General features: G+C 44.4%; 3 protein-coding genes across 8 annotated transcripts in view; all 3 read right to left on the bottom strand.

Moving 5' to 3' along the window:
• The window catches only part of LOC118385747 (sodium channel subunit beta-4-like), a 25,554-nt gene extending 13,937 nt beyond the window's left edge, over positions 1 to 11,617 (bottom strand). The window contains exons 1-2 of one of the 2 annotated variants that reach the window (XM_035772953.2): positions 11,417 to 11,617; positions 10,832 to 11,023 (exon numbers count right to left, since the gene is read on the bottom strand). In XM_035772953.2, coding sequence (XP_035628846.1) covers positions 10,832 to 10,925 — 94 coding nt within the window. In that variant the 5' untranslated portion in view covers positions 10,926 to 11,023; positions 11,417 to 11,617. Of the gene's footprint in view, positions 1 to 10,831 lie in introns of both variants that reach the window. The other variant, XM_035772956.2, reaches the window with a different exon arrangement.
• A 9,630-nt stretch (positions 11,618 to 21,247) lies between these two features.
• Positions 21,248 to 42,767, bottom strand: LOC118385728 (sodium channel subunit beta-2-like). 2 transcript variants are annotated; one of them, XM_035772945.2, is made up of 6 exons: positions 42,526 to 42,767; positions 29,017 to 29,183; positions 28,067 to 28,277; positions 26,101 to 26,296; positions 25,045 to 25,115; positions 21,248 to 23,547 (listed from the first exon to the last, which is right to left on the bottom strand). In XM_035772945.2, the coding sequence occupies exons 1-5, from the start codon at positions 42,608 to 42,610 to the stop codon at positions 25,106 to 25,108; spliced, it is 669 nt and encodes a 222-aa protein (XP_035628838.1). In that variant the 5' UTR covers positions 42,611 to 42,767; the 3' UTR covers positions 21,248 to 23,547; positions 25,045 to 25,105. The 2 variants fall into 2 exon arrangements, with proteins under 2 accessions (XP_035628838.1, XP_035628830.1); XM_035772937.2 differs by lacking the exon at positions 25,045 to 25,115.
• Positions 42,768 to 48,269: 5,502 nt separating this feature from the next.
• On the bottom strand, positions 48,270 to 55,099 carry LOC118385692 (uncharacterized). 4 transcript variants are annotated; one of them, XM_035772920.2, is made up of 8 exons: positions 54,751 to 55,099; positions 52,881 to 52,937; positions 52,613 to 52,770; positions 50,515 to 50,746; positions 50,182 to 50,347; positions 49,929 to 49,986; positions 49,530 to 49,616; positions 48,270 to 49,302 (listed from the first exon to the last, which is right to left on the bottom strand). In XM_035772920.2, exons 2-8 carry the CDS (start codon positions 52,915 to 52,917, stop codon positions 49,180 to 49,182), a joined length of 861 nt encoding a protein of 286 aa, XP_035628813.1. In that variant the 5' UTR covers positions 52,918 to 52,937; positions 54,751 to 55,099; the 3' UTR covers positions 48,270 to 49,179. The 4 variants fall into 4 exon arrangements, with proteins under 4 accessions (XP_035628813.1, XP_035628808.1, XP_035628798.1 ...); XM_035772915.2 differs by having other exon boundaries at positions 54,901 to 55,099; XM_035772905.2 differs by having other exon boundaries at positions 52,613 to 52,937; positions 54,751 to 55,096.
• Positions 55,100 to 72,089: the final 16,990 nt, after the last annotated feature.

Below are 72,089 nucleotides of genomic sequence, written 5' to 3'. Positions count from 1 at the left end.
AACAGCTGTCCTCAACCCCCCCCACACACACACACACAACACACACACACACAAACACACACATCCGATGACCAAGGGGATACACCAGTCGCTAAAGTTAGATCAGTTGTGATCCTAAAATGAGCGACAGAGACAGTGGTTTGTGTGGGGACAAGGCTGGATTATATTCCTAATCTCATCCTTTTGCCATTTTCATCTCGTCCGGGGATTGATCACTAATGTAAAGTGACTGCTGGCCTGGAACTCCCTGTCAGATGCTCCATTCAAACTGCTGTTGTAATTTCTATGCCAAGGGAGTTGGGAACAGAGAAAGGGCACCCTTCTTCAAAACATCCCCATCTGAACTGCCTGTACCAGAACCCAGGAAGTGGTCGTTGGAGTGATGCATTTCAGAAAGAACAGAAAACAAATAACAGAAAGAACACAGCCCAGTTCACAGTTACTTAGCTATCTTCCTTCTATCGTTCTTAGTTGTGTAGTCTTACTCCCCCCCGTCCCTGTCCCTCTCTTCCCCATCTAAACCATTCCGCCGCCCCTGCCTCTTTTACCTCCACCATCACTCAGAATCTCTCGCTAACTATTCCTCCTCTCCTCACCTCTGCCCTGTACATCCCTTCATTGCACTAAAAACTCAAGAGTTGGTTAATAATGAATCTGCCCTTGGCTCTCCCCTCTCCTCTCGTCTCTCTCTCCTCTTCATTACAGGCCCGCCACCACTTGTCTCTACAGGCTGCGTCAGACATTGGGGAAGACTCTCTATTTCCACTCAAACTTTAACTCATCCCTTCTTTCATGGGAGCTCCTAATGTAACTAAGCGCCGGTAAAATACATCTATTTCTGTATTCTCTCCGTCCCTCTTCACGTTCCTACCTCTTCACTGAGTTGACCCTTCTCTCATTCAATTTCTCTTCCTCCATCTTCCTCTCCGTGTGCGTTTACTAGTGGCCGCGTGGCCTTAGCCTGGCGCTTGGTTATCCATCTGGTCCCATGAGCCCTCCACTTGGTGACTACAGATGTAGGTTGCTCTATTGCATATGGAAATCCATCCGGTGGTAGAGAGAACAGTCTATGACTGGGGTGGCTGGGGTCTTTGACACTTCAGTAACGTTGCTTCAGCAACACTGGAGAAAGCCAAGGAAAGGTTGTTTTGGAGGGGGAAAAAACGAACAAACATGGAAACACGCGTATGCTAGAGGTATCCAGTGTCCTTTTAGCTGAACCCTCCAACCCTCTCAAGAGAAACACGACTCACCTCAACAGCAACACCACATAATGACAACGGACCCCTATTAGAACAGAACAGAATTTGGATTTCTCTGAAAGACGGCATCTTCTTTTCCCAGTATATGTGAGTCTTGGCGGATTTTGAACTATTGTCTACCTTTACCTGTGGTCTAACGTAACGATAAAACACTGAAAGCGGAGCATAATGGCCTGGGATGCCAAAGACGGAGATCATTTTCCTACGAGTTTTTGTTGAGCACATCAGCCCTTAGTCATTATCTTTTGAAATGGTTTCCAATTGCAGGGGGACTATTACAGACTGTGTGAGGCACCTTTCAACTTATTTGAAAACAGGAACACACAAGAATTCAAGTTCACAATAGACCCACGTACCAGAGCATGCATCCTCCAACCCAGGGGATGGGAATTCATTAAAACAATCAACTCCTTTGTGCTGACCTTTTGGTGTAAACTTTTCATGTGCTGTATTTAGGCTCTCAATTTACAGCCATAACTCATTTCCCTTGCAACCTATATGGGAAATCCCTGGACGATTTACTAGAACGTACATTTCGTACAAAATAAAAAACGGAACTTGCTTTCTGGTTCATTTGGACTGTTTTTTATTTGAGGAAATATCCAAGAAAAACGCTTGATGCAGTCCTAGTTTTCATTTTTTCCTAATCAACCCTATTCTCCCAAGGTACCTTAATTCATGATGTCATCAAATATTCCCTCATAACCTCGACAGACACAAAGTTGGTCCCTCTCCTTGTTCGGGCGGCGTTCGGCGTCACCGCCTTTCTAGCCATCGCCGACCCACTTTTCGTTTTTCCAGTGGTTTTGTCTTGTCTTCTATCACACCTGCTTCCAATTCCATCAATTACATGTTGTGTATTTAACCCTCTGTTCCCCCCCCCCACGTCCTTGTTTGGAATTGTTTTATGTAGTGCTTGTGCAACGGTATGCTGGTGATTACTGAGTTTTGTTTGACCCATTTCATGTTTTGTTCTGTTGACGGTGGTTTTATGTTGATTAAACGACACCGTTGTAAATCAGTTTCCGCTCTCCTGCGCCTGACTTCTCTGCCGCCAGTACGCACCCCGTTACACCTCCAGTAAATCTAAATGGCCCAACCACCTATGATTTTAGTACAGCAATTCAAACCATCACTTCAGCAGGTGTGCAATGCAAAAACAAATGCCACTGCAGTTTGTCAGTCTAACATTACAACCACGGACCACAGCAAGGAGTCTATCATTACATGTTTACAATCCATGTAGATTCATGTCGCAAACAATGCCAGTGCGTGGTGTTAGTATTACAACACGTTGCTATGTACAGGCCGTCAGCACGGTGCGGTAATTGCACACAGGGGAGGAGTGCTGAGTGTCCGTGTGTGGCCAGTGGAGTTATGTAGCTCTGGGGAGTAGATCAGTAGATCTGTATGTGGGTGAGGGTTGATGACATTCAAAACTGCGTGTCTCTCGCTCTCACTCTGGGTGTGTTTGTGTGTGTGTGTGTGTGTGCACATGTGTTTCTGCGAGTGGGGGAAGGGGGAATTCTTACGGTATTGGCCGGGCTGTAACAACTATTCGGCCTGAAAGAGTGGCGCGTGTCTGAAGAGGAAATGACATCAGCCCGGGGTGTGGGTGCTGGTATTGGCAGGGGCACAGACCAGCTTAAGACGAGTATGGTTATGAACACCAGGGCAGCTGGTGCTGCCGGCCCTCCCCATGATTGTGGCTCAGTCCAGACTAATCTGTGGATCAACAGGATGTCACGAGCTCATAACCAGGACAGTGTGCTCATAACCAGGACAGTGTGCTCATAACCAGGACAGTGTGCTCATAACCAGGACAGTGTGCTCATAACCAGGACAGTGTGCCCATAACCAGGACAGTGTGCTCATAACCAGGACAGTGTGCTCATAACCAGGACAGTGTGCCCATAACCAGGACAGTGTGCCCATAACCAGGACAGTGTGCTCATAACCAGGACAGTGTGCTCATGACCAGGACAGTGTGCTCATAACCAGGACAGTGTGCTCATAACCAGGACAGTGTGCTCATAACCAGGACAGTGTGCCCATAACCAGGACAGTGTGCCCATAACCAGGACAGTGTGCTCATAACCAGGACAGTTTGCTCATAACCAGGACAGTGTGCTCATAACCATGACAGTGTGCTCATAACCAGGACAGTGTGCTCATGACCAGGACAGTGTGCTCATAACCAGGACAGTGTGCTCATAACCAGGACAGTGTGCCCATAACCAGGACAGTGTGCCCATAACCAGGACAGTGTGCTCATAACCAGGACAGTGTGCTCATAACCAGGACAGTGTGCCCATAACCAGGACAGTGTGCTCATAACCAGGACAATGTGCTCATAACCAGGACAGTGTGCCCCATCCATAACACACACGGTGATAATTAAGTGCACGTGCCGCAGCACTTTACATGCAAACACAAATCTACACACACGTGTTAACGTACACATTGCACTCACGCACTCACACGCGCGCACACACACACACACCCACCCACACACACACACACACACACACACACACACACACACACACACACACACACACACACACACACACACACACACACACACACACACACACACACACACACACACACACACACACACACACACACACACACACACACGTTTGAAGAATAAGACCGTCTGGACATTAAAAAGGCAAAGTTGAACTTTGTCACTGGAGACAAACACGTTCATGGTAAAAGGTCAACGAGTCAACTAAAGCTCAACCAGTGTCCACGCGTACGGTGTTGGTGTCTCTGAGACCAGACTGTTGGTCAGGTAATCGAGCCAGAGGGAGAGGGAGATGCAGAGGGAGACAGGGGCATCCCTCTAATCCCATTCACACTCTGACAATAATACATGATCTCGTCTCCTTGGTCCCAGCCACTTCGTCTACTTCTGCTGAGCTAAGTGTTTAACATTCACTTCTGCTGAGCTAAGTGTTTAACATTCACTTCTGCTGAGCTAAGTGTTTAACATTCACTGCTGCTGAACTAAGTGTTTAACATTCACTTCTGCTGAGCTAAGTGTTTAACATTCACTGCTGCTGAGCTAAGTGTTTAACATTCACTGCTGCTGAGCTAAGTGTTTAACATTCACTGCTGCTGAACTAAGTGTTTAACATTCACTGCTGCTGAGCTAAGTGTTTAACATTCACTGCTGCTGAACTAAGTGTTTAACATTCACTGCTGCTGAACTAAGTGTTTAACATTCACTTCTGCTGAGCTAAGTGTTTAACATTCACTTCTGCTGAGCTAAGTGTTTAACATTCACTGCTGCTGAGCTAAGTGTTTAACATTCACTGCTGCTGAACTAAGTGTTTAACATTCACTGCTGCTGGCTGGGAATGTTGTTGTGCACCGGTTGTTTCAGCTCTGTGTGATACCCTACATGCTATTTATTCATGGCTATACAGAGTTACGTCATACATGATAAATAATACTATGCCTAAAGGCTTTAGCATCACATCCACAATGAATGGGATGTGTTGTGGTGGATTTGCAGGAAATTGATTTCTTCCCAATGCCATCTCTGTTCACAACATAACAAGCCAACATCACAAGCCATACCAAATAACCTCTGAAAAAGGCCATACCCTTTATTTATAGTGTGGCTAAGAGGACAGGTTCAGCTAGGAAGAGAGAAGGACCCCCCTGTGTTATATAATGTTACTTTAAAAGTATTAAAGTATTAATGTTGTGTTGCTACCATGCTGTGTTGTCATGTGTTGCTGCCATGCTATGTTGTTGTCTTACGGCTCTCTTTATGTAGTGTTGTGGTGTCTCTCTTGTCGTGATGTGTGTTTTGTCATGTTGTTGTCATGTTGTGTTACTACTATGCTGTGTTGTCATGTTATCCCCCGAACATACCAGACCTGAGAGACGTCAAGCTGCAGCTGCACGTTTAAAGGGGTCTGAACTTTGAATCTCAACACGAGGTAGAGATGATAAACTCACCTCCAGGACAATCACTGGTACGGCTGATTAGCTGCCCTAAGTAATGTAAATACCAAAGCAAATTTAAGTAGGACCATCCTACTACTCTACTCAAACCAGTGTATTACTCTACCATCGACCTGGCTGGTTAGCCTATCTTCAAAGCAGCAACTCAAGGAGCAGATGGAAGGAAAATCAACTCTGTAGTTCTGTTCAGGACTACATGACAAGTCACCAGATAACAGACAACTATAAAAAAGGACAACAGTATGAAACTTGCCAGAACCATTTTGAACAATCAGAGCATTATAAGCGAAAAGGTCCAACTCCCTTTCCAAGGTGGCCCTGTCCACTGAGAGAAATACAGAAAACCAAGACATTTCATGTAAATACATTCATGATTTCTTACCCAAAGAGGGCTGCGGTTCATGTGCAAAGTATATGATTACTGTAAGTGAGAGTAGTTTCTAAATGTACCAATGTTAATTGTCATTGTCCCTCTCTGCCCCCCCCCCACACCCCCTCCATCTCTTTTGTAACAAGCAGCCATGTTGTGTCATTCCACTAGGGACCTTTTTTTAACATATTAAGTGTGTATGTTTATCCTGTGTTACCATTTAATTAGCTAGTAAATACATTCTTAAACCAATTTGTGTAGTACTGAATCATAGTAAGGCTCGGTTTTTTGCAAATGCAAGGAGGTTATGACTGTTCCGAATGATGGTGTGATACGAGGTTATGATTAATACGTTGACTGTTTATAGATTGATAAGTAAAGACCTTTTAGAGTTTCATTCGGGTGATGGTAACTATTTAAAGAACCACTCTCGTGGTGCCCCAAATCTGAATAGTTAATTGTTACATGATAATTTTAATCAGGTAAAAATGAAACATAGTTGTTGATTATATAAATATACAGATGAATGTTAAAGTCAAGTCATGACACTATACACCGTGGGTATTTATAGGATGTCATGTGTGTGTACATGACTTAAACGGCTTAAAATCATCTGTATTTTTAGCTAAACAGCACATATCCAACAGATATCCACCGGGGTAGTTTACATGTCTCTTTCAGAGATACAGCATCACTACCCCTCCAGCAGTTCAAAGCCTTGGTAATGGTCAAAGTTATATATATATATATAGATTAATTAAGAAATATCAATATGAGCAATGCCAGAGTCCGGAATATAAATATATATGTATATGATGGTATGTATAGACCGTATATGAATAGAAAAGGTGTGCACAGCAGTAGTTATATGGGATGTGCCTTGACCAGAATACAGTATATACATATGAAGTGGGTAGAGCAGTTTGTAAACAGTATTAAAAAGACCCGTGTTCAACGAGCCTCTAAGGTGCAGGGTAGAGTCCCGAGTGGTACCAGTCTGATGGCCTGGAGATAAAAGCTGTTTTTCAGTCTGTCACAAACTCAAATGAGTGCACTGTGTCATAGGTTTTAGGATGCGAGTACTGTATCTTAACCAAAGTAGGTTGTTTTAAGATTGTTTTATGCATTAGTCGGGGTCTGTATAAGCTACAAGAGGTGGTCCGAAATAAAGCATGAAAGTGCTCAGCTTGAGCTAATGGCCATGGGGCAAGTTGAGCCAATGGCCACAAACCCCATACAAATGATAATTACATTTAGTCAGTTCTATGCATAATATGCATAGTATTTTTCCAATGTGTCATGCACATGAACTCAAGATGCATGTTTTATTGTTACAGAGTAGACACCATCGTGCCCTGTGCATGCACATGTAAAACAAGTAGTGGTTTAGCCCCCCTTGAGGTTCATGAGAGAACAGCCAAGGAAACAAGAGAAGGGAAGAAATCATTTGAAGCAGCAACACATGATGAAAAAATAGATTGAATGACACTGAAGAAGTACATTGGAAAAAAATGAAAAAATATGCACAAATACCAGTCAAAAGTTTAGACACACCTACTCATTCAAGGGTTTTTCTACATTGTAGAATAATATCGAATGACATCAACACTATGAAATAACACATATGGAATAATGTAATAACCCAAAGAGTGTAAAACAAATCAAAATATATTGGTGTGGGGGTGCTTTGCTGGTGACACTGTCAGGGATTTATTTAGAATTCAAGGCACACTTAACCAGCATTCTGCAGCGATACGCCATCCCATCTGATAACATGGAGTCTGAGCTTGCTAAACATATCAATAATTTTGCAGACCAGTTTCATCCCACTGAGCACAGTCCTGAAATCCACGATGGTTCATCTTAATGTCATTGAAATGACATGGAAACAACGTTGATTCATCCAGTGTGTGCCCAGTCGGATGGGCTTAGAAGCCTTGACTACTTGCCCACGAATATGCACATTGAAACAACATCCCTGTCCCAGACGACTGGTCAATAAATGGAAGGGTATGTGATATTGAACAGAGAGATCTATATATGAATGTAGTCATACATTTAAGATATACAATATAACATCCCTCCATTCCATGAATTCAACTTTGACCTACCAGCACCATCACCCACTGTCACAGGACACCAACACCCACTTACCCCAACGCAGCTCAACTTGTCCTGTCCCTATGCTCAACTTGTCCTGTCCCTATGCTCAACTTGACCTGTCCCTATTCTCAACTTACTCCACGGGGTAAGTTGTGCCAAGAGACCACTTTTTTTTGGACAAGCTATGTTTTCAAAACTGTTATGTTTACATAAATTCTGATTATTTCCAGGGATACGCAACGTCCTGAAATATATGTAGATATCTTTGTTACAAAGAATACTATATTTACTTGACATAGTAAAGATGTCTCAACTTAGCCCACTCTCCCCTACGTTGATTACCCATTTTGTCTTGCTGAGGGTGAGAGTTCCTGTGTGTCGTACAAGCAGTTTTCCTCCATTAGACTTACAGGAAAAATAGATGAATAATGCCAGAACAAATATTGGCCATTTCACGCCTGCTCCCTTCAAGCACAAACAGACGAGAAGGGGCTTGGTTTTTCATCAGGACTGCACAGCCCTTAGTAAAGGTGCAGAAATTGCTCTGCCATTTCCTAGTTGCAAAAAGAAAAGAAAATAGTTTGCTTAATTTCAGTTTACGTAACAGAATAAGAATTCAGAATGTAGAGAATCATTGTACTATCTAAACCGGTGTATATATATCTATATTTTCAATAACCACAAAATATTTCATTTTCAGCTGTTTGAAGCTGATGTACAAAACCAAATGTAAAAGACTCAATTATGAAACTTTAGAACGAGGAGCATAGAAATAGGGCACACAGAACAGATCTACCACTTCTCAGACTTTCTTTCAATGAGAATGACAGATATATCCACTGTAATTCGCATTTGTATGTACATTTGGTCAGGTTAGTCAAAAAGTTACATATTGCATCTTTAAGCACAACAAATTTGTAACATATCATACAAATTGCAATATTTTCTTTGTTGAAAATGCAGCAAGTAACATATCGTACCAATGGGATAACATTGTACAGAATTGGATGACGTAGTATACAAAACAATGGGGACCGCATTTGTCTCGTGAGCACCACTTTCAAAACTACTGGCTGAAATTATACCAACGTTTGACATTGCATCTTTAAGCCTTATATTGGATGTTTGCCTGGCTACATCCTAATGTGCAACTAAAACATCGTAATTCCCTGACCTTCTGTCCATCACCTGATGTGAAGTCTCACAGCTAACATCTCTCATACTGTAGTCTTAACAGTCTCAACTCTGCTAATGTAGAACGACCATAGGATCTAATGATATAACTGCCGGGCCTTTATATGGGAACATTTTGGTCGCACAAACGTTCCAGCAACATTAAAGATCCTTCCGGGGTCTCTGATGGAGGGGGTGTTGGCTTGTCTTAGGCCTGGTTGGTCGATATGTGAACCCCACTCATTTTATTGGAGGTTAAACCCTCCACTGTACGCTTGGGGGATATATATGGGCATGCACATTAACCCTTCGCCCCCCAGCTGTAGAAAAAATACCTGTACTTCACCTTGACGCAGAGCCAAGGATGAGAATTCAGAGACAACAGGCTGAGTCATACACGCAGGCAAAATATGCTACTTATCAGGTATGTCTTAATCTAATATCATGTCAGATTCCATCTCAAAGAAATTTGAAAAAAGCCTATTTATTATCGGTAGCTCTCTGCTGTGTCGGCCTCTTTAGAATCGTATGCTAATTTAGACTCGTAAACATGTTTTAAGATGTTTTGTGTAATCTTGTGATCTTGTTCTTATTTGATGCTGGATTGGCGTCGGTACCAAAAAGGCACTCACCTCAAAAGATGCTGAGGAGTCTTAAGTTATCCCACGAATAATTGTGTCCATATTACAGTACGGGCTAACAATTAGCGATAGCAAACTGACATGATCATGTGTGGATTCTCCAATACATAGGGCATAGTTTGTCTAAAGCTTGAGTAACTATACTGTGTTATTGTGCATTATACTGCACTATATGTTAAAACAATATGGAATATGATACAATATCTGGCTGTCAGGTATTCTACTACAAAGCTAATCTATATATTACAGCAATTTGTCACCCAGATATCACCCAGATATTTAAATATGGGTACCATGTGGTTATTGGACCATTCTTAGTGGTCACACTAGTCTGTACAAAACATAGCATAGCAGGAAGAAGACTGTGGAGAATGATAATACACGCATATCCTGTGATTTTGAGTAGTTATTGATCCAACCTGCTCATTATCAGACTTTTTATTTATATATTAAATATGTTTCCCCCAAAATCGATAAATACAAAACATGATATTCCTCCGTACATTCCGACACACTTCCCTCCCTGTATTAACACCATACGATTCATCTCATCAGCTGTACGAGTTAAATATGTCCCTGATTAAGTGGCATGTGTAAATGTAGCGTGGCAGAATGAAGTGTGCAGTAGAATCTGCATCACTAGATCCTCTGATGGGAAGACAGTGTAAAGGGCTATCTTTTGACAACTAAACTGTGTTCCTCACATGACATCTTCCATCCCACTGCCTCATCTAGATGTATATTGTCTTGTCCCATGGATCATTCTCTCCATTCCCCCCCTAAAGCATGGCAAAATATGTAAATATTGGACATGGACATACTCATTGACTTGGCAGGTCCACTGGCAGTGCCCATAATTCCACTTTCCCTAAACAGGATCCATTGTTACCAGCATCTTCTTAATGACTCAGAATCTACGCAAGGATAGCTCAAATTGATGCCCTCCACTCACTCCCTTAGTGAACTGTAAAATAGCAAAGAACCAGCTCTCGCTGCCCCGGCGTGGCTAAAACACACGACTCAGAGTCTCCCAATATAGAAAAGCAGGAGCCATGTATCCAAATAAACCCCATGGCTTACAAGCAATAAGTATGCAACCCTGTCTGCCGGCGTCGGACACATTTCTGCAAGCTCGGCAGGAACTGTAGTGATTTGGCTGGCACCCCAGGGGTAGATGGAGGAAGACGGGTGCAGAGAGAGAGAGAGAGAGAGCAAGGGAGAGTTAGAGAGAGAGAGAGAGAGAGGGTTAAAGGAGAGGAGAGGAAAAATGGCAGTATAAAGTCAGCTCTTGGACTCACCGAGCAGAAGTGTGACGACAACACTGGCGTGGACGGTGTCTCCTGAGCTCAAACACCTGGACATAGAGAACCTGCCGCTTCCTTTGGACTCCATATCCTACTGCGTCCGTCTGTTTATCCGTCCGTCCGTCCGTCTGTTTATCTGTCTGTCTGCCCCTGGATACGCACTCTGGGTGTGCGGGTGCGTGTTGGCTGGCGCAAGCAGGGTGGGATAGAGGGGAGGAGTAGGGCAAAGTAGGACGCAGAGCGAGCAAAAAAAATAAAATAAATACTTGTCACTCTGCAAAGTCCTGCGATGAGTGTCTCCCTCCTCTTCTCTCCTTCTTTGCGATGAGTCCCAGAGGAGGAGAAAGAGGGTGAAGGAAGGCTAATTGCTGAATTATGAGTTCTGTCTACACGTCTGTATGTGCCAGGCAGAAAACAGACAGAAAGAGACAGACAAAGTCAAGGCTGCTGCACCTGATCCAGGCTTTCTCTCTCTCTCTTTGCTTCAGTCCCTCACTCTTGCTCGCCGACACACTGATTATCCACTGAATCCCACAGCCTGAGAGCTAGACCAGGCAGAGGGGAGGGAAAAAAACTCACTCAGAGAGAGCGAGCGTCTGCACCGCAGAGCTGTGGAGCAGTCGGAGGCAGTCAGGGGAGAGAGGATGTCATCGTTCCCTCTGATGGAGAGCTGCATGCGGGGGGAGGGAGCGGAGGGGACAGCAGAGCCTGGAGCTCAGGCACAAATGCTGCAGGCAGCAGGCAGGCAGTATGTGTCTCCCTAGCCGGCACAGGGACATATGAGTGGGGAGGGGGAGCCACTGCGGAAGAGTCATGGAGGACAGAGCGAGAGGGAAAGAGGGGAGGGGGACGGAGGGGAGAGGGGAGGAGTAGAAGGGGGGGACCTTCAGGCTGATTGCATCTGGGGGCTATCTCACACACAGTGCTGGGTTCAGCCCTGCACTGGAGGGTCCTGGAATCCACCCTGTCTACCACTGTACCCGTGAAATGCGTACAAGCACTTAATCAACAACAAAGTTCAAAATATCAAGATATCAAAATATTGTTACTAAAGTCACATTTCAAAATTGTAACATTTCTAAACAGAACATTTTAAAAAGAAATCAAATCAAATAAAAAAGTAACAAGAAAATGACATAACAATAACGAGGCTATATACAGGGGGTACTGGTACCGAGCCAATGTGGGGGGGTACAGGTTAGTTGAGGTAATGTGTAGTGATAATGCATAGACAAAAACAAAGGGGTGGGGGGGTGACCATTTGACTAATTGTTCAGCAGTCTTATGGCTTGGGGGTAGAAGCTGTTAAGGAGCCTTTTGGTCCTGTACTCTGGTTCCATTGCCATGTGCTAACAGAGAGAACAGTCTATTTTTGGGCCATTCTCTGACATCGCCTAGTATATAGGTCCTGGATGTCAAGAAGCTTGGCCCCGGTGATGTACTGCGCCATACACACTACCCTCTGTAGCACCTTACGGTCAGATGCCAAACAGTTGCCATGCCAGGCAGTGATGCATCCGGTCAGGAAGCTCTCGATGATGCAGCTGTAGACCCTTTTGAGGATGGGGAAAAGGTTTCACAACTGTTTTGGTGTGTTTTGACAATGATAGTTCATTGCTGATGTGGACACGAAGGAACTTAAGACTTTTGAACTGCTCCAGTTGAGCCCTGTCAATGTTAATGGGGGCCTGTTCGGCCCTCCTTTTCCTATAGTCCACGGTCAGCTCCTTTGTCTTGATCACATTGAGGGAGAAGTTGTTGTCTTGACACCACACTGCCAGGTCTCTGACCTGCTCCCCATAGGATGTCTCAATGTTGACGGTGATCAGGCCTACCACTGTTGTGCCAATTTAATGATGGTGTTGGAGTCATGCTTGGTCACGCAGTCGTGGGTGAACAGGGAGTACTTGAAGAGACTAAGCACGCACCCCGGAGGAGCCACATTGTTCAGGATCAGCGTGGCAGATGTGTTGTTACCTACCCTCACCACCTGGGGACGGCCAGTCAGGAAGTCCAGGATCCAGTTGCAGAGGGATGTGTTTAGTCCCAGGGTCCTCAGCTTAGTGATTAGCTTTCTGGGCACTATGGTGTTGAACGCTGACCTGTATCCAATGAACATCATTCTCACAGTGTGGGGTGCAATTGAGATTGCGTCATCTGTGGATCTGTTGGGGCGCTATGCGAATTGGAGTGGGTCTAGGATTTCTGGCATGATGGTGTTGATGTGAGCCATGACCAGCCTTTCAAAGCGGTCCTTCTGTAGCTCAGTTGGTAGAGCATGGCGCTTGTAACGCCAGGGTAGTGGGTTCAATCCCCGGGACCACCCATACGTAGAATGTATGCACACATGACTGTAAGTCGCTTTGGATAAAAGCGTCTGCTAAATGGCATATATTAAAGCACTTCATGGCTACTGTGCTGTAATCATTCAGGCAGGTTACCTTCGCTTTCTTGGGCACAGTGACTTTGGTGGTCTGTTTGAAACATGTAGGTATTACAGACTCGGTCAGGGAGAGGTTGAAAATGTCAGTGAAAACACTTGCCAGTTGGTCCGCCCATGCTTTGAGTACACGTCCTGGTAATCTGTCTGGCCCCACGGCTTTGTGAATCTTGACCTATTTAAAGGTATTGCTCACATCGGCTATGTGTAAGCACACAGTCGTCTGGAACAGCTTGTGCTCTCATGCATGCTTAAGTGTTGCTTGCCTCGAAGCGAGCATAAAAGGCATTTAACTCGTCTGTTAGGCTCGCGTCACTGGGCAGCTCACGGCCGGGTTTCCCTTTGTAGTCCGTAATATATTTCAACCCCTGCCACATCCAACCAGCATCAGAGCTGGTGTGGTACGATTCAATCTTAGTCCTGTATTGACGCTTAGACTGTTTGATTGTTCATAAGAGGGCATATCGGGAATTCTTATAGACGTGTGGATTAGTGTCCCACTCCTTGAAAGCGGCAACTCTAGCCTTTAGGCAGATGTTGCCTGTACATCCATGGTTTCTGGTTGGGAAATGTACATACGGTCACTGTGGGGATGACATCATCGATGCACTTATTGATGAAGCCGGTGACTGAGGTGGTATACTCCTCAATGCCATTGGATGAATTCTGAAATGTATTCCAGTCTGGACTAGCAAAACAGTCCTGTAGCGTAGCATCTGCATCATCTAACCACTTCCATATTGAGTGAGTCACTGGTACTTCCTGCTTTAGATTTGGCTTGTAGGCTAAATCTAGAAATATGGTCAGAATTATGGTCAGATTTGCCATGTCTTGTCTCCATGACTCGTCTAATTCCTTGTACCATTCCATCAGTTCATGTTCAATCCAGTTGGATTTCAAACAAGGACAGTTCATTTCTCTCGGAGAGACTAAAATCCGAGGGATTCCTGTAACGCAGGTTGTAACCAGTGAAGTCATTGAGGTCGACTGCCAGATCAGATGCCACGCCAGATATTTGATGCGCGTGCATGCATGGTAACATGCCGTCATTGATACACGTTCAGATTGTATGGGTCTTTATAGCTAAAACATCTCTGTCTCATCTGCTGTTTCTGCAGCAACATTGATCGTACTTTATCACAAATGCATTTCACTCTATCAACAAAAACACTCCAAATAATGACGAAAATCTGAAAATACCACTAAAATAACCAAAGTTTAAAGAAAGGCTATCGTAATCACAATCACGGTGATTGATTCCTGTGTGCACGTACAGAATGTCCTGTACATTTTGCATTGAACTTGACTGACCAAGCCTCACTCTCTGCCTCTCTCACACCCCCACCCCCACCCTACACTATCACCCATATGATTGAGGGCCCTGAAAGCGTGGCCTCCACCCCCTGTCACCGGTTGAGTGGGAGTAGGTGTCGGGTGACCCATTCCCAAGGCGGTGGGCGCTTGATGCCTGGGGGGGAACTATGTTGGTGTGTAGGGGTGTGAGAGGGGTGTGGAGATGAGGGGTGCTGCAAGGTGAGAGGTACAGAGACCCGCTAATAAGTGTCACTGTAATTGATCTATGAGGGTTCACGTGACAGAATCCAGAGGGGCAAGGGGCAAGGGGCAATGGTTATGTAAATGAGGATACTAAGAAAAATGCTAAATATTAAGCAATATTGTAGCCGAACATCGGCACTTTGATAAAGACACTCCCATACTGTACACTCCAATTCAGTCCTTCCAACCAATACTCTTGAATGTGTAAATGTGTGTGTATGTGTGTGTGTGTGTGTGTGTGTGAGAGCTGTTCTATATGAGGTGATTTATGCTTGTCATTCAACATGATGTCAACCTTGAACTGAGAACAGCTGTCACCCTGGCAGGGAAAGTGTGTGTGCGTTTGTGAGTGTGCTTGCGTGTATGCGTTCGTGCATGTGTGCGCGGCACGCAATGCAGGGGTCTCCCGGGGAAGGTGACTCCATCCTTTTTTTGTAAATCAATATTTCTATTATTAATATATAGGAAAAACCTTGCCAGGCACAGTCCAATAACAGAGCAGAATCACAGCAATAATTCATATAACTGTGTGTGTGTTAATTGAATTATATATCGTGGAAACACTTCAATGCTCTCCACATTCCAGTACACTCCTCATATAACACATTGCATTAGCAAATCAGCAGTGGATCATCGACTTGAATTATTCATTGTTCCGTTCTAATAAAACCACCTCATTCACCATAATGCAATTGTTTTAGCTGACAACGGCCGTGAGGAGCTGTATGAGTGGTTTGATATGGACGCCGTCACTGAGGCAGTTTACAGTGCTGTAGGAGTGACATGTTCCAGGCGGTTTGGATAGATTTAGGATTCGGCACCTTCCCACCACACACACACATAAATCACACGTGCACACGTGCATGTAGACAAAGCCAACACGCACGCACGCACACACACCGACACAAACACACATTGAGTCCTTCTGAGTTCAGGAAGATGTGACCTTGGGATACGTATTGCAGCATTGTGTGATTATGTGTGTTAGTTGAGGAACGGGGGGGGGGGGATTGGGCAAGAAAGCAATTCCCATAATGTACTCTGCAGTATGGGGCTGGGCCGAGGAAGTAGTGCGGGTGTGACTGCTAGCAACTGAGAGAGAGATGGGATAGGGGAGAGAGGAAGAGAAGGAGGGAGGGGAGTCGGACGGTCGGGACGGGATAGGTGAGACCATGGCGTGTGGCGGGGGGGGGTGGAAGGGGGATAGAGTATAAATGAAAAGAGGATATTTGGGGGAACGGACAGTGAAGAGAGTGGTTACAGTGGGTGATACATGCCCTAGTAGCTATAGCGCTCATGACGAGCAGCAAGCAAAACAACGCCGACTACACGGGGTTCTGAACTCTGTCACTGAGCGCTGTCGCTGCACTTAAACGGAACAAACAGAGAATTTGGATTTCTGAAGCACACAACGGAGCCCTATGGAGTACGAGAAAGAAACGCCCAGAGATACCCCCCTCACCTGAAGACAGACCAAAAAGGAGAGCTATGGGTGCTGAGGAGAGGGAACCATAGCGATCCTGTGAAACTACTGTCTGTAAATCTACGAACGGAAGAACATGAAGTGGTGGGTGGGACAAGAAAGTGACCGCTTCCCTGTGCTACTGCAACTGAGGGGAGCATGATGAAGCAGCACTCTTTGGCAGCGTGAGAGAGTAGAGGAGGGTTGGGCAGCAGAGGGATGCAGAGGGATGCAGAGGGGAGGAGAGGGGAGGGGAGGGGAAGCGAGGGAGGACAGCATTGGAAGACAGCTGGAGGGGAGACAGAGGAGGGAAAAGTCTTCAGAGACATTTACTCATACAGAATGCTCAGCACTGACCTAGCATTCACTCGCCTTAGTCTCTCTCGTTCTATCATTCCTTCCCTTTTGGTCTCTGCCTTCACTGTATCCCCTCCCTTTGAGAAGGTAAAATGGTGCCTCGACCCTCATCTACCTGAGATTTAAGAATGTGACCTTAGCCATCCCAGTAAGAACTCAATGAGACAAAGAAAGGCATGGAGGACAGAGCCTCCCTCCCTCCCTCCCTCCCTCCCCCTCCCTCCCTCCCTCCCTCCCTCCCTCTCCCCCACGCTCTCTCTATCACACACTCTCTCTCTTGCTCGTAGCAACCCGGTGAAAGTACAGTGCTCAGAGCAAGGCCTACATGCGAGGACAGGGATGGGGATAGGGTGGGCCGTAAAGTTCTCATTTTTGTTCCTTCTTTCACTCGTTGTTTTGCGTGTGAGGAGTCATCTGTTGACAGTGAGTCGGTTTTATTTCTTTGCCACGGGGGCCGTGACAAGGTGAGTGACCGCCCTGTCTGAAGGTTTGAACCGCTACGTCGGGGGCTCTGGTGAAAGGTTGTGGTCACACATACCTAATTATACTTATCCTCGTGTATGTTCAGTGTTTTGCATCGGGGATGGTAATCCAACGTGTGTGTATGGGGGATTGCTGTACGTGTGGAGTAAAATACAACAGCGACAGGTTGATGAGGTAGTTTGTCCAAATGATATGTTCTTTTGTAATGGCTGGCAGTGACGTCATTCTGTAAGAACTAATACTGTGTGTACCTGCAGCATCATGTCGTGAGTGAGGCAACAACAACAAACACATCTATATTTCTGAACAAGTGTGGTTTGCTACACCGGCTACAATATTTTAAGAATCGCCGTCGTAAAATACACGATACATTCAACGTGGAAATTCGTCTGTATTCGCTAAGCAATTGTAAACGGAATCCTCTCAGGTGACGGCTCCACGATAACTTCAGTGTCTTCATTTTCAACACTGTGTGGTGTGCTTCTATGCGGGAGAGTAAGAGTTTGCACGGAGTGCTATTACTATGGTGTACGCAAACTACATTCAGCCAATAACCTCTGTTTGGGGCATCTATAATTGAAGACCGGGTCTCAAGTGAGACTGAAGTGTATGTCTGCTAAGAGCTACTGTTCAGTGAGATGGACTGCGGTGTTCTCGTTGGTGTATTTAGAAGTTGGAGTCAGTATGACTGTCGTAAGGAAATGGAGTACAGTATGTCAGAGATTCAATAACCCCGTGATGTTGACGGGCTACTGTAAGACGCCAGCGTGAAAAATGTTTACCGATGACATTTTTTTGGGACAAACATTGACCCAAACATCTGATGATTTGAATGACGTACAAATCTGATTGGTGCCTGATTGATGCCAGGATCAACATGTTTTGTCTATCTTGGTACGGCACTAAATTAAAACATCTGGGCTGTAAGAGTCACGGCTTGTTTCTCTGATGGACATGATCTGTTACAATTAGCCGCAAATCTTTGCATGGACACAATGCATTTTGGGGAGTCCTCTGTAGACAACTTTTTTTGCGAGACAGGATTTACCATTAATTGTCGTCATGTCATCATGGCTGAGTCAAGCTTTTATGCTTGTGATGGGTAAGTTATTAAGTGCATTGATGGCTAACCCACTAACAATTTGGCAACACCACAATCGTCTAAATAGACAAGTAAAGAAACACTGATGTGTTTGTTTTAAAGCAGTTAATAGTATCATTCTGAGGTGTTTGGAAGTCCAGGTTTCTGGTTTTGCAGTTAGATGACTGTGTTAAATGGCTGGGGTCCAGCAGGGATGTATCCTCAGCCCGACAGAGTTCCAGCATCCACCACCATGTTCTCTAGGGAGGCTTCCTCAGACTTGCCCAAAACCTTGGTACTCTGGGAAAGAGGAGGCAAGGACTCATGTGGGGTTGGCTATTTTCATGGTCAATAGTGAATGGACAAACCAGACCGAGTTATGCACAACGGAGCTGTACCTATCAATAGGCCACAACATGGAGTTTTCCAAGTAAATAAGACCAAATCTTGTTTAGCACTGAGAAACAACCGTCATGTTGTTGCATGTTTGGGTAAGTTCATAACTATTTAATTTTGTTTCAAATTTGTTTACATTTAGTGATGCTCCGTGTTATTAATATTCATCAAGAGTGGTTTTGAAACTATTCTATCTAACCTTTCACAGAAATAGTACTTTTGTCTGAGACCAAAAAGTGCATACAGTATATTTGTCAGTTTGTGAAAACAATAATTTAAACTCACCATTGGGCTTATTATTCAATATGTGGCTCTCATCAGACCCAGTTCTGCTGAGGAATGTCTTTTATAATCCACATGACACCCGGGAACTAAATATAGATTTTAGAGATGGAGTCTGATTTCAGATAAGCTTTATTTCTTTTGATCAGGATTTCCCGGAATTGAGAGGTTTTTTAAGGGAGCAGAGGAAAGAGAAAGCGAGAATAACTCCAATGGGCTGATGACTTAAGAGCTGAGGACTAGAGAGCTGGAGGAATTAGTTGTATTGTTTGTTATGTAATGCAGTTAAGATCCCAATAGAGAAACGAATGAATAATGTAGCTTGGCTAGGCTCTTCCTAATTCTATATTCTGAGACCAGATTTACTGACGGCTATTTAGAAGTTTTGACTGATTCAAGTAGTGCACTCATGGCAAAATAATTTCAGTGTTGGCAGCTCCCTCTCCTTACACACACACACACACACACACACACACACACACACACACACACACACACACACACACACACACACACACACACACACACACACACACACACACACACACACACACACACACACACACACACACACACACACACACCTCTGACTAGCGCTATACCTATTTGCTGACACTGGACATTTTTGACCAAGCACATCTGAGTAGGATTTGACCTGTGAAACGGAGTGTGTGTGTCTAGAACTGAGTTCGTGAGCATTAATTTGCATGTGTGTGTCACCTTCAGTCCTGTCTGTGCCGGAGACCCCTCTGTTGGCTTACAGCGACACACTCTGCAGTGATCTTTTGGCCTTGCTGTTATCTTAACCCCTACCAGGCCCATTTATTAAGAACCCTCCCACTGAGACCCAGATACCTGCACTACATGTGTTACATATCCACCCCCCCCCCCTCTCTTCTTCTCCAGGCTCAGCAGAAAAGCTGACTTACCTCTCTCTCTTTGTCTCACTTTCAGACAGCCAGAGGGAGAGAAAAAAAGGAAGTGTAAAAAAAAGGAAGTGTAGAGCGAGAGAGAGAGAGAATCTGCAGCTTGAGTTGCTGTTTTTGTCTCTCTATCCAGCTAGATTAAGTCTTTGGATGTTGCTACAGTGCTGTCTAACGGTAGTAGCTACACACAGCACACTGGTGCATCGGCCATGACCCAGCCTCACAGCCTCCACACTTCACCTGCTATCATTAATCACCCCTTCTCACCGGTAGTAATTCCACAGGGACGTTTTAGAGCTCATTTGTCAGGGGTTCGTAAAACAATTGCTGACATTAAAAAGGCACACTGTAATATTTCTATGCTCATTTTTTATTTCAAAATACAATAATGAATACAGCTCATTATTAGAGACAAGCATTTCTGGTGTTCGGTGCGAGAGGGGCCTGGTTAGAAACATGCGTCACAGAGGAACAACTGCAGCAAAAACATGCATGACCACACAGAGACAGAGAGACAGAACGCAAAACTCTGGGACTATCCCGGCATTCAGGAGTCCAGCGGAGACGTCAGAGTGAGTGACAGGGGAAATGGAGGTGATGTTTGTTTCATCAGGCTAAATGTATTGATTGTCCCCTAGCCGTCGGTAGCAGTGTGTGTCGGTGTGTGTGTTCGTGTATAAAATTGCAGTACAATATAAATTATTATTATTTGCAATTCTTGAGGTTGCGTTGTAATTAAGTCGGATTGTGACTTAGTTGTGGTCTCTGGTTGTGGCAATAATCTTCCAGACTCATTTCTCTTCCAGCTGATGTCTCAGACTCCTTACATACTGATTTACACACCACACTCGCAATTGCACATAAGTTGAATTCATTTACATTAGCCATTAAGTAAGTCTAGCGTGTACGCCCTACAGGTAGAGATCAGCATTGACCTTCCACTGTTTAATTAATGATCGTTCAGATGTGAGCTCCTCAAACTCAGGCCAACTTCACCAAAGATCAAGCAATGATGGATACAACAGTTTCCACAGCTAGAACAACCACCACGTCATGGCATAAAGTACAAGTCACATGACTGCGTGGTACAAAATTCAACAATGTCAAAGTACAATACTCGACCCAAGAGAAATCTAAAACTAGAACGGCTAGGAGATCTGAGGAGACAAATAAAAAGTAGAAGAGAAAACATGCTTTGGCAGTGAATAACGTAAAGGCAGCCAATGACAGGCAGAGACAGCTAATGACAGGCAGAGACAGCCAATGTCAGGCAGAGACAGCCAATGACAGGCAATGACAGGCAGAGACAGCCAATGACAGGCAAAGACAGCCAATGACAGGCAGAGACAGCCAATGACAGGCAATGACAGGCAGAGACAGCCAATGACAGGCAATGACAGGCAGAGGCAGCCAATGACAGGCAATGACAGGCAGAGACAGGCCAATGACAGGCAGAGACAGGCAGAGACAGCCAATGACAGGCAGAGACAGCCGATGACAGGCAATGACAGGCAGAGACAGCCAATGACAGGCAGAGACAGGCAGAGACAGCCAATGACAGGCAGAGACAGCCGATGACAGGCAATGACAGGCAGAGACAGCCAATGACAGGCAATGACAGGCAGAGACAGCCAGATGAGGTAGGGCACTTCTGGGCACAGAATCAGCATGGCCCCTGGCTTTAGCCCTTTAAACCACATCAGACAGTACCAGAGGCACCCAGTCATATAACTACAGTTACACTCCCATAGCCTGTCTGCTCCCCCAACAATGTCTGTTGAAAAAAATTACAAAGCCAAGACTTTTAGACACAAGGAGCAAATGAAGACGACATATTACAAACCGTGTCTACAATAAATAATGTTACTCATTTGCCGTTGGGATGTTGTTGAGCAATTCCAACGTTCACCTGTCCTTTTGGATACTTTTTGTGATCCTTCCCAGACTTGCATACATGATCACGCGCTCATGATAATGTAATTAAAGCCCTTACGTCTCTGGAGGTAGTTTGAAACGCAATGGGTGGAACGTGGAATGATTGATTGTGTAGCAATTACATCTCACGTTGTCTCCCAAATACAATCACAACCAAGTGCAATGCTCATTCAGCTAAATATGTAACGTCCGAAGAACATCCCAGATCAATTACCTCAGAGGAGAGAGGTCCCATACATTCGAACATTGATCGTTTAAGACGGCGAGGACCAAAACCTGAATTAGCGACAGCAATCAAAGCACACCTCTAGAGTACAACTAGGTATTAGGACAAAACTTAGAAATATATGTATCTGTATAGAAATGTTACTCTTATCTTACCTTTTTTTTCCTGTTTTCCCTGAAAGTGCTCAGCTTGTGTGTATGTGTAGGCCTCTTTGTGTGTACTTCCGACGTGCAAAACAGCTACGTGGCTCGTATGTGGTGGTCGAAGCTTACGCGTTGGTTCGCGTATAGTCAATGTGTCTGCGTGCTCACTTGAGTGTCACGGGTTACTGCAGGCGGACAAAAGGGGGACATCATTTGGGGATTGGGCTTTTTGTGCAATGTGTATTACAATATCATCAAAGACCAATAGATTAATGATCCATCCATCATCGTAGGCAGAATTGTGCCCGTCATAATGTGTGCAAAAAAAAATATCATGCTAATATATGATGCAGTAGTAACTTAGTATGAGGAAGCAACACAGGATAAAATATCATATTGGAGGTGAAGCAAGGGTTCAGAAGGGTTGGCGACAGATAGAATCATCTCTGGCTTCAAACACTCTAAGGACACTCAAACGCATATTCACACAGGTGTATACACCCACACCGCCCGCAGTGACATCTGAAGGTCATTCACAAGCTTATACCCTTGTACATAAAAAACGAACACACACAGACAAAAACAATCCATCCATACCATTCGCACACAGAATGGTTGTCATTTTGGACACACACTACTATTTGTCAGAAAAAAACAGGGAACTTTTTTTGCCCCAGCCATCGCTAAGTAATGGGATAGAGCAGGAAAAAGAGAGAGAGTCAGAGAGCAAGAGAGAGAGAGAGCAAGAGAGAGGGAGAGAGGTAGAGAGAGAGAGAGAGAGAGAGAGAGAGAGAGAGAGAGAGAGAGAGAGAGAGAGAGAGATGGCGAGAGAGAGAGATAGAGAGAGAGAGAGAGCGGGATCTTTCCCAGTAATCACGGGTGTTTTAATTTGTGCCAGTTTGCTACAGTAGGAAAATAATCCTGCAGTGGCAGGACATGTTAATTATTATGTGGATCATCATGAATTGATATTTCTCTTGGAGTTGATACATTTTTCGTAGGAAAATCTGGGAAAATCTGGTCTAAAATGTCCAAGTGTAAATTACTTCAGAACCCTTTTTAAACCTCAAATACAGTACACATTTTGAATGTCCTGCATTGTACTTCACATGTCCTACGTCTGTATTTTAAGAGAGACTAGAAGCGAGGAAAAAGGGGAAAGAGGAATGTCGTTTGGGGGCTGCCGTCCACTAGCCTCCTCCGCCTTTTGTGGCTTCTTGTCAAAGCAGAGAGAAGATAAGATGGCCGACTGAAGACAGAGGCAGGGGTGGCGTGGGTGGCGTGGCTGGCGGCTGGGGCTTCCCACAACGGCAATTTTGTTTGGCTGGACAAGGGGAGGGAAGGAGGGGGCGTGGGGTGAGGCAGATGCTGGACAAGGATTCAAGGAAGGGTCGCTATACATCTTCAGGCAGGAATGCTTTCCTGGAGGTTATGGTTCATCGTAAACAGATGGGCAGGGAAAGAAGAGAGCAGAGATATATATGAGCTCAGCGATACAGTACATATAGTACATCACATCCAGCTATTGAACATGTACAAGGAAACAGCACCCCTAAGATCAACACACTGAAGAATAAAGTCACGTGAGGGTAGAAGACAAGATGGTTTAAACGTCTAGATCAGTGCTTTCTAAAGTAGGCAATGGTTGTCTTTCCAACCGGCCTTGTTTTTAAAAATCTGATTTCCATGCCATTGTTGTTGTACATTATTTACATCCCACTGTTAGGACCAGGGGGAAAAGTCGGGGACTAACTTGTATAATCCCATACACCAAACACAGACTGCACCACACACACCCATCACCACACCACATTGGCTAGGGCCACAACGCAAACACAGCAATAGCTACTGTGCAGAAACAGGCAGGGTTGGATCTCTCATGGAGTTAGTGTGGGAAACAGGTTAGATACGAGTCACTCAAAACCTAGTAAAAAACATGCAAACACATTGCCCTGAGACATGGCTGTAGACTCCCATAGCCTGCAAAAACAAAAAGCTGTGACACGTGCTTAGTCCCTTTGTAGATGCTCTAAAGACCATCTACTGTCTACTATCAGTAATATTTCAACCAACTATCTACTAACCCTATCTCTAACTTAACTCTTATAGTAGCCCTAAACGTAACACTTACCCTAATCCTAATCCTAGCCCTAAACTTAACCCTTATTCTAAACCTAACCTTAACCCGAGCAAGCAGTTTCTTATCAACAGACGGTTTGCTGATAGTGTGACCATGAAAATCCAGGCCTATCCAAATAAAGTAGGGCCGAAATTCATCCTGGGACCTTGCATGGCGGAGTCTACAGCCACGTGTCAGGTCAAACAAACACCTGACTGCAAACCAATGGACAAAAATCGAACTTGAGATACAGTGAGAACACGCAACTTTTCCTTCCCCCATCAATCGTGTTCGACGACAGATTTGTGCAGAAAAGTTCTGTGTTTGTATCTGAAGTTAGGATTGAGCCCCCTACAGACTTTCAGAATCAGAACCGATCCGATCTAAGGCCTGGAAGAGAGATCATCAGGTAGAAAATAAGTTGAAGGTAGAAGGGAGAGCAGACCAGAGGGGGAAAGGTAGGATAGGATTGACCGTTCTATTGGATGAGATCAGGACAGAGGTTGTGTCTCAACAGTCCTTTCCATGTCTCCCGTCCTTCACGGCCACTGATACATGAGACGACAGCACACTGTTTTAATCTATTGTCATTTCACATCAGTGGTCATACAGGACATGAGCCAAGGACACACTGCTATTATCGTAGCTAAATATCAAACAGAATTGGAAGTTCCCATCACCATGGTAACGAGAGAGCGGGATAAACAGCAAGGTTTGGGGAAGAAGGCCATAAGTTGCCACTTCTTCTTGGGTAACGGGGGTCACATGACCAGCACAAAACACCAATCACAGATTGTTACCAGCGTGAGGGAGTGGGTGTGGCTCCAGCGAACCTTGGGCCTCCAGGACCATGCAGGCCGGTTATAGCTGCCTGGCTCATGGCAATATACACACATACACATGGGGCACGCGCATGCACGCACGCGCACACACGCACACACGCACACACACACACACACACACACACACACACACACACACACACACACACACACACACACACACACACACACACACACACACACACACACACACACACACACACATAAAAACGCAGACACACATACCGGCAGGAACACACATTCAACACAAAGAAGAATAAAAGAAGGGGAAGAGGGGATATTTGTCAGCCTTGTTCAACCATTGTCAGGATGTTTTAAGAGAAATGTATGAATCCACTTTACACCGGACATATTTCTGGCACGTGTTTCCCATAGCATCTATATTTTGTGACGTTTCTGGGGTTATTCCAGAATGTTGTGACTTGTTAGGTATAAATGATGGACCACCCTCGTCAGCGCACATACGTACAGCTGAAAGAGAAAGCTAATTGAAGTAGATTTTAAGACTCTCCAGTTTTGCCTCAAAGGCATTGCCTCAAGTAGATGATAGAAGACGAGAGCGAGAGCGCTAGAGAGAAGGACAAACAGCAAAGAGAAATTAAAGAAAGAAAGAAAGAGGAGGATAGCGCAAATCCAGGGACGCGTCATTGGAATATCACAACCTTGGAGAAAGAGTCCTAGAGCAAAGCAAAATACAGATGTAGGATTTTAATATGATCACCCTGTTGCAGCACAACTTTCCCGGAAATGCAGGAAATGTTACACTTGTGCTGTATTTGAGGTTTAAGTGTAATTTCCACTTAGAAATGTCAAACTTGATTTTCCCTTACACATATGTAAAACTCCAGAAGAATGTCCAACTTCCCATTTCCTGTTGCTGCAGAATTATTTTCATGCGGCAGCAAACTGGCTCAAATCAAGATCCTACATCTGTAGAGGTATCGAGGAAGACATAGGACGGCTAAAGAAGAAGACATCACATCAAGAGAATTTCAACAAAAGGGCGGTTCTCACTTGGTTCCCTCCTCGGTGCCCCCCTCTGCATCCAGCTTGCCTTCTTCCTCCATCTTCTGCTCGTCAGAGATGAGCTCCTGTTTCTTGTGGCGCCTTATACACTTCACCACCACCATGGACAGGATGAGCAGAGCCAGCGCACCGCCGACTGATGCCCCGATCGCCACCGCTATTGTCGAGTCCCGAGGGGGAGGCACTGTGGGGCGGATTTAACCAGTGTGAGGCGGATTTAACTAGTGTGAGGACACAACAAAAAATCAATCACTTAGATCATGTATTTTCAGACTCGCGAAGCAACAGCACAGTAACTTGCCCCCTGTCCCTCTTCCTGCTCCCCGCCTTGCCCCCTGTCCCTCTTCCTGCTCCCCGCCTTGCCCCCTGTCCCTCTTCTTGCTGCCCGCCTTGCCCCCTGTCCCTCTTCTTGCTGCCCGCCTTGCCCCCTGTCCCTCTTCTTGCTGCCCGCCTTGCCCCCTGTCCCTCTTCTTGCTGCCCGCCTTGCCCCCTGTCCCTCTTCTTGCTGCCCGCCTTGCCCCCTGTCCCTCTTCCTGCTCCCCGCCTTGCCCCCTGTCCCTCGTCCTGCCCCCGCCTTGCCGCCTGTCCCTCGTCCTGCCCCCCGCCTTGTCCCCTGTCCCTCTTCTTGCTCCCCGCCTTGTCCCCTGTCCCTCGTCCTGCCCCCCGCCTTGCCCCCTGTCCCTCTCTTCCTGCCCCCGCCTTGCCGCCTGTCCCCCTGTCGTCCTGCCCCCGCCTTGTCCCCTGTCCCTCTTCCTGCTCCCCCGCCTTGCCCCCCTGCCCCCCTGCCTTGCCCCCTGTCCCTCTTCCTGCTCCCCGCCTTGCCCCCTGTCCCTCGTCCTGCCCCCTGCCTTGCCCCCTGTCCCTCTTCTTGCTCCCCGCCTTGCCCCCTGTCCCTCTTCCTGCTCCCTGCCTTGCCCCCTGTCCCTCGTCCTGCCCCCCGCCTTGCCCCCTGTCCCTCTTCTTGCTCCCCACCTTGCCCCCTGTCCCTCTTCCTGCTCCCTGCCTTGCCCCCTGTCCCTCGTCCTGCCCACCGCCTTGCCCCCTGTCCCACTTCTTGCTCCCCGCCTTGCCCCCTGTCCCTCTTCCTGCTCCCTGCCTTGCCCCCTGTCCCTCTTCTTGCTGCCCGCCATTCCCCCTGTCCCTCTTCTTGCTCCCCGCCTTGCCCCCTGTCCCTCGTCCTGCCCCCCGCCTTGCCCCCTGTCCCTCGTCCTGCCCCCCGCCTTGTCCCCTGTCCCTCTTCCTGCTCCCTGCCTTGCTCCCTGCCTTGCCCCCTGTCCCTCTTCGCCCCCTGCCTTGCCCCCTGTCCTGCTCCCCGCCTTGCCCCCTGTCCCTCGTCCTGCTCCCCGCCTTGCCCCCTGTCCCTCGTCCTGCTCCCCGCCTTGACCCCTGTCCCTCGTCCTGCTCCCTGCCTTGCCCCCTGTCCCTTGTCCTGCTCCCCGCCTTGCCCCTGTCCCTCGTCCTACTCCCCGCCTTGCCCCCTGTCCCTTGTCCTGCTCCCCGCCTTGACCCCTGTCCATCGTCCTGCTCCCCGCCTTGCCCCCTGTCCCTCGTCCTGCTCCCCGCCTTGCCCCCTGTCCCTCGTCCTGCTCCCCGCCTTGCCCCCTGTCCCTCGTCCTGCTCCCCCGCCTATCCCCCTGTCCCTCGTCCTGCTCCCCGCCTTTCCCCCTGTCCCTCGTCCTGCTCCCCGCCTTGCCCCCTGTCCCTCGTCCTGCTCCCCGCCTTGCCCCCTGTCCCTCGTCCTGCTCCCCGCCTATCCCCCTGTCCCTCGTCCTGCTCCCCGCCTTGCCCCCTGTCCCTCGCCCTGCTTCCCGCCTTGACCCCTGTCCCTCGTCCTGCTCCCCGCCTATCCCCCTGTCCCTCGTCCTGCTCCCCGCCTTGCCCCCTGTCCCTCGTCCTGCTCCCCGCCTATCCCCCTGTCCCTCGTCCTGCTCCCCGCCTATCCCCCTGCCCTTACATTCTGTGACGACAAACATGTTGATGATTCCGTGGCCCTGGATGCGGTCAGGGGGGTTACGGACGTAGCAGTTATAGACTCCCTCGTCCGACAGCTGGACATCAGAGAGGATGATCGACAAGTCGTTCTTTTCCAGGTTACCCACAAACTGCACCCGGTCACTGAACCGGTCTGTCCGCATGGGCATCATCCCCTTCTTATAGGTCATGAACTGGAGGAGAGAGGAGGAAGAAGAGAGTGATTAGCAGAATGATTATTGTTATTGAACCCAGGACTCCCTGGAAAACAGTGGCAATTATTACTGAGAACAGATGTCGGATCTTCCTTTCTTCACTCTTTTTGTTATTGAGAATTTTCCTGCACTGCAGGAAATCCAGATGAGCTTTGTGATTTACATACATTCACTGAAAACCTGCAATAATACACGGTTATATTAACAGTATTGCACTTTTCATGTACTGCAGTCTAATTTTGTCCAGCTCATAGCCTAACCACTGATGAAGCAACATTATGGGCCTAACGTTAAAATCCTGTTGCGGCAGGATTATTTTGCTACGGCAATGCTGAACAAATTAAGATCCTACATCTGTAGACTATCCTGGCTAAATAAATAAAAGTCAAATGAAAGACGTCGAAATAGTTGGAGAAAGCATGGCTTTCAGAAAAGCAGATCGGAGACAGGAGAGAGAGAGAGGAGAGGGAGTTGACACCGGAAACGTAAGGAGGATGGAGAATATAAAATAAAAAATATTTGTCTTACTGTAGATCATGGCAGAGTGAAGAAACAGCCAGGCGTATGGTGTCCATTTTAGCCTTACATCTTACCCCTCCTTGAGCCAGTCCTCACCTTCCTTGAGTCAATCTGAGACTGAGGGTGTCCTGAAATGGAAACTGTGCATCTGCCGGACATTGACACAAGACAAGGGCAGACACACAGTCTGGTCTCTCACCATCTCCTCAGTCTCGTTGGTGTTCTCCTGGTAGGTCCAGTTCATGGCAAACTTGTTGACGTCCACCTTGTAGCAGGAGGTGAAGATGCACTGGATCCTCACCATGGTGCCGTTCAGGACGTTGATGCGGTTATGGACCAGGACATCCATAGTGGACGCAGGGCAGGCTGGGGGAAGGAGGGAGACGGAGGGGATTGGTTAAGAGACACACAGATCGGCTACACATGGACGTGTGGGTGTTGATTGTTTACCGTTCCGCAGGAAGGAGTGAGTTCATTCAGGAGAAAGAGCATTCCGATCGTCACATAAACAAACGTTTAGAATTAGATTAGATTAGAATAATGCTTTAGCAGGGGTGTTCTGGACGCTCGTTGTCCTCGCAACCTGGGAGGCATTGTGCAGCACAGAACCAGAACCGTAGCCACATCTCGGTATGCACACAGTGACTCACTCCTGCTCCAGGTTACTCCTAACGCAGCTTCCAGACACACCTTGCATTTCCTCCGCATTGCCCTGAACCATACCGAAAGGAGCATGTCAACGAACGCTTTAGACAGCATTTTGAACAGCCGTTTGAAACAGCGGTTCAGCTGTATAGGCACAGAGGAATTCTTCCCGGTAATTCTGCCCTGTAAATTGTTTCACTCATAGGTATAATGGAAATCATTGTTTGCGAATTGGCGTTTTGTTGCGGCGATGGCTTATGCATGAGCATTGGCTAAAGCTGCCAAAAACGAGTCTGGCTGAATCTCCTGAATACATAACTCATTGAGGCATTGAGGTAGAACTGTGCTGTATACCTGTGTGTGCCTATAGTGCTGTGTCTGTGTACTGCGTATGATGACAATGCACAGTATTAGTGTGAACATTAGCACGTCTGTTTGTTTCTGTGTGTGTTTGTGTGTGTTGTGTGTGTGCTGGGCAGGCACCAGAACGAATAGGTTGGAAGGGCCTTTGATATCCATAGGTGGGCACATCTTTTCACGGGTCCTCCTATGTGTGCACCCGCTTGCTTGCGTTGGAAAGATTTTTCAAATAAACTGAAAAAAACTGGCTTTGTTTACAATGTGTGAGGTGAATAAAATATTACTGAGAACCTCAGCTCAGCATTTCAAATCATTGTCACGGGGTTAGTCATAAAAATCTGAAGTCAAATGACAAAAATATAAAAGTAGAAATTAAACTAAGGCCATATGGACACGTTGATACACTGTGGTCCATTGGCGGCTAAAGAAATTAGCATTCATCTCTCTACTCTGCCTCCCTTTGACTTGAGCTATTGATAGTGCAAAAATGTATCAAATCATCAACTGGGTCCGGCAATAAGCTGTCGTTTGCGAACTTGTAGCATTGTATCAACTAGCCCCTTCCAGACTCTCAGAGTTTCCCACGCCAGTGAGCTTGGGACAGACAGCGATTCTTATAACGTTTCCAATGGGATCATCCGCTCATGATACTTTGAATTTCCGACCAAGGCTTGGTGATCGAGGACAGGAGTGTTGGAAAGAGTTTTCAAAAATACTGAGGAACTATCATTCGCAATGGGAAAAAAAACAGACTTCGTTTACAACGTGTGATGTGAAGAAAAGATTACTGAGAAGATGGGCTTATTAGTGGTGGATGTGGTGAGTTAAGACATCAGAAATCAGACATTGCCAAATGGGCATTTTCCTGCAGGCCAGGAAAATTACTGTAATTAATACATGCATTAACAGAAATTACTGTAATTAATACATGCATTAACAGAAATTACTGTAACCGTGCTCCCTCTGCTGTTTTCTGAAGTCCATGATCAGCTCTTTCGTTTTGTTGAGGGAGATTTTCCTGGCACCACTCTGTCAGTGCCTGCACGTCCTCCCTGTAGGCTGTTTCATCATTGTTGGTCATCAGGCCTACTAAATTAAATCAAATAAAAGTTGATTTGTCACGTGCACCGAATACTACAGGTGTAGGTAGACCTTACAGTGAAATGCTTACTTACAGGCTATTAGGTGAACAATAGGTAAGTAAAGAAATAAAAACAACAGTAAAAAGACAGGGAAAAAGAACAGTAACGAGGCTATATACAGCAGCAAGGCTATAACAGTAGCGAGGCTACATACAGACACTGGTTAGTCGGGCTGATTGAGGTAGTATGTACATGTACTATGCATATATGATAAACAGAGAGCAGCAGTAGCGTAAAAGAGGCGTTGGCGGGTGGTGGGTGGCGGGACACAATGCAGATAGCCCTGCCAGCCAATGTGCGGGAGCACTGGTTGGTCGGGCCAATTGAGGTAGTATGTACATGAATGTATAGTTAAAGTGACTATGCATATATGATAAACAGAGAGTAGCAGCTGCATAAAAGAGGGGTTGGGGGGGTACACAATGCAAATAGTCCGGGTAGCCATTTGATTACCTGTTCAGGAATTGTAATGCTTGGGGGTAAAAACTGTTGAGAAGCCTTTTTGTCCTAGACATGGCATTCCGTTACCACTTGCCATGCGGAAGTAGAGAGAATAGTCTATGACTGGGGTGGCTGGGGTCTGTGACAATTGTTAGGGCCTTCCTCTTACACCGCCTGGGCACTACCCTCTGTAGTGCCTTGCGGTCGGAGGCCGAAGCAATTGTCGTACCAGGCAGTAATGCATCCTGTCAGGATGCTCTCGGGATGCTCTCGATGTTGCAGCTGTAGAACCTGTTGAGGATCTGAGGATCCATGGCAAATCTTTTTAGTTGCCTGAGGTGGAATAGGCTTTGTCGTGCCCTCTTCAGAACTGTCTTGGTGTGTTTGGACCATTCTAGTTTGTCGGTGATATGGACACCAATGAACTTGAAGCTCTCAACCTTCTCCACGACAGTCCCGTCGATGAGAATGGGGGTGTGCTCGGTCCTCCTTTTCCTGTAGTTCACAATCATCTCCTTAGTTTTGGTTACGTTGAGGGATAGGTTGTTATTCTGGCACCACCTGGCCAGGTCTCTGATCTCCTTCCTATAGGCTTTCTCGTCGTTGTCGGTGATCAGGCCTACCTAACACTGTTGTGTTGTCTGCAAACTTAATGATGGTGTTGGAGTCGTGCCTGGCCAACAGGGAGTACAGGAGCGGACTGAGCACGCACCCCTGGGGGGCTCCAGTGTTGAGGAGCACTGTGGCAGATGTGTTGCTATCTACCCTCACCACTTGGGGGCGGCCCGTCAGGAAGTCCAGGATCCAGTTGCAGAAGGAGGTGGTTGGTCCCAGGATCCTTAGCTAAATGATGAGCTTTGAGAGTACTATGGTTTTGAATGCTGAGCTGTAGTCAATGAATAGCACTCTCACATAGGTGTTCCTTCTGTCCAAGTGGGAAAGGGCAGTATGGAATGCAATAGAGAAGACATCATCTGTGGATCTGTTCGAGCGGTATGCAAATTGGAGTGGGTCTAGGGTTTCTGGTATAATGGTGTTGATGTGAGCCATGACCAGCCTTTCAAAGCACTTCATAGCTACGGAAATGAGTGCTACGAGTCTGTTGTCATTTAGGCAGGTTGCCTTTGTGTTCCTGGGCACAGGGACTATGGTGGTCTGCTTGAAACATGTTGGTATTACAGACTCAATCAAGGACATGTTGAAAATGTCAGTGAAGACACCTGCCAGTTGGTCAGCACATGCCCGGACAACACATCCTGGTAATCCGTTTGGCTCTGTAGCCTTGTGAATGTTGACCTGTTTAAAGGTCTTACTAACGTCGACTACAAAGAGCATGATCACACAGTCGTCCGGAATAGCTGATGCTCTCATGCATGCATCAGTGTTGCTTACCTCGAAAGCTAGCATAGAAGTGATTTAGCTTGTCTTGTAGGCTCGTGTCATTGGGCAGGTCGCGACTGTGCTTCCCTTTGTAGTCTGTAATAGTTTGCAAGCCCTGCCACATAACGAGCATCAGAGCCGGTGTAGTACGATTCAATCTTAGCCCTGTATTGACGCTTTGCCTGTTTGATGGTTCGTCAGAGGGCATAGCAGGATTTCTTATAAGCTTCCGGGTTAGAGTTCCGCACCTTGAAAGCGGCAGATCTACCCTTTAGCTCAGTGCGAATGTTGCCTGTAATCCATGGCTTCTGGTTGGAGTATGTACATACAGTCACTGTCGGGACGATGTCCTCAATGCACATATTGATAAAGCCAGTGATGGAAAAATCCCGGAACAGATTCCAGTCTGTGCGAGGGTTAACACGCTTAAATGTCTGACTCAAGTCGGCCACGGAGAATGAGAGCCAACAGTCCTTGGGAGCGGGCACTAGGTTATCCTCAAAACGGGCAAAGACGGTGTTTAGCTTGTCTGGGATTAAGACGTCATTGTCTTATCATATCCGCGATATGGCTGGCTTTCCCTTTGTAATCCGTGATTGTCTGTAGACTGCCACATACGTCTCTTCTCTGAACCGTTGCATTGTGACACTTTGTCTCTATACTGGCATTTTGCCTGTTTGATTGCCTTACGGAGGGAATAACTTCACTGTTTGTATTCAACCATATTCCCGGTCCCCTTGCCATCTTGAGGCATGGATTCCGATTGGTCAGACCAGCATTGACTGGACCTTAGCACGGGTACTTCTTGTTTGAGTTTCCGCCTATAGGAAGGGAAGAGCAAAATGGGGTTGTGATCTGATTTGCCAAATGCGAGTAGAAGTGATCTAATGTTTTTCGAGTACTACAGTCAATGACTTGATAGAACTTCGGTAACGTTTTCCTCAAATTTGCTTTGTTAAATACACCAGCTACAATAAATTCAGCCTCAGGATATGTTTTTTCCAGTTTACATAAAGTCCTGTGTAGTTCCTTGAGGGCTGTCGTGGTATTGGTTTGAGGGGGAATATACATGGCTGTGACTATAACCGAAGATAATTATCTTGGGAGGTAATACGTTCGGCATTTGATTGTGAGGTATTCTAGGTTGGGTGAACAAAATGACTAGAGTTTCTGTAAGTTATCACAACCACACCATGAGTAGTGTATCATGAAACATACACATCCGCCTTTCTTCATCCTGGAGAGTTCTTTATTCCTATCTGCGTGATCAGAAGTGTGATGAGAACTGAGAACCCAGCTGGCTGTTTGGATGGGGACAGTATATCCCGAGAGAGCAATGTTTCCGTGAAACAGAGTATGTTACAGTCCCTGATGTCTCTCTGAAAGGAGTCAGAATAGAAGTCCACTCCGAATACCTCTTCTCCATCCTATTCCTGGTCATAATGCTGGTGAGTTAACGCCACTCTGATATCCAAAAGTTCTTACCGGCTGTATGTAATAACACAAAAAAAAATTCTGGTCTAATAATGTAAGAAACAACCCACACAAAAAAAATACTGCAAAGTTGTTTAAGAGCTAGAAGCAGAGCTGCCATGTCTGTCTTACTTTTGGAAAAAGAAGCCATATCTGTGCCACACACCCCTCCCTTTCTTCTTGTTGCAACATTTTACATTATTCCCAAGACACATTATCTTCACACCTATTTTAGATGCTTTTCACTGACTGCCGCAACTCAATCAGCTCGACATATTGCAACATGCACTGCCCAAATTGCGGGCTTCCCAAATAGGCATAGGCCTACACACGTGTGATTTGAAACAATCCACAGTAATTTTGGCGAGTGAGCCCGCTCGCTTCACCTCTTCATCTCTGCTGAACTCTCTCATCAGAGAAAGCATTGAATGAGCGAAACAGTGCCCCCATCTGTCTTACTATATGTAGCCAATGTGTCTAATGCTGTCTGGACAGAATTAGTATGACATGCCATCCTCTTTTGGTCCAGACAGCATCAAATTCATGGTCTATACATACTGAGACAGAGGGGCGCTGTTTTGCTCGGTCGGATGCTTTATCTGAGATTGATGCGTCTTTCTGTCAGCGCACGTCTCGGTCAAATAAATCTTTATTTCAATATTTTTATTTGGACGGGCAAGGAGGTACAGTAGGACCCCCTAAGGGTGCCCTGTGTGTGCATGCGTGTGTGTGTTCTGTGAGTGCCTCAGTGGGATGTGTGTGTATTGGTCTGAGTGTGGCTGTTAGTGAGTGCAAGCACGTGCATGATGCCGGGGTGGGATGGGTGTGTTGGCTCTGCACCATTCGTTCCCTCTGCAGTCTGCCGAGTTTTGTGTTCCTGGACAAGCTCCCACTGCTGCTGCACTCACTCTTCATCGTACCGGGTCTCTGCTGCAGATAGACCTTCTACGCTCTCTCTCTCTCTCTCTCTCTCTCTCTCTCTCTCTCTCTCTCTCCCTCTCCCTCTCTCTCTCTCTCTCTCTCTCACTCTCTCTCACTGTTTGTGTGCTGTAGTGGTGCAGTTAGTGTCCTGTCCCTCGGCTCCCTCACTTCCTCCCTGTCCTCTTGCCTTCCCTCCCCACCCCTCCCTTCCTCTCTCTGAATCAGGTGTCCTCTGGAAGTACTGCAGCACAGCACCTTCTTAGAGAGGGGGGGGAGACAAACAGGCTGACATCCCACAATATACATACAAACATGACGCACCCCCATGCGCACACATATGCTCACATATCGACCCATAGCTACACATTGGCAAAACATATGCAAGTTGTACGTCACACACAGCACACAGCACACAGCCCACAGCACATGTACTTGCAGAGTCATCACTCAGCCCTGCGCGCTAGTATTTACTAGTGTTATGTGAATGTCTTCCCAGCCTATGCCTTGTCCGTGTATATTTCCAATGAGCTATATACAGATGATCTTAATTTGAGCCTGTTTGCTACAGCAGAAAAAATAACCCTGCATCAACAGGAAACAGTAAGGGGTTGATACAATTTCAAGTCTGCTTGTATTTTTAAAGTGGAAATTACAAACTTTAGAAGCCTTTTCAAACCTCAAATACCCTACAAGGTTACATTTTCTGCCGTGTAGGGAAATTATTCAGCAACAAAAGAGTAATCAAATTAAGATCGTACACTGTACTGTATATTGTGCATCTATAAGGGGAGTACATTCCCACACCGAGGAGGGGGGGTTAATTTACAGTGTGTCCATCACATCCTTACACTGTACATACACAATCAGATGATCCCATCCATGCTCAGCCAGCTGGCATGTCTTAACGACGCTCAAAGTCTACATAATGGGAAGTAATTGGAAGCTAATGTAGCTCACTGCCAACACTAAGAGATTAGCTAACCGAACTTGAGTAGCACTTGGTTCTGCAGTAATTTAAAGGGGGAGTCCAACGAAAGTCTTGTGCAAGAGGCTTTGGTTGGGAAAGTTACATCATGTCAGTAGGGAGCACATGCATGAGGAGTTGACGTTGATCATACACGAACATTGCCTGGCTCGAAACTCTGACGCACTTCATCACCGCTGAAGGTGATCTCTGAGTTAAACGCTATCTTGAACAAATGTACATGTTTTCCGTACGTGTCACTGGGAGTTAAGAGTATGTCTGATGCCAACATCATTGTCTAAAACTATAGGCCGATACACACACATGTTGAACGATAATACCACAATATGTGTAGCACTCTGAGAGAGATTGTCTCATCCTATAAGGCAAGTGTGTCAATAGTGTGTAACACCCATGTGACCGTTTGCTTATGCTGCACTACTTCATCTGCGATCACAAGGCAGGAAATACTGCAGTGTAGCGCCCTCTCCCTCCCTCCTCCCTTCTTCACTCTCACACCCTCTCTGTCTTTCAGCTAATTTTTTCCCCCAGAGCCTCGAGGTCATTGTAAAAGAGAAGGTAAGGACGAGATGCTCTGCGGTGCTGTAGAAACGACTTTCAAATGTCATTGGATTGCTGGGAGGCAGCTAAATACATACGGTCGCACACACACACACACACACACACACACACACACACACACACACACACACACACACACACACACACACACACACACACACACACACACACACACACACACACACACACACACACACACACACACACACACACACACACTCACACACAAACACTGCACCAAGATAACTTCACATCAAGATGTGTTCTCTACATTTAACATCACATATGAAAGGTTACAGTCTTAGACAAAAGGTTTCCAAAAGGGTTCTTTGGCTGTCCCCACAGGTGAACCCTTTTTGGTTCATTCTAAAAACCCTCCGTGCAAAGGGTTCTACATGAAACCCAAAAGGGTTCAACCTAGAACCAAAAAGGGTTATTCAAAGGGTTATCCTACGGGGAACGCCGAAGAACACTTTTAGGTTCTAGATAGCACCTGTTATTTTTTAAGAGTGTAAATGCAAAACTGCACTACTACACCTATCATTTCAGATGCAGCTGTGACGCTAGCCTAAACACTAATAGCACGGGAGAGAATGCAAGCTTTTGTTGAGATTCTACCATGCCGCCTCCACTAAACTGTGTGTTTTGCGGGGAGAGTGGGATTGTAGTTTCCTGTGGTTTCTTAGCTAACAGGACATTGCATTCATCCACTGTGTGTGTGCGTGCGTGCGTGTGTCTGGGTGTGTGAGCATACATGTGTGTAGAACACACTATCTACCGAGAGAGTGTTCATATATGTTCTTCGTAGCCGTCGATTTACCACCACAAATTGATGCTGGCACTAAGACCGCACTCAATGAGCTGAATACGGCCATATAAGCAAACAGGAAAACACTCATCCAGAGTCGGCGCTCCTAGTGGCCGGGGACTTTAATGCAGTTTTACCTCATTTCTATCAGCATGGTAAATGTGCAACCAGAGGGAAAAAAACTCTTAGACCACCTTTACTCCACACACAGAGACGCGTACAAAGCTCTCCCTCACCCTCCATTTGGCCAATCTGACCATAAATCTATCCTCCTGATTCCTGCTTACAAGCAAAAATTAAAGCAAAGCGTCAATACAGGACTAAGATCGAATCGTACTTCACGGGCTCGGATGTGGCAGGGCTTGCAAACTATTACAGACTACAAAGGGAAGCACAGCCGAGAGAGCTGCCCAGTGGCACAAGCCTACCGGACTAGTTAAATGCCTTCTATGCTCGCTTCAAGGCAAATAACACTGAAACATGCATGAGAGCACCAGCTGATCCAGACAACTGTTTGATCACGCTCTCAGCAGCCGATGTGAGTAAGACCTTTGAACAGGTTAACGTTCACATGGCCGCTGGGCCAGACGAATTACCAGGACGTGTGCTCCAAGCAGGCGCTGACCAACTGTCAAGTGTCTTCGTTGACATTTTCAACCGCTCCCTGTCTGAGTCTGTAATACCAAGATGTTTCAAGCAGACCACAATAGTCCCTGTGCCCAAGAACACTAAGGTAACCTGCCTAAATGACTACCGACCCGTAGCACTCACGTCTGTAGCCGTGAAGTGCTTTGAAAGGCATGGCTCACATCAACACCATTGTCCCAGAAACCCTAGACCCACACCAATTTGCAAACCGCCCCAACAGATCCACAGATGATGCAATCTCTATTGCACTCTACACTGCCCTTTTACACCTAACACCTATGTGAGAATGCTATTCATTGACGACAGCTCAGCATTCAACACCATAGTGCCCTCAACGTTCATCACTAAGCTAAGGACTCTAGGACTACACACCTCCCTCTGTAACTGAATCCTGGACTTCCTGACAGGCTTCCCCCAGGTGGTAAGGGTAGGTAACAACACATCCGCCACGCTGATCCTCAACACGGGGACTCCCAGGGGTGCATGCTCAGTACCCTCCTGTACTCCCTGTTCACTCATGACTACACAGCCAGGCACGACTCCAAAACCATCATTATGTTTTCAGATCACCAACAACGATGAGACAGCCTATAGGGAGGAGGTCAGAGACCTGGCTGTGTGGTGCCAGAAGGTCATGACAAAGGTGATGATTGTGGACTACAGGAAAATGAGGACTGAGCACACCCCCATTCTCATCGACAGGGCTGTAGTGGAGCAGGTTGAGAGCTTCAATTCCTTGGTGTCCACATCACCAACAAACTAACATGGTCCAAGCACACCAAGACAGTCGTGAAGAGGGCACTCAGGTGACTGAAAAGATTTGTCATGGGTCCTCAGATCCTCAAAAGTTTCTACAGCTGCACCATCGAGAGCATCCTGATGGGTTGCATCACTGCCTGGTATGGCAACTGCTCAGCTTCCGACCTGAAGGTGTTACAGAGGGTAGTGTGTTCACCACTGGGGCCATGCTTCCTGCAATCCAGAACCTCTATACCAGGCGGTGTCAGAGGAAGGCCCTAAAAATTGTCAAAGAATCCAGCCACCCCAGTCATAGATTGTTCTCTCTGCTACTGCACACCAAGCGGTACCGGAGCGTCAAGTCTAGGTCCAAGAGGTATCTAAACAGCTTCTACCCCCAAGCCACAAGACTACTGAACATCTAATCAAATGGCTACCCAGAATATTTGCATTACCCCCTCCCCCCAACTTATTTTACGCTGCTGCTACTCTCAAACTTAATGGTTCAATGTGTGTGTGTGTGTGTGTGTGTGTGTGTGTGTGTGTGTGTGTGTGTGTGTGTGTGTGTGTGTGTGTGTGTGTGTGTGTGTGTGTGTGTGCGTGCGTGCGTGTGTGTGTGTCTGTGTGTGCGTGTGTGAGAATACTTGTGTGCATAGGATTTTAAAGAGGTATGTCAGTGTTAGGAAATGTCACGAACTAACAGACATCCCCAATCCACTGAGACTGTGGTTCTGCCTCTGCTCTTTCACCAGGTTCAAGATTAGTTCCGACCAGAGACATGTATTTTGAGAGTTTGGCAAACTTTTAGTATTTTCTTTTTCATTCTAATTCTAGGCATTCAAGTTACATAGCGTTATTTAAATATTCGCCATGTAAAGTAATGGGGTGTTATGTCTGACATAGCTACCATAGAATTTGTGCGTTTTCTGCAAATGTACCATAATGCAGAAACCTCAAGGGCACAACTTTCCAAACACTACCTCCCTGCTGACAATGTGGTTGATGGACCAGGTTGTCTCATAGACCGTGACCTCCCTGTGACCTCGGGTGCCCGTTAGCTGCCCAGTGATACATAGCCCCGAATAAAAGTGACTGCCAATGTCCTCGGTCCTATGTGTGTTCAGTGTGAATGTGTGTGTGTGTGTGTGTGTGTGTGTGTGTGTGTGTGTGTGTGTGTGTGTGTGTGTGTGTGTGTGTGTGTGTGTGTGTGTGTGTGTGTGTGTGTGTGTGTGTGTGTGTGTGTGTGTGTGTGTGTGTGTGTGTGTTCAGTGTGAATGTGTGTGTGTGTGTGTGTGTTTGGCTGTAGGCAATGGCTCAGTATACTCAATGACTGGTGAGTTCAATAGGGGAAAGGATGATGTGGTGTAATACATTACTGAGGGACTGGCCTTAATATGCTGGTCATAATGTTTTTACGTTTGGCTTGATGGAGGTAACAGTGGTCAAAATGTATTGCATCTCTGTCTTTTTATGGCTGAGGTACGTGTCTTTGATGTGACACATGGCACAATATTAGGTGAACCTGCTGACAGGCAAGGTCATGATGCAGGAGTCTATGGGATCACAAGCGACACCCCGCACCACGCCTGTACCTTACAGATTTACCTAATCATGTACCCGACAGCATCCCTTCCGTGACGGAGCAGCTACTCCTACTCTCGGCTTCCTCACATTCAAAAGGATCAGCCTCATGGCACTATCCTGAGAATGAGAATGTATGATCTATCCTACGAAATAAATGCTGCCAGCTCCAAACTAAAATGCTGCATAGCCACGGTATGGTACAGGCTACAGTCTGGGCTATACAGCGGCTGTGGATTAGCCTGCCCCCTTGTGGATGAAATTATAAAGTGCACTCAAAGATCCCAATACCGAATGGATAATACAAATTATCTTGGTTGTTAGTCATCCAGTGTAGACTAGTCCTCTATATCAATCATCCATACTGTTGTTAAATAGCATTTGTGAGCTCCTAAACGTCTATGATTACCAATTGCTCCTTGAAACAGCATGAGAGGATGTGTATGTGAGCTCAGCATGCCAGCATTGCTTGCTAGGCATTGCTGCTGGTCTATGAAGTACAATGTCTGCGTGGCACTGTCTCCCCCTGGTGTCGAAGTCTAGGAGGTGCAGCAGCATGACAATATTATGACCGTTCTAATATGGTGAAGGTTTCAGAGGCTGGTGTGGTATTAGTCATCTCTTCTGCTGCATACTGCACAAGGACCAGACAGTGTGAACCAGATGACACACACACACACACACACACACACACACACACACACACACACACACACACACACACACACACACACAGTTGCTTCATCACAACAGTTTGAAAGTGTTAGTCTATAGACACTGCAGGGTAATGCTATTTTTTCCAAAATATATTTTCCATATTTTTAACCTACTTTTTATTTGTAATATTCTACAACATTATGATAACACAGATATCAACAGGCACGTGTGGAACATAACGGTATAGGCTACTGCATAGGCTTAATGGTGGCATGGCATCAACATTACTACAGGTCGTGATATTCATCTCATGAGCTGTCATTACGCATCCGTAGCCTGTTGCCAAGCAGGCCTCTGCTGAGCACAAAACAGAGCTTTCACTATCCATCTTTAACTGAGTGCTATTTGGGATACCAATAATAAAGTGTAGGCTATGTAAATGAACGAGAAATATAGGCTAAACTAGTGAGGCAATGTGAATAGATTGTTGTATCCGCCCAGATGTGCTAAACTCAGTTTAGGCTTCGTCATAGCCAGTTGACCGAGGCATAGCAAGCTGCCAGTCACGCTTAGACCCGCTATTATGAGAAAACACTATGAAGATTTATTTATTTTAAATTGAGGATAAACGACAATTTCTTTCAGATTCAAGGCCTGTTTACAAATAGCCTGTACGCAAGGCGATGTTGCTAGTGATGCGTCTCTAGTGCAGAGATGATGGAGACACGCAGTGTCCGTGCGTCAGCGTCCACCCACTCCACCCCGCACCTGCATCAGCAGAGAGAGCATCACTGGATCTGCCTGAGCCCTGATACTTACACGACTGTTACACATTCTGAATAAGCTATAGGTAGATAGCGGGCCAATAATAAATCCCTACGTTGTTTCGGTTTTTCCTCGATATAGATCAGGCGTTGGGACACTGGAATTACGCTTATTGTGATTCACTACATTTGTCTCTGGAGTAAAAAAAAAAAGAAAACATTGTTTAGTCTACTGTTATGGTTACTTGACAGAGTCTGTTGACATAGCATACAGGCGTATTAGATATCATTACTAATGGCGAGGGTAAAGTGTTAACCTTGGAGGTGAGGAAGTTGGTCATTTATAGTGATGACAAGCGGCGGATTTCGTGAGCCACCAGTCTATTAATTAGGTAGCCTACCATAATCATACAGGATTTCAGGAATATCTAAATGTCGCTCATCTACACACGCACACAAACACACGCACACTTACACACACAACGCGGGAGAAAACGGAGCACATTTGATCCAAGTGAGTACAATTGCGCCTCTGTCACTCATCTTTCCAAATATCGATCCGCTGTTAACTTTACATTAGACGCTTCTGTTGTAGCCTACTTACCCATATTATAAACCATCAATCCCACGATGCTCAGATTGATAGCTGGCATCCACGTCTTATTTCGCTTTTGTAATGTAAAATGCATTGTATCTCCTTGTAGTAAAACGTCACGATATATAATAAAATAGAAATGTCGTAAAATCTTCCTTTTTACTTTAGAAAAAATCTTAAAATATGTGTTCTTTTTTCAGTGCTATGATATGGCTGGCAGTGACTGTAGCTGTAGAAATAGTTGATTATATGGTTGTGGGTGTCTCTCAAAAGAAGGCAGGGAGGTTGGAAATGGAATCAAATCCCCTACTCGTATCTCCCTCCCTCTCCAGCTCTCCATTTCCCCCTTTCATATCTCCTATTTCAATGAACAAATATTAAACTACATTTACTCGCAATGATCTACCGTTTCAACTTAACAGAATCATTTGGAAAAGCACTTGATGTTCATAACTCACTGATGCCCTTAGATAAACTACTGGGATCTAATCATACAGTATAATCGCGTCTTTCCTTGTTTGTTTGATCGGGCTCAAAATAGAAGCACATCACATGTGTCGACTCTCATTCTCCCATGAAGTAGACTATGTGGATCATGCTTTCAGTATAGGTGATGAATATAAATATGGAATATAAATATGCTATAGGCTAGCTAACGGAAACAATCATACTGATCTCCCATTATCTCTGTGTGTCCGAGACCAGGGATTTGACAACTTTTCCTTGGGGGACCGACAGCAGTTCTATGTACTTGACCTATTCCACAGTTATTGACACACCTGATTCAACTTGTCAACTAATCATCAAGCCCTTGAAAAGATGAATCAGGTCAGCAAAACTGTGAAACGTCTGGGGGGGTCTGTCTGTCTGTCTGTCTGTCTGTCTGTGTGAGTGATAGTCTTTGCATTGGACTGTGTTTTAGTCTTTGTGTGTTAACCCCTTTTTTCTTTTCACTGCTGCATCTCTCTCTCTCTCTCTCTCTCTCTCTCTCTCCCTCCCCCTCTCTCTCTCTCTCTCTCTCTCCTCTCTCTCTCCTCTCTCTCTCTCTCTCTCTCTCCCCCTCTCTCTCTCTCTCCCCCTCTCTCTCTCTCCTCCTCTCTCTCTCTCTCCTCTCTCTCTCTCTCTCTCTCTCTCTCTCTCTCTCTCTCTCTCTCTCTCTCTCTCTCTCTCTCTCTCTCTCTCTCTCTCTCTCCCCTCTCTCTCTCCCTCCCTCTCTCCCTCCCCCTCTCTCTCCCTCTCCCCCTCTCTCCCCCCTCTCTCTCTCTCTCTCTCTCTCTCTCTCTCTCTCTCTCTCTCTCTCTCTCTCTCTCTCTCTCTCCCTCCCCCTCTCTCTCTCTCTCTCCTCTCCCCCTCTCTCTCTCCTCCTCTCCCCCCTCCCCCTCTCTCTCTCTCTCCCTCTCCCCTCTCTCTCCCCCCATCTCTCTCTCTCCCTCCCTCTCCCCTCTCCCTCTCTCTCCCTCTCCCCCTCTCTCTCTCCCTCCCTCTCTCCCTCCCCCTCCCCCCTCTCCCTCTCTCTCTCTCTCTCCCTCTCCACCCCCTCTCTCTCTCTCTCTCTCTCTCTCTCTCTCTCTCTCTCTCTCCCCTCTCTCCCCCTCTCTCTCCCTCTCCCCCTCTCTCCCTCCCTCTCTCCCTCCCCCTCTCTCTCTCTCTCTCCCTCTCCCCCTCTCTCTCTCTCTCTCCCTCTCCCCCTCTCTCTCTCCCTCCCCCCTCTCTCTCTCCCTCTCTCTCCCTCTCCCCCTCTCTCTCTCCCTCTCAGAGTAAGTGAGGCAGGCCAAGTTTGTATTTTTGTATTATATTTTTGCACTATTTTTGACACTTGTGTCTAGGGGTTATGCACGAAATGAGCTTTGAATGGCAAATCAAATGCCCCCTCCCTATTTTTTGTAATCAAAGTTACAACTCTGCTTACTTTGTGGGCATGTGTATTTGTATATAGAGTTTCCAGTTTTCAAAATGCCCTGGGAATTCTCATGAATTAAGGATGTTATTTTGTCAACAATTTATGTCCTAATTATTCACTGAGCAGTTGGACTGCTATACACATAAACAACGCCCAATAACACCCGACAGAAACGGTCCGGGATTCAATCCGACAAAATGCATTGGTCATGTTTAGGCGATGCCGGAGGTGCCTTTTAACCTCTAGAAGTCAAAGCCTTTGGCCTTTACTACTTTGGCCCAAAGAAATGCATTGAATAACACATTTATAAAAATGACAGTAAAACAACAAACGATAAGGAATAATGTGTTGAGGTGTCTGTCCTAAATCTATGAGATGTAAGAAAGCTCCGGAAAATTTTATGGGACACAAATGTAACCTCTTTTTTTTTGTTGGCAGAAAACTACCTCCATACTCCCATTCATTTGTATGGGTTACCTTCAGACGAGTCCCTTGACACTTGTGGGGGTCATAGAGCAAAAGGGAGAGCACCATCTTGTTTGTGAGAGTCTTGTCTTTCCATAGAGTCGTATTAGTCCATAGGCCAAACCGTTTGGACACTACAGACATTTTCATGGGAAGACGGATTCGTGGGATGTCTCCTGCTCTGACAAACAGCGCCGTAGCTCTGCCGCTTTCCACCGCAGATGTGGAAGGTCGGCGGGGGGCTGACGTGGTGGACTGAGACGCAGCCCACGTAAAACAGCAGATATCTTTCGCTTACACGGACACATTTTGACTGAGATTTTTTTTTTTACTGTGTGGTTCAGATTGACAAACAGGTGACTCTTTTAAAAGCTCATCCACACTTGAGCAGACATTCACATCGTTCACCATGAACACGATCTCCGTGAAGATTGGGGAAATTCCCTTTAAAGGGTGCATTGTTTGGTAGTTCAGTGTGCAGCGGTAGGATGCGCTTTCACACCGGTAGTACACAGTTTGAATGAATACTGGCCATATTTCAGCATAGCCTGTGGACAACAGACCTCAGGGCCTTTTAGTCTGAGCTGAATCGGATTATAAAAAAAAGGCTTAGCATTATTAAAGTCTTTGTTTGCAACTATTGAGAGGAGTTCACTTTGCTGTCTTTCGACATGTGTTATTACCTCACAAGGAGAGCAACATCCGATATAGCATCAGAAAGCTTCCGAGGAAATTATAGATGATCTTTCAATTAAGGTCATGTGATTCTTAGCATTTTACTCGTGATATCTCTACACGGGGTCATAGAATGGACAGAGACATGTAAAAGAGGCAACGGGTGTGTTTATCAGCACTGTCTCTCCGTTTCCTGGGAGGAGGAGTTTGGGAAGTCTGGGGAAAAAGATCATGTGAAGAACGAAGTGGTCGTGGTAGCTAAACGAACAAAATATTCAACCTGCTCGGCAGCAAGACTTTACCCCTCCCTTTCTGTTCATCAATAGCAAGTTCAGGAACAAATAGGTACGGAGGAAGAACACAAGTGAGTAAGGGAGCTCTAATATGGAGGTTAAGGGGTGTGGGGGAAGAGATAGATGGCAGGGAAAGAGTGGGATGAATGGATGAGGATGAAAAGATCAATATCGACAAAAGAGAGATTTCGGTATTAAACCCCTTACTGATCAGTCAAGCACAATGGCGCCAGACACGAATAGCTACTGCCGGGAACATAATGGGAAATGCTGAAGATAGAGGATTAAATGAAAGTGATACAAATATAAACAGGGATGAGCAATTAATCATGGAAAAATCACGAGGATGGGATCTAATCTTGTCAAATACAGCCCTATCTTTCTTTGTAGAACATTCCTCCTGCGACAGTAAAAACAGCCCAAAACCCACAGGGGTACTCAGGTGTGCCACTACAGTAGTAACTATGAGTGTAAAGGACTCCACGGCTCTAGTTTGGCCATTCCAACAGATTGCAGTTGGTGTGTTTGTTCGTGTGCCCTTTGAGAGAAGGCAGCATTTGACAGCAGGCGGTGCCATTTGGCACAGACCCTCACCATAGATGAGAACGCAATCATTCCGGGGATTCAGGGGATGAGTCGAGAGGATTTAGAGCAGAAACAAGTAAATAAACAAGGACGTTCACACATCACACTGGAAAAGGGCAGAGATAGAGAGGCAAAAAAAGAGAGGGAAGGGTAAGCATTAGATAAACAGTGGAGGAGATTGATAGGAAGATGATATGATGCATTTTTTTGTATGCACTATCATAATTTGCATCTTTTAAGACTTCAATACAACGTGTTAACTGCAGTCATGCCCCATCAGGGGTGTAATGATATGCAATCCAGTGGTGTAATGATATGCAATCCAGTGGTGTAATGATATGCAATCCAGTGGTGTAATGATATGCAATCCAGTGGTGTAATGATATGCAATCCAGTGGTGTAATGATATGCAATCCAGTGGTGTAATGATATGCAATCCAGTGGTGTAATGATAGCAATCCAGTGGTGTAATGATATGCAATCCAGTGGTGTAATGATATGCAATCCAGTGGTGTAATGATATGCAATCCAGTGGTGTAATGATATGCAATCCAGTGGTGTAATGATATGCAATCCAGTGGTGTAATGATATGCAATCCAGTGGTGTAATGATATGCAATCCAGTGGTGTAATGATATGCAATCCAGTGGTGTAATGATATGCAATCCAGTGGTGTAATGATATGCAATCCAGTGGTGTAATGATATGCAATCCAGTGGTGTAATGATATGCAACCCAGTGGTGTAATGATATGCAATCCAGTGGTGTAATGATATGCAATCCAGTGGTGTAATGATATGCAATCCAGTGGTGTAATGATATGCAACCCAGTGGTGTAATGATATGCAATCCAGTGGTGTAATGATATGCAATCCAGTGGTGTAATGATATGCAATCCAGTGGTGTAATGATATGCAATCCAGTGGTGTAATGATATGCAATCCAGTGGTGTAATGATATGCAATCCAGTGGTGTAATGATATGCAATCCAGTGGTGTAATGATATGCAATCCAGTGGTGTAATGATATGCAATCCAGTGGTGTAATGATATGCAATCCAGTGGTGTAATGATATGCAATCCAGTGGTGTAATGATATGCAATCCAGTGGTGTAATGATATGCAATCCAGTGGTGTAATGATATGCAATCCAGTGGTGTAATGATATGCAATCCAGTGGTGTAATGATATGCAATCCAGTGGTGTAATGATATGCAATCCAGTGGTGTAATGATATGCAATCCAGTGGTGTAATGATATGCAATCCAGTGGTGTAATGATATGCAATCCAGTGGTGTAATGATATGCAATCCAGTGGTGTAATGATATGCAATCCAGTGGTGTAATGATATGCAATCCAGTGGTGTAATGATATGCAATCCAGTGGTGTAATGATATGCAATCCAGTGGTGTAATGATATACAATCCAGTGGTGTAATGATATGCAATCCAGTGGTGTAATGATATGCAATCCAGTGGTGTAATGATATGCAATCCAGTGGTGTAATGATAGCAATCCAGTGGAGTAATGATATGCAACCCAGTGGTGTAATGATATGCAATCCAGTGGTGTAATGATATGCAATCCAGTGGTGTAATGATATGCAACCCAGTGGTGTAATGATATGCAATCCAGTGGTGTAATGATATGCAATCCAGTGGTGTGCAACCCAGTGGTGTAATGATTTTGAAATGCAATCTTTTTCAAGTGCTGTAGACGGGCATCAATGACCATTGATCTGTATTGTAACTGAGCTGCCCAATAATGTTGATCTACAAGTGTAGCGTTCAGCCACAACTTTGAGAGAGGGGCACTCTGGGACTAAAGGCAAAGGACACGTTGTGTAGTGGTCACGTCATTGCAGATGGTGACATGACCTATTTTTAAAGGCTACATCAAATGCTGCTCACCAAAATCGGTTATATAGCAAATCAGCTTACCAATAACAGAGAGATGGTATGCTTGTTGAATAATCAAACAAAAACAATCTAGCATCTCAACAGAAGTGGAAGTGAAAGTATCTACCTATTTCTCGAACTGCCACATGCAAGACAGGAAAGCCTCTGTTGAACAACAGTTTTAGTAAAATCATTGTTGATTGATTGATTTTTTTTACCGATAAAAAAACAACTTACAAACTTCACACCCAAGACAGTAACTTAGGAAAAACAAACACCCTTGCAAAAAAAGTATCTATAGGGAGGGCGCATGTAATGGATTGTCCTGTGCATGGTTTGTGAATGTCCTGTATATATCCTGTGGGATGTCCCCCGGGTAATTGCTACAGAGTGTTACAGCTGGTGGATGAAACCATGTGCACGATTACCTCTCTCCCCACTTCCTGTTTTTAAAATCCCTACCGGTCAAGCAATAATAACAGTTTAATCTCTGTTAAGGTTACACTTAAGAGCTGAGAGGGCTCCTCTGCACCCAGGGGACTATTAGCAAGAAGGAAGGATCTTTCTAAGTAATCGTAATACGTTATCTTGATATCGCTAAATTATAGGAATCTTCTTTTTCCTAACTTCAATAACCACTCTGATTATAGTGTCAGAGATCAATTTGGATATAGGTGGTTCTGGATTCTCTTCCAAAGTAACACGATTTTCACCCCTTTTGAAATGAACCAAACATTGTGGTTCTTCGGCAAAGGAACAATGGTGGATTTGAAATCGCCGAGCTGATAGTCTCAACACAGCAGTTCCCTGTGTCTGAGTCTTCTGAGGAGGGGTTGGTTGGAGGTGTTCAAGGGCAGTGTTGGGGCTTTGTGGGTATTTCCTGTTGTCGCCACTCCTCTGGGAGGGTCTTTCTGCTGGGGTGAGTCTGGGGCTTGGAATGGACACCTGAAGGCCCAGCGGGAGTGCCGTGCTAGATGCAGGAAGGAGAGAGATACGTATAAGAGATTACTCTGATGCATCGCAAACACGCATACATGCACACGAGCTCACGCACGTAGACACACACACACATTCATGCGCAAGGACAGGCAAGTGATAAAAAAAAATAAAAAAATGTCTATTGTATGTCAGAAATGGCTGTATGGTCATCTCAAAATAGATTAATTATAGCTTCTGTTCTGTACACCGTGTGCTTACCATGGTAACGTAGATGCCCTCTCCTCTAGAGGGTGTGGGAGGGGGCGGGGCCCTGAGCCTCTGGAGGGTGACATAGCAGTTTGTGTCCTGTGGTCGTGTTAGAGTGAGCAGGTACAGTCCGTGTTACAGAGGGAAATGTTACACAGCTGGGAAATCAGAGTGGGTGAAGACACCAGTGCAGCTCATAGGGATGGGTTATCATTGGTTTATTCATTGACTGCGAGGGAAGCAGTGAGAAGAAGTGAGGGAGAGAGAGACTTAGACGACGATTGTTACCTGAGTTTTTGCATGCGGGTTTGTGTGTTTGCTTTAATTACGTGTATGTTATTGTTTGCATGTGTTATTTTATTTTTTTATTTAACATTTATTTATCTAGGCAAGTCAGTTAAGAACAGTTACCTTGTTTCCATTGGCTTCCTGTGTGTCTTCTCCGCGTGTTACTTTCACCTGGATGTGACTGAAAGAGCATACCAAAAAATTTTTAGCTTTCATTGGTTTTTGTATAGCGTTTCATGTCTCCAATATATTTGTCTTGTTTATCTCTGCCTCTAAAATAGGCATATCTTGTACATGTTTTTTTTTTACTCTGCTCTCTCCCTGTCTTCTCCTTTCTCTCATGTCCACCTGCTGGTCTCTCTTAGCATTATCTCACCACTTGTCGTTTTGTTGCCGCGGTGACCTCCTCCGACACACGCATATTCCCACTGTGACTCCGCCCACCAGGAAGAGTGAAAAAAGCACGCAGCAGAGAGGCAACAGCCAATCAGGATAGTTTACACCAGGTTTATGGAGGTCTCCTGGGAAACTCCTGTGCTGCCCTGGGAAAATCAAGGTGTAAAGACGAAAGATAAATCTGTCAACCTGATTTGTATAGCCCAACTCCTTTTTCAGCATATACACATAGATTTCTTTTTTATTTACATATAATTGTTTTTAATGCTTGCTTAGCAAGTCCAGTTGTTATCATTCAAGATGAAGTATGTACCTGATCTCTCCACCACTGTGACCTGTGTGTGACTCTCATGGATGTCTGAATAGCCATGTGGAGAACGCAGGCGACACAGGTAGGTGCCACTACGTTGGACTGTCACCGACAGCAGCAGGAGCGAGAAGTCACCTTCAGAGATGTTCCCAACCAGAGACACTCTGGGTTCAACGGTGACAGTTTGATTATGGTAGTGGTATATGAGATGGTGCCGGGCTTTATCCATTGAGCCCTGTTATTGTGATTTTTTTGGTGCTCAAGATTAGTACAAATACAAATAGTACTGAGCATATACTATATATCTACAGTTGAATTACTGAACATATACTACATATCTACAGTTGAAGTCGGAAGTTTACATACACCTTAGCCAAATACATTTAAACTCAGTTTTTCACAATTCCTGACATTTAATCCTAGTAACAATCCCTGTTTAAAAAAAATATATTTGACCTTTATTCAACTGTTATTTAACGGTTATTCAACTTATTATTTTCAATGGGTTAACTGCCTTGTCTTAGGTCAGTTAGGATCAACTTTTTATTTTAAGAATGTACAATGTCAGAGGGAATGATTTATTTCAGCTTTTATTTCTTTCATCACATTCCCACTGGGTCAGAAGTTTACATACACTCAGTTAGTACTTGTTAGCATTGCCTTTAAATAGTTTAACTTGGGTCAAACGTTTTGGGTGGCCTTCCACAAGCTTCCCACAATAAGTTGGGTGATTTTTGGCCCATTCCCCCTGACAGCTGGTGTAACTGAGTCAGGATTGTAGGCCTCCTTGCTCGCACATGATTTTTCAGTTCTACCAACAAATTTTCTATGGGATTGAGGTCAGGGCTTTTTGATGGCCACTCCAATACCTTGACATTGTTGTCCTTATGCCATTTTACCACAACTTTGTAAGTATGCTTGGGGTCATGGTCCATTTGGAAGACCCATTTGCGACCAAGCTATAACTTCCTGACTGATGTCTTGAGATGTTGCTTCAATATATCCACATAATTTTCTCTACTCACGATGCCATCTATTTTGTGAAGTGCACCAGTCCCTCCTGTAGGAAAGCACCCCCAAAAAATGATGCTGCCACCCCCGTGCTTCACGGTTGGGATGGTGTTCTTCGGCTTGCAAGCCTCCCCCTTTTTCCTCCAAACATAACGAAGGTCATTATGGTCAAACAGTTCTATTTTTGTTTCGTCAGACCAGAGGACGTTTCTCCAAAAAGTACAATCTTTGTCCCCATGTGCAGTTGCAAACCGTAGTCTGGCTTTTGCTGAGCGGCCTTTCAGGTTATGTCGACATAGGACTCATTTTACTGTGGATATAGATACTTTTGTACCTGTTTCCTCCAGAATTTTCACAAGGTCCTTTGCTGTTGTTCTGGGATTGATCTGCACTTTTCACACCTAAGTACGTTTATCTCTAGGAGACAGAACGCGTATACTTCCTGAGTGGTATGACGGCTACGTGGTCCCATGGTGTTTATACTTGTGAACTATTGTTTGTACAGATGAACGTGGTACCTTCAGGCATTTGGAAATTGCTCCCAAGCATGAACCAGACTTGTGGAGGTCTAAATCAAATGTCTTTGGTCTTGGCTGATTTCTTTTGATTTTCCCATGATGTCAAACAAAGAGGTACAGAATTTGAAGGTAGGCCTCGAAATACATCCACAGGTACACCTCCAATTGACCCAATTTATGTTAATTCGCCTATCAAAAGCTTCTAAAGCCAATACATAATTTTCCGGAATTTTCCAAGGTGTTTAAAGACACAGTCAACTTAGTGCATGTAAACTTCTGACCCGCTGGAATTGTGATACAGTGAATTATAAGTAAAATAATCTGTTTGTAAACAATTGTTGGAAAAATGACTTGCGTCATGCACACAGTAGATGTCCTAACCGACTTTCCAAAACTATAGTTTGTTAACAAGACATTTGTGGAGTGGTTGAAAAACGAGTTTTAATGACTCCAACCTAAGTGTATGTAAACTTCCGACTTCAACTGCATGTCACTTTTTAGAAAACATGATATTACACCAGCAATCCTAAATGCTACATTTGTTGTGACATTATATATTTTGAGGGATTTACCTTGTCAATGAACTCCCACTCCGCACTGATCTGGTGATGTCCCAGACTTTTCAAACACTGAGTGAGGTTGCAGGACAGTCGAACACTCGAGCCCACAGGAACCTTCTTCTGGTCTGGGCCTGTCACTACACAACCTAGAGCACTATACACTGTGGATACTAAAACACACACACACACATGCACATGCACGCGCATATGTATTCGTTTGAGGTACATAAGAGTGATACTACAATTCAAGATCCACACACATGAATAAATACTTGCTCACCACAGACAATGACGGTTCTCAATGTGGTCTTCCCCATTGCTTGACAATATTTGTGCTCTACAAAAGAAACAAACAAAGAGTACTTTCATTATAGCTCATGTTTCACTAAATGTGAGTACATTTCAAGAGATTCATTCCAAAACAGAATACATCCATGTTCACAAATGTTGGTAAATGAGCTTTTATTGTATAAAGAATTTCTGAAAGAGATTGGTGTGTTTTTCCATTATCTATTCATGGCATGGGTTTGTTCATTGACAGACATGTATTTGTTTAAAATCTGTCACTGGTTTAATTTCAGAGAGACAAATAATCATGTTTTTAATTGCAAATTGCTATACATCCGTCTCACTCGCAGAGACATAAGTAGTACTGCTAGGTTTGACACTGTCAAATGTAACAAATAACTACATTTTTAATATAAAAAATGTACAAATTACACATTTGTGACATCAATATTTAAAAAGTGCCTTTACATGTATGTAAAACATTTCCATTTGACATTTTAGTCATTTGAAGGATATTCCATGCTAGAAATTGCCAAGAAATTGAAAATCTCGTAAAACACTGTGTGCTACTCCCTTCATAGAACAGTGCAAACTGGATCTAACTAGAATAGACAGAGAAGTGGGAGGCCCCGGTGCACAACCGAGCAAGAGGACAAGGACATTAGAGTGTTTGGTTTGAGAAACAGATGCCTCACAAGTCCTCAACTGGCAGCTTCATTAAATAGTTCCCTCAAAACACCAGTCTCAACATCAACAGTGGAGAAGTGACTCCAGGATGCTGGCATTCTAGGCAGAGTTCCTCTGTCCAGTGTCTATGTTCTTTTGCCCATCTTAATATTTTATTTTTATTGGCCAGCCTGAGATATGGCTTTTTCTTTGCAACTCTGCCTAGAAGGCCAATATCACGGAGTCGAATCTTCACCGCTGTCATTGAGACTGGTGTTTTGTGGCTACTATTTGATGAAGCTGCCAGTTGAGGACTTGTGAGGCATCTGTTTCTCAAACTAGTCACTCTAATGTACTCGTCCTCTTGCTCAGTTGTGCACTGGGGCCCCCCACTGCTCTTTCTATTCTGGTTATAGCCAGTTTGGCTGTTCTGTGAAGAGAGTAGTACACAGCGTTGTACGAGATCTTCAGTTTCCCAGCAATTTATCTCATTGAATAGCCTTCATTTCTCAGAACAAGAATAGACTGACGAGTTTCAGAAGTTCTTTTTTTCTGAACATTTTGAGCCTGTAATTGAACCCACAGATTCTTATGCTCCAGATACTCAACTAGTCTAAAGAAGGACAGTTTTATTGCTTCTTTAGTCAGAACAACAGTTTTCAGCTGTGCTAACATAATTTCAAAATGGTTTTCTAATGATCAATTAGCCTTTTAAATTGATAAACTTAGATTAGCTAACACAACATGCCATTGGAACACAGGAGTGATTGGTTGCTGATAATGGGCCTCCATTGCCCATGTAGATATTCCATAAAAAATCTTCCGTTTCTAGCAACAATAGTCATTTCCAACATTAACAATGTCTACACTGTATTTCTGATCAATTTGATGTTATTTTAAAGGACAAAAAAATGTGCTTTTCTTTCAAAAACGAGGACATTTCTAAGTGACCTCAAACTTTTGAACCGTAGTATGTATCATACACATCTAAAATCAATAATTTAAAAAATCTGAGAACAGTAATATTTTACACAACAATGAATGTGCCCGTAGGCAATCATTTCTGACAAGAAAAATCAACAATTTATAAAAGTTGTGGATGTATCGTTTCGAACTCTTCATTTAGACTATTACCATTTAGACATACACAAGGATTCAAAATGTGATTTGCACTAGTCTGCCTATCATATACTTACAGTATATCTCCTTCACAGATAGAACAGCCATGTTGCCAATGTGCCAACCATTATATTTCCATATTCTTGGGTGACCAACACTTTCAATAAAGCTCCTTTTTTTTTTTTTACATTACCATTGTCTTACCTATTACCTATTGTCTTACTTGCCTCTCTGATGGTTTACATAGTTGTTTCTCTGTTTTGGATTTTAAAGGAAGTCCACCCTGGTCTCTAATGGTCAATGGACCTCTTCTCTTTGTCACAGTGGAAATGCTTACAGCTACAAGGTTCAAAAAAGTCACAGCAAGATACTGGTGGTTCACCTTCCCTGAACTGTGCATATGTGTGTTTAGGTGTGTGTGTGTGTGTGGGGGGGAGGGGGCAGATTTGCATGTCTGGCTGTGGTCAACTGTTTCGTTTCAGGAAAGAAGAAGAAAAACACACACCTTCAAAAAGTGTCTCAGATGTGTCCTTTTTTTTGCCAGTACGTCAGAAAACACACGCATGCCACCATGAAAGAGCTGCAAAAACCACATCTGCTTTTTTTTGTGGTGAGACTCTCTTGATACACCCGTGAGATATTTAGCGAGCATCGTCTGGACTACTATTTAGTTACGCCTATTTATTCACGTGTGACGAAGGGTCCTTTTATCCCACTTGGTAGAAGACAAAAAAAACAAAACATGACATTTTCCCTTAAAAGTAATGCATGAACATGGGACAAAAACAAACACACAGTGGAAACTTTTATTCGCCACTGTGACTCAAATAGTCCCACTTTCTCACATCCTCTTAGAGGCGCCGTGAATAAATGGTTTCAAGGACGCATCGGTTTCGTCTGAAATACGACTTTACGTTCTGCTTCTTTTGAATCAATCTTCCCTTTTTCCTCTGACGGACCCACTAACACACTCACTTTCTCTTTCCATGTACATTATAGACATTAGGAACACTTGTGTACTGTGTAGGAAATTCATAAAGAGAACATATTACTTGTCTGAATTCTCTCTCTCTACCCACACCCCACTCTTTCTCTCAATTCAATTCAAGGCACTTTACTGGCATGGGAAACATATGTTAACATTGCCAAAGCAAGTGAAGTAGATAATATACAAATGTTAAATAAACAATACAAAATGAACAGTAAACATTGCACTCCAAAAGTTCCAAAAGTATAAAGACGTTTCAAATGTCATACGATGTATATTTTTTATGTTTTGTAACGATATGCAAATGGTTAAAGTACAAAAGGGAAAATAAATACACGTAAATATGGGTTGTATTTACAATGGTGTTTGTTCTTCACTGGTTGCCCTTTTCTTGTGGCAACAGGTCACAAATCTTGCTGCTGTGATGGCACACTGTGGTATTTCACCCAATAGATATGGGAGTTTATCAAAATCGGGTTTGTTTTCGAATTCTTTGTGGATCTGTGTGATATGAGGGAAATATGTGTCTCTCATATGGTCATACATTTGGCAGGAGGTTAGGAAGTGCAGCTCAGTTTCCACCTCATTTTGTGGGCAGTGTGCACATAGCTTGTCTGCTCCTGAGAGCCAGGTCTGCCTACGGTGGCCTTTCTCAACAGCAAGGCTATGCTCACTTGAGTCTGTACATAGTCAAAGCTTTCCTTAAGTTTGGGTCAGTCACAGTGGTCAGGTATTCTGCCACTGTGTACTCTCTGTTTAGGGCTAAATAGCATTCTAGTTTACTCTGTTTTTTTGTTCATTCTTACCAATATGTCAAGTAGTTATCTTCTTTGTGTCTAATTGTGTTGCTCTCTCTCTCTCTCTCTCTCTCTCTCTCTCTCTCTCTCTCTCTCTCTCTCTCTCTCTCTCAAAGTTTCCCCTTCCCCAGAACACCCGCTGACTAAACCACATTGTGTGTTCTCAGTCTTCTGAGAAGTTTGACAGCAGTTCATGGGCATTTTAAAGGCTGTTATACACATCTTTTATGTCCCAGTTGGAAGGATACAAAAGCAGTAATATGTCCTGACCATATGTAGCTCCTTCAATAATATTCTCATTCAAACTAAATGTCCCAGCTGTGCCTCTTTCTGCAGACTGTAGATTAGCCTCTAGTGCCCTCTGTCTATGAGGAGGTGAAGTAGAGCTGCTGTTGCCATGGAGATGCAGCATCCCCATTGGCTCTCTGTTCCACATATCTGGGGTGTATTCACTAGGAACCGAACGGAAGCAAATAAAAGCAAATGTAATGAAACGGGGAGTGACCTACCTGAATTTGTCCAATAGAAACCCTTGTTTTCGATGCAAAAAAAAAAAAAAATGTCTGTAGCGAAACGTTTCACTACGGTGTCCACTAATTAATACACCCATGTTGGTGTTCCCAGTGTCTGCCTCAGCTGAGAGTAGGACTGTCCTCTTCTCTGACTATGATGGATGGGGCTCATCATGCACACCTCACAGGAGTAGATCAAAGCTCTCTCCACCATAAACTCTATTTGAATGAACTAATTGAAGATAATCTGAGCAGGTAGGTATGGGACAGAGCGGTCGCACAACCTAAATCCCTCAGAGTAGGCCTATGCTTGTTCCATTCTAGCATTTTAATCAAACATCAAAGATGGAATCTGGAAATTGCTAAACAGGTGAGTGTCTTCTGTCACATCAAAGACATTAACTGGTCAATTCATTACCAGGTAGACACAGAAAATCAACAAGATAAAATGGACATGACACAGCATAAAAACAACCACGAAGAAAAATGGACATCTGAATCATGAACCTTCAATAAAAGCATGGTCATCAGAGGTATTGTGTTTGTCCATTACAGGAAATTCCTCCCCACACTGTCCACGTGGCGCTGATTTAACTCCACTAGATGCCAGTATGGTATCATATCAAACTCCTCTGGGAGGTCAAAAACAGAGGAGCTCCACAATGTGTGTCGACGATTTGTTAATAATGAATCAAGAACGTGTACGCTTTCCTTTAATCATCTCATGGATATTCCACGGGACCACACACACTCATAAAAATCTGAGATGCGCCACAGTTGGAGGAGCCGTACCTCGGGCCCATCCCATTTCATCAGGTTACCATTCATCCAGGTCCTAGTTTGACCATATGTCTCTAAGCATAGCATCAGGATAAGATTGGATCCTGGCTTGTAACGGGCACAGGGTTGGCATCAAGGATACAGATCACCAGCTTACCGGCTTTCAGGGGTTTGGAGCAGACTCAACAAAAACAAATGGAGATGTACTGTATGGGATAAACCACTTCTCCAACCTTTTCGGTCACAACACAGAACCAAGAGCAAAAACATATGGTTGATAATTTACAAAACTTAGAATCACTATTAAAGACTACCAGAACCCACTGGATTCTCCAATTACATTGAATGAGTACAGGACCAAATACAAACCGTCCAATACAAAAATGCCTGTGGTGTTGATGGTATGCAACAAAAAAATATACATGCCAAAAATTCAAAATTGGCTGTTCTTAAACTCTACCACATTATCCTCAGTTCTGGCATCATCCCTAATATTTGGAACCAAGGTCTGATCACTCCAATCCACAAAAGTGGAGACAATTATGACCCCAATAATTATAGTGGAATCTGCGTCAACAGCAACCTTGGAAAAAGCATCTGCACTACCATCAACAGCATACTTCAATATTCCCTGTGAAAACAATGTCCTGAGCAAATGTCAAATTGTCTTTCTACCGAAATACCATACGACAGACCATGATACTAATTGACAAATTAACAAAACAAAAGCAAAGTCTTCTTATGCTTTGTTGATTTCAAAAAAGTTTTTCACTAAATTTGGCATGAGGATCTACAACGCAAATTGATGGAAAGCGGTGTTGGGGAGAAAAAAACACATCACATTATAAAATCAATGTACAGAAACAACAAGTGTGCAGTTAAAAGAAACACACATATTTCTTTCCACAGGGCCGTGGGGTGAGACAGGGATGCACCTTGAGCTCTGCCCTCGTTGACATCAATGAATTGGCAAGGGCACCAGAACAGTCTGCAGCACCCGGCTTCATCCTACTGGACCTAATCTATGGATTTCACATGATTGGTCAGGGGCACAGTCATGGAGGGCTTGAGAGGGCATAGGCCCACCCACTGGGGAGCCAGGGCCAACCTATCAGAACAGGTTTTTCCCCACAAAATGGCTTTATTACAGACATAAATACTTCTCAGTTTCATCAGCTGTCTCAGACGATCCCGCAGAATGTGGGGCCAGATGTGCTGGAGGTCCTGCACTGGCATGGTTACACATGGCTGCAGTTGTGAGGACGGTTGGACGTACTGCCAAATTCTCTAAAACGACGGAGGCGGCTTAAGGTAGTGAAATTAACATTATATTCTCTGGCAACAGCTCTGGTGGACATTCCTGCTGTCAGCATGCCAATTGCACAGTCCCTCAAAACTTGAGACATCTATGGCATTGCGTTCTGTGTCAAAACAGCACATATAGAGTGGCCTTTTATTGTCCCCAGCACAAGGTACACCTGTGTAATGAGTATGCTGTTTAATCAGCTTCTTGATATGTTTTAAAGGATTTTATAAAGGTTTAATGATGATAAATTATTAAAAAATTCTACCCGGAACCTTAACCATTAGGGGATTAGAGGTTATGTATCAGGGACAAGGAGTAAAAATAATAACCACAGGTCCAACTAGGTTGAAAACGAAGGGGTTCTTTAACCTATGTTTGAACCGACCCGGATATAACTCTGGGAAGATAAGATAGGACAGGGAGAGACCCTCCAGGTTTCCCATATCTGCTGGGGACTGGAACTGTCAGCTGAGTGGGTAATAAACTGTTTTCAGGAGAAAAAGAGAGAATCCAAAATGTTCATGTGTATGTATGTGCGTAGGTTAAGAGAATGTTATAAAAGGAACGTCTTTGTATAGGCACAGGAGAGGCTTCGCAAATAAACTTGGATTTGATCAATTGTGAGCTGGGAATTCTGTCTGTTTCATTTAAAACCAGAACTTTACAACCTCTGGGATGCAGACCGATTAAGATAATTGAAATTTATGAACATTGACTACAAACTTTCTATATCATATGCCACACCTGTCAGGTGGATGGATTATCTTGGTAAAGGAGACATGCTCACTAACAGGGATGTAAACACATTTCTGCACAAAATGAGAAAGAAAAAATAAGATTTTATGCATGTTGAACATTTCTGAGATCTTTTATTTCAGCTCATAAAACATGGGACAGATACTTCACATGTTGCGTTTATATTTTTGATCAGTATCATTGACACACTGGAATAAATCGACAAAAAACAGAGCAATTTAGAATGCTATCTGGCCCTGAACATAAAGTACACAGTGGCAGAATACCTGACCACTGACTGATCCAAAATTCAAAAAATCCTTGACTACAGTGCACTTGGAAAGTACTCAGACCCCTTGACTTTTTCCACATTTTGTTATGTTACATCCTTATTCTAAAATTAATTAATTCTTTTTTTCCCTCATCAATCTACACACAATACCCCATAATGACAAAGCGAAAACAGGTTTTTAGACATTTGTGCATATATATTCAAATAAAACAACAGAAATACCTTATTTACGTAAGTATTCAGACCCTTTGGTATTGGACTGGAAATTAAGCTCCGGTGCCTCCTGTTTCCATTCATCATCCTTGAGAAGTTTCTACAACTTGATTGGAGTCCACACATGGTAAAAGCAATTGATTGGACATGATTTGGAAAGACACACACCTGTCTATGTAAGGTACCACAGTTGACAGTGCATGTCAGAGCAAAAACCAAGCCATGAGTTCAAAGGAATTGAATTAAATGTAAATGTAAATGTAAATGAGTTCAAAGGAATTGTCCGTAGAGCTCCGAGACAGGATTGTGTCGAGGGGCTGATTTGGGAAAGGGTACCAAATAAATTCTGCATCATTGAAGGTCCCCAAGAACACAGTGGCCTCCATCATTCTTAAATGGATGAAGTTTGGAAACACCAATACTCTTCCTAGAGCTGGCAGCACGGCCAAACTGAGCAATCGGGAGAGTAGAGTTCCTCTGTGGAGATGGGAGAAGATTCCTGAATAACAAGCATCTCTGCAGCACTGTACCAAACTGTCCTTTATGGTAGAGTGGCCAGACAAAAGCCACTCCTCAGTAAAAGGCACATCACAGCCCGCTTGGAGTTTGCCAAAAGGCACCTAAAGGACTCTCAGAACATTAGAAACAAGATTCTCTGGTCAAATGAAACAAAGACTGAACTCTAGCAAGCTTCACGTCTGGAGGAAACCTGGCACCATCCCTAAGGCGAAGCATGGTGGTGGCAGCATCATGCTGTGCGGATGTTTTTCAGCGGCAGGGACTGGGAGACTAGTCTGGATCGAGGGAAAGATGAACTGAGCAAAGTACAGAGAGATCCTTGATGAAAACCTGCTCCAGAGCGCTCAGGAACTTAGACTGAGGCGAAGGTTCACCTTTTAACAGGACAACGACCGTAAGCCCACAGCCACATTCTTTCAAAACTTTATTGAGTGTAATGTTTACACATTTTTCCCTTGTTTATTTCCCTTTAGTTTATTGTCTATGCCATTTGCTTTGGAAATGTAAATATATGTTTCCCATGACAATAAAGCCCTTTGAATTGAATTGAGAGAGAGAAAATGCCGACAAGGGATATGTTTGCTCTTTGCAGTGCACATGTTTATTTAGTAAGGTGATGTACTATCATTTATATATTACAAACAATCACACCAATAATCAATGCAATAAAGTTGATTTATTTTAATATCCTGAAATCATAGCATTATACCACCTCATGAATACACCCTTTGGTGAATGCAACCGCTTGTCTGTTCAGGATGTTGAATTGCTTATCTGTAACTCCCAAACTATCCTTTGCCCCCCCCCCCCAAAAAAAAAAAAATCTGTCTTGGGCCTACATGTCATCTTTCACCCCACCGCCTTTGTCACGTTCTGACCTTAGTTCCTTTTTTGTGTCTCTATTTTGGTTTGGTCAGGGCGTGAGTTGGGGAGGGCATTCTATGTTTTTCTTTCTATGTTTTGTTCTGAGTGTCGTATTTCTATGTGTTTGGTCTGGTATGGTTCCCAATCAGAGGCAGCTGTTTATCATTGTCTCTTATTGAGAACCATACTTAGGTAGCCTGTTCCCACCTAGGTTTGTGGGTAGTTGTTTTCTGTTTTGTGTTGCTGTACCTTACAGGACTGCTTCGGTTTCCGCTCGTTGTTATTTTGTTTAGTGTAATAAAAATAACATGAACATTTACCACGCTGCACCTTTGTCCTCACCTTCAACCCACAACGATCGTTACAGCCTTCCTTCTCCCTCTACTCTCCTTTCCTCCTCTCATCTCCTCTCAAGCTCTCTATGCAATTCTCTTTCTCGTCGAATCACTCACTCTCTCGCCCTTTGTGCTGTCAAAACCTTTCATTGTGCAAGTCATGCCTCTCGCTCCATCCGTCTCCAGCCCTCTCTCTCTCTCTACACCCTACCTCCCCTTCTCGCACTCTCTCCTCTCTCCTCTGGTTCCATGTGCTATATTTCTGCTTAACTCCTCTAAACTGTCCCCCTCTGATTCACTCACTGCTCTCATCTTCTCTCTCTGTAAATCTCTCCCTTCCTTCCTCCTTGTCTTGCTCACTCTGACTGTACTTGTTCAGTGCCATCCATTCCAGTAGTGTCAGGCTCACCGTCGTAAAGGCTAAATATTGTGCACGCACAGAACACAGGGGCTTATAGGATTGCTGAGAGGCACAGTCAAGGGATTATTTAGCATTTTATTGATACAATGAGTCCACCTCTACTTTTGGAAAGTGTCTGCATCGGATTATACTCCAATTTTTTTTCAGGTTTATTGGGAACATGAACTGCTTGCTGCTGTTGGCTTTCAGAGACTCACAGATTTATTTTAGAATATGTTTCCACACTGCAGCAATCTGCACTCTTGCAACGACTGTTAGTAACGACAGCTGCGCAAACGGTAACATCCCTTGCCCGTACCCTATGGTAAACTATCTGTAAAACCTCCAAGTGAACCCTGGATTATGATAGGATTGTAAAAGAAAAGCCATTCATATACAGTGGGGAGAACAAGTATTTGATACACTGCCGATTTTGCAGGTTTTCTTAATCACAAAGCATGTACGGGTCTGTCATTTTTATCATAGGTACACTTCAACTGTAAGAGACGGAATCTAAAACAAAAATCCAGAAAATCACATTGTATGATTTTTAAGTAATTAATTAGCATTTTATTGCATGACATAAGTATTTGATACATCAGAAAAGCACAACTTGGTACAGAAACCTTTGTTTGCAATTACAGAGATCATACATTTCCTGTAGTTCTTGGCCAGGTTTCCACACACTGCAGTAGGGATTTTGGCCCACTCCTCCATACAGACCTTCTCCAGATTCTTCAGGTTTCGGGGCTGTCGCTGGGCAATACTGACTTTCAGTTCCCTCCAAAGATTTTCTATTGGGTTCAGTTCTGGAGACTGGCTAGGCCACTCCAGAACCTTGAGATGGTTCTTACGGAGCCACTCCTTAGTTGCCCTGGCTGTGTGTTTCGGGTCGTTGTCATGCTGGAAGACCCAGCCACGACCCATCTTCAATGCTCTTACTGAGGGAAGCAAATTGTTGGCCAAGATCTCCCGATACATGTCCCCGTCTGTCCTCCCCTCAATACGGTGCAGTCGTCCTGTCTCCTTTGCAGAAAAGCATCCCCAAAGAATGATGTTTCCACCTCCATGCTTCATGGTTGGGATGGTGTTCTTGGGGTTGACCTCATCCTTCTTCTTCCTCCAAACACGGCGAGTGGAGTTTAGACCAAAAACCTCTATTTTTGTCTCTTCAGACCACATGACCTTCTCCCATTCCTCCTCTGGGATCATCCAGATGGTCATTGGCAAACTTCAGATGGGCCTGGACATGCGCTGGCTTGAGCAGGGAGACTTTGCGTGCGCTGCAGGATTTTCATCCATGATGGTGTAGTGTGTTACTAATGGTTTTCTTTGAGACTGTGGTCCAAGCTCTCTTCAGGTCATTGACCAGGTCCTGCCGTGTAGTTCTGGGCTGATCCCTCACCTTCCTCATGATCATTGATGCCCCACGAGGTGAGGTCTTTCATGGAGCCTCAGACCAAGGGTGATTGACCATCATCTTGAACTTCTTCCATTTTCTAATAATTGTGCCAACAGTTGCTGCCTTCTCACCAAGCTGCTTGCCTATTGTCCTGTATCCCATCCCAGCCTTGTGCAGGTCTACAATTGTATCCCTGTCCTTACACAGCTCTGGTCTTGGCCATTGTGGCGAGGTTGGAGTCTGTTTGATTGAGTGAGTGGACATGTGTCTTTTATACAGGTAACGAGTTCAAACAGGTGCAGGTAATGAGTAGAGAACAGGAGGGCTTCTTAAAGAAAAACTAACAGGTCTGTGAGAGCCCGTATTCTTACTGGTTGGTAGGTGATCAAATACTTATGTCATACAATAAAAATTAAAATGATTTACTTAAAAATCATATGCACATGCTTTGTAAGTAGGAAAACCTGCAAAATCGGCAGTGTATCAAATCACCACTGGTTGGGTTTCCAGGCGAAGACATGGTCGGCTATAAGATAGCTTGCACATAGTGCCAAAGCTCTTTGAAAGTTTCATCCTCAGATTTGTCACCTTAACAGGATTTCTAAAGTCTTACGGAGGACTTGAAGACAGACACCTTGCAAATTGCAAAGAAAAAATAACTGCAGTGCTTTGATCCAATCGGTTAAACTAGACAAGGAAGTGGAAGGAAATTCCACAATCCCTTGCTCTATCTCCCTCTGTGCTGAACACCCACAACCTGCTCTCATACATCAAACAGATACAGTATCAGTGGTCCTCCTCTGAGGCCTTTTCAAGGTGCAGTGGAGGTCTTACGCCATGTGCCAATCCATCCTTTCCCTCAGTACAGGGTCAACCAGTGCACCCACCCACCACAATGAGGTAGGAGGGTCCCTCTTCTCACCCTTTCACTCACTGCAAATACATGGCTGCCTCATTTTCAACCAATATAGCACATGGGACCTGAGATCTCAAGCTGCTAGGAATTTTTATGAATAATGACTAAACAATGTGTACATTTAAATAGAACTATTACTAATTAAACTCTACCTTGTTTTACAATATCTGATTAATGTTCATTCCTAAGAAAGAGGTTATGTAGCATGGACAAGGGGTAATTGGAAATGATAACCATTGTGGAAGAAGGAATGTATGTGTGTGGGTCTAAAGTAAGCAAAGAGGATCCTTAACCTATGTTTGAACCGACCCGGCTATAACTCTGTGGACATAAAATAAGACAGCGAGAGCCCCTCCAGGTTTTCCGTATCTGGGGGGGACTGGAACAGTCAGCTAAGTGGTAATAAACTGTGGTGAGACTTCAGGAGATAATCCAGATGTATTGTGTGTCACGTATGTGCGCTAGTGAGTTGGAATGAACTTTTGAAGCTGAGTAAAACTTTGGACTGTCCTTTCGCCCATACCCAGGGCGCGAACCAGGGACCCTCTGCACACATCAACAACAGTCACCCACAAAGCATCGTTACCCATCGCTCCACAAAAGCCCTTGCAGGGCAAGGGGAACCACTACTTCAAGGTCTCAGAGCAAGTGACGTCACCGATTGAAAAGCTATTTAACGCTATCTAACTACCTAGCCATTTCACATCCGTTACACTCACCCCCCTTTTGACCTCCACCTTTTCCGCAGCAACCAGTGATCCGGGTCAACAGCATCAATTAACTTTCAACAATGCACACCTATTAATTGAAATGCACTCCATGTGACTACCTCATGATGTTGGTTGAGAGAATGCCAAGAGTGTGCAAAGCTGTCATCAAGGCAAAGGGGTGGCTACTTTGAAGAATCTCAAATATATAATATAACACTTTTTTTGGTTACTACATGATTCTACGTGTGTTATTTCATTGTTTTGATGTTTTCACTATTGTTCTACAGTGTAGACAATAGTAAAAATAAAGAACAACCCTTGAATGAGTAGGTGTTCTAAAACGTTTGACCGCTAGTGTGTGTATAAATATATATATATATATATATATATAGCAACTTCAGTTTGCCCCTTTAAGTCTATTAAAAGTGTGCGGGTTTGAGCATGTGTCCACTAGGCCTATGGTTTATTAATTTTATCAGAATGAATTAGATTGAGCAATAAAAGCCCCACTTTTATTCTATAGGCTGGGATTCAAACTCTTGCAAGAGCACATTTGTCACTGGTTTCAAAAACAGTTATTAATAGGCGGCTTAATCTTCTTGAATTCAACCGTTATTGAGTTCTAATATACATTTCGATTTGTGAACAACAACCACAATCTGTAAGGCGCAAATAGCTAAATGAGAGAGCAGCAATGTGATTCACTTCAACACGCTATGTAGATGTTAACAATAAGTGATATCCGTATCGCCGTAGACTTCACTACTTCTGACATCCTTACCTCCAAGCGTTTATTCATGTTGGATAATCTTTGGATGCCAATAGCATTCACATCATTGGAAGACATAGCTTGGACTGTCGTCTACGAAAGCCTATTCTTGCTCTTTTCCCACGATTGATCATAGTGGTCTCTGACTTCTGGTCAGACTGGCTCAGGTGGAACAAACTCAAACTTGCTCCTTTTTTTCAACGCTGATTTGAATGTCATTGAGAAAACAGAGAAGTGTCACAGATTTTTTTCCCCCCGTAAAAAGCCTTTCTGAATTAAAAAGTAATCCAAGAGGTAACCATCTAGTTATTCAAAAGTATCTGTAATCTGATATTTTTGCTGGTACCTTAACGGATAACAGTTACCGTTTTTTTTGGTAATCCCTTACATATAACGGATTACATGTAATCCATTACTCCCCAACCCTGAAATTAATTCATTACATTAACTGGTCAAAACTTACCAGGCAGTGACAGAAAAACAACAGGATCCATCATAGAAACAACACTGTAAAGTAAAGGTAACTCTGAATCATGAGCCATCAATAAAAGCATAATGAGGAAGGGTATTGATAAGGTTGTCAAAGGGACTGTATCTGTCCATCACAGTATATTCCTTCCCTTTGTGGAGGTGTAGGACTGATTTAATTCCAGTAGATGTCAGTACGGTATTATATCAAATGCCTCTGCGAGGGATAAACTACCGTAAGAGCTTGACCATATGTGTCGGCAATTTGTTAATAATTTATCAAGGATTAATACACCTTCCTCTAATCACGTCATGAATATTGAGACCACACACACTCATACAATCTGAGATTGGCCACAGTTGGGAGAACCTGTAAATCGGGCCCCATCCCACTTTATAAATGTACCCATAATCCCTCTCCTGACTACATGTCTCGAAGTATAGCCTCAGGGTAAGGTTTGATCCTGGCTTGTCATGGGCACAATGTTGGCATCAAGGATACAGATCACACTATCAGCTTTAAAAAAAAAATGTTTTTATCTCCTCCGACCTTCCATGGTACAGAGGGCAGAGAGAGCTGGTAGTCCCATCCACCACACTACCAGGTGTGAAACAGGGAAGGGACTCAGGGGCTATGCTAATTTGTTAAAGAGCAGACCTAACTCACTAGAAATTCAAAAAGGAAATGATCTCAAAAGAGAAAAATGTCCTCCTGTGTGCTACCTATATATCCCCCACTAGAATCCCCATACTTTAATGAAGACAGCTTCTCCATCATTAAGTGGGAAATCAATCATTTCCAGGCCCAGAGACACGTACTAGTCTTTGGCGACCTAAATGCCAGAACTGGACAAGAACCTGACACACTCAGCACACAGGGGAACAAAAACCTACCTGGGAGATGACAGCATTCCCTCCCCCACATTTAATACAACATAACCAAGAGAAATGGTTTACAACTCCTGCAGCTCTGTCGCACGGTATGTACATAGTCAAGGTTAGGCTTCGAGGGGACTCCTATGGTAGTTACACGCATAGCTAATCTGGCAGTAGTACTGTAGATGACTTTGTTACTGAGCTCAACCCAGAGTCTCTCAGAGCACTCACAGTGAACCCACTGACAACCCTATCAGATCACAGCAAAATCCCAGTCTATTTGAACTGAGCAATACTCAATCATGAGGCGTCAAATCCAAAGGACCGGAATAACGTTAAGAAATGCTATAGATGGAAGGAAAGTCGTTTGGAAACCTACCAAAAAACAATTAGGCAACAACAAATTCAACCCCTTTTAGACAACTTCCTGGACAAAACATTGCACTGTAATAGTAAAGGTGTAAACTTTGCAGTAGAAAACCTAAACAGTATATTTGATCTCTCAGCTTCCCTATCAAATATAACAATATCAACAACAATAGCAAATGGTTTGATGAAGAATGCTAAAAACCTTAGAAAGAAATTGAGAATCCTATCCAACCAAAAACATAGAGACCCACAAAACCTGAGCCTACGCCTTCACTATGGTGAATCACTAAAACAATAGAGAAATACATCACAGAAAAAGAAGGAACAGCACGTCAGCTCAATGTATTTGAAGAATCCATAGACTCTAACCACTTCTGGGAAAATTGAAAAACACTAAACAAACAACAAAACTAAGTGTTATCTATCCAAAACAGAGACGTATGGGTAAACCCATTCTCCAATCGTTTCGGCCCTATACAGTACCTTGCAAAATAATTTATCTCCTTTGGCGTTTTTCCTATTTTGTTGCATTACAACCTGTGATTTGAATGGATTTGGATTTCATATAATGGACATACATAAAATAGTCCAAATTGGTGAAGTGAAATGAAAAAAATTACTTGTTTCAAAAAATGATAATAAATAATAAACAGATAAGTGGTGCATGTATATGTATTCACCCCCTTTGCTATGAAGCCCCTAAATAAGATCTGGTGCAACCAATTACCTTCAGAAGTCACATAATTAGTTAAAGAACATCCACCTGTGTGCAATCTAAGTGTCACATGATATGTCACATGATCTCAGTATCTGTTCTGAAAGGTCCCGGAGTCTGCAACTCCACTAAGCAAGGGGCACCACCAAGCAAGCGGCATCATGAAGACCAAGGAGCTCTCCAAACAGGTCACGGAGAAAGTTGTGGAGAAGTACAGATCAGGGTTGGGTTAAAAAAAATATCCCAAACTACGAACATCCCACGGAGCACCATTAAATCCATTATTAAAAAAAAGAAAGAATATGGCACCACAACAAACCTGCCAAGAGAGGGCCGCCCACCAAAACTCACAGACCAGGCAAGGAGGGCATTAATCAGAGAGGCAACAAAGAGACCAAAAATAACCCTGAAGGAGCTGCAAAGCTCCACAGGGGAGATTGGAGCATCTGTCAATAGGACCACTTTAAGCTGTGCACTCCACAGAGCTGGGCTTTACGGAAGAGTGGCCAGAAAAATAGCCATTGCTCAAAGAAAAAAATAAGCATTTCTTCAAGAAAAAAATAGGCAACCACATTTGGTGTTCACCAAAAGGCATGTGGGAGACTCTCCAAACATATGGAAGAATGTATTCTGGTCAGATGAGACTAAAATGTAGCTTTTTGGCCATCAAGGAAAACACTCTGTCTGGCGCAAACCCAACACCTCTCATCACCCCAAGAACGTCTTCCCCATAGTGAAGCATGGTGTTGGCAGGAACATGCTGTGGGATGTTTTACATCGACAGGGACTGGGAAACTGGTCAGAATTGAAGGAATGATGGATGGGGCTAAATACAGGGTAATTCTCGACAGAAACCTGTTTCAGTCTTCCAGAGATACGAGACTGGAACAGATGATCACTTTCCAGCAGGACAATGTTCCTAAGCATACTACTAAAGCAACACTTGAGTGGTTTAAGGGGAAACATTTAAATGTCTTGGAATGGCCTAGTCAAAGCCCAGACCTCAATCCAATTGAGAATCTGTGGTATGACTTAAAGATTGCTGTACACCAACGGAACCCATCCAACTTGAAGGAGCTGGAGCAGTTTTTCCTTGAAGAATGGACAAAAATCCCAGTGCCTAGATGTGCCAAGCGTATAGAGACATACCCCAAGAGAGTTGCAGCTGTAATTGCTGCAAAAGGTGGCTCTACAGAGTATTGACTTTGGGCGGGTGAATAGTTATGCACGCTCAAGTTCTGTTTATTTGTCTTATTTCTTGGTTGTTTCACAATAAAAACATATATTGCATCTTCAAAGTGGTAGGCATGTTGTGTAAATCAAATGATACAAACCCCCCCAAAATCATTACAATCTTAAATCCAGCGGGGTGCATACCAATAGCGTGACAATCGGGGTGACGTCACTCGCTCTGAAACCTTGAAGTAGTTGTTCCCCTTGCTCTGCAAGAGTGGAGCTTTGAGGGTGGCTGTTATCGATGTGTGCAGAGGGTCCCTGGTTCGAGCCCAGGTAGGGTGAGGAGAGGGACAGAAGCTATACTGTTACAAAGGCAAAGGCAAAGGAAAAATGCCAAGGGGGGTGAATACTTTCGCAAGCCACTGTAACAAAGAGCAAACAGCAAAAACATATGCATGATCAAATACAAATCTTAGAATCAACTATTAAATATTACCAGAACCCACTGGCTAGAACAATTACATTAAATGAACTACAGGACAAAATACAAACCCTCCAACCCAAAACAGGCTTGTGATGTTGATTGTATCCTCAGTGAAATGAGGATACACATCTTCTGCTCTCCTTCTCTCCTCTCATGCTCTCTATGCAAATCTATTGCTCATCGAATCACTCACTCTCCCGCCCCCTGTGCAGAGAAAAATCATTCACTGTGCAAGTCATGCCTCTCACTCCATCCGTCTCCAGCCCTCTCTCTCTCTCTACACCCTACCTCCCCTTCTCGCGCTCTCTCCTCTCTCCTCTGGTTCCATGTGCTATATTTCTGCTTAACTCCTCTAAACTGCCCCCCCTCTGATTCACTCACTGCTCTCATCTTCTCTCTCTGCAAATCTCTCCCTTCCTTCCTCCTTATCTTGCTTACTCTGACTGTACTTGTTCAGTGCCATCCATTTCCGTAGTTTCAGGCTCATCATCGTTCTGTACATGCACAGAACACCGGGGCTTATAGGCTTGCGGAGAGGCCCAGTCGAGGGATTATTTTGCCGTTTTTTGATACAATGAGTCCTTCTCTACTATGTAGTGGAATACTTTTGGACAGTTTCTGCACTAACGCTGATTGTCAGTTCTGCATTGGATTATACTCAGACATTTCATGCTTATTGGCACCAGAGGATGCTGGTGGGAGGAGCTATAGGAGGAGAGGCCCAATGTAATGGCTGGAATGGAATGAATGGAATGGTATCAAACACATCAAACATATGGACACCACGTTTGACTCCGTTCCATTTAATTCAACTCCAATTCCATGAATTCAATTTTGCTTCACACAATGTGAACGATGCTGTGTGTGTGTAACACCACAAAGCGAAGTAACGACTGGAGACAATTCAGCCAAGAGAGGAGAACATCAATAAGTGCCGTGAGCTTCTTTTTTTTCTCCCTCCGGCTGTATGGTTTAACAACTGTAACCAAACACCTCATCTACAAAACGAGAATGTGATGGTCAAACGTGAGGGAGGAACATCCTCTATGAACAGCCTCCTGGATGGGCAAGCAAGCAGTTGTCACCTGGTCCGGCTGGATGCCGGTGTGTGAGCCGTCTCTCCCTGAGAAACGGGGGCCGAGTTGTTTTTCTGAGCAGGGAAAGGGAATGTTGTTGTTTGTGTCGTCTTGGTCTGTGACATCAACACAAGCATCCGCACCATTTCCTCTTTTCCATCAAAATAAATCAGAATCACCTTCATCGTCGTCATTGTCACACTGTCATCATCCAGCAACATCATCCTCACCGTTATTTAAATCTGGTTGCCACTGCCTATTCGCAGGGAATTCATTTCCAATAATCTTCCACTCCCAGCATAACCTTACTCTACCCACACATCATGTGAAATGCCAAAGTTTTAGCACTAAGACAGAGTTTCAAACAAATTCGTTAACTACCCTCTATCCAGGGATTTGGTTATGGTGCCAATCAAGACGTCCATAAATCTCTTATTCCCTTCATCTGTCTCTATGTGCATGTGACGCAATGGCACGTCTATTGTTCTGTTACAAGAGTATACTTTTTGGCACATGCTTGTCTCCCCCTGCTGGTGATTTTATGTAAGCAGTTTCTTCATTTAGGGACCTTGACGATACCTGTCATGTGACGTTCGTAAACATGATTTTTTTTTGGTTCAGTAATGGAAGATGATACTTGTGTTATATTTACAGTACCTTTGTAATCTCCATTAATCTGCAAGTGTCTTGTGCCTTTCATAGCATCGTTGGTAT

This window comes from Oncorhynchus keta, chromosome 1, assembly GCF_023373465.1.
Source record: "Oncorhynchus keta strain PuntledgeMale-10-30-2019 chromosome 1, Oket_V2, whole genome shotgun sequence".
Classification (NCBI taxonomy): domain Eukaryota; kingdom Metazoa; phylum Chordata; class Actinopteri; order Salmoniformes; family Salmonidae; genus Oncorhynchus; species Oncorhynchus keta.
Note: the sequence above shows the minus strand (reverse complement) of the source record. Positions and strands in the feature narration are given on the sequence as shown.

Excerpts from the sequence above, each read along its gene's own strand:
- LOC118385728 (XM_035772937.2), bottom strand. The coding sequence starts at position 42,610 with ATGCATTTTACATTACAAAAGCGAAATAAGACGTGGATGCCAGCTATC. Across the intron at positions 29,184-42,525 it reads ATTGATGGTTTATAATATGG|CCTGCCCTGCGTCCACTATG; the intron begins GTAAGTAGGCTA and ends TCCTTCCCCCAG. Across the intron at positions 23,548-26,100 it reads GGCACCGAGGAGGGAACCAA|GAAAGCATTCCTGCCTGAAG; the intron begins GTGAGAACCGCC and ends CATAACCTCCAG.
- LOC118385692 (XM_035772905.2), bottom strand. The coding sequence starts at position 52,828 with ATGTACCTCAAACGAATACATATGCGCGTGCATGTGCATGTGTGTGTG. Across the intron at positions 49,987-50,181 it reads CGGCAACAAAACGACAAGTG|TCACATCCAGGTGAAAGTAA; the intron begins GTGAGATAATGC and ends ATGCTCTTTCAG. Across the intron at positions 49,303-49,529 it reads AGGGCATCTACGTTACCATG|CACGGCACTCCCGCTGGGCC; the intron begins GTAAGCACACGG and ends TCCTGCATCTAG.